This window comes from Dreissena polymorpha, chromosome 3 (assembly GCF_020536995.1).
Source record: "Dreissena polymorpha isolate Duluth1 chromosome 3, UMN_Dpol_1.0, whole genome shotgun sequence".
Classification (NCBI taxonomy): Eukaryota; Metazoa; Mollusca; class Bivalvia; order Myida; family Dreissenidae; genus Dreissena; species Dreissena polymorpha.
The window spans coordinates 23,221,137-23,293,225 of record NC_068357.1 but is presented as its reverse complement, the minus strand read 5'-3'; the positions used below and the strand labels follow the sequence as shown (position 1 = coordinate 23,293,225).

At 35.2% G+C, this 72,089-nt stretch overlaps 2 protein-coding genes across 2 annotated transcripts in view; one reads left to right on the top strand and one right to left on the bottom strand.

The window, feature by feature from the left end:
• Positions 1 to 6,130, bottom strand: part of LOC127872082 (uncharacterized) — a 117,278-nt gene extending 111,148 nt beyond the window's left edge. The window contains exons 1-2 of the mRNA XM_052415413.1: positions 5,850 to 6,130; positions 3,952 to 5,689 (exon numbers count right to left, since the gene is read on the bottom strand). Of these exons, the coding sequence (XP_052271373.1) occupies positions 3,952 to 5,689; positions 5,850 to 6,130 (2,019 nt within the window). The remainder of the gene's footprint in view (positions 1 to 3,951; positions 5,690 to 5,849) is intronic.
• Positions 6,131 to 23,050: 16,920 nt separating this feature from the next.
• On the top strand, positions 23,051 to 53,804 carry LOC127873597 (synaptotagmin-11-like). Its single transcript, XM_052417468.1, has 12 exons — positions 23,051 to 23,216; positions 32,335 to 32,757; positions 34,412 to 34,609; positions 35,128 to 35,148; positions 37,432 to 37,562; positions 39,044 to 39,205; positions 40,002 to 40,121; positions 41,179 to 41,259; positions 44,142 to 44,267; positions 48,857 to 48,971; positions 49,651 to 49,856; positions 52,294 to 53,804. The coding sequence occupies exons 1-12, from the start codon at positions 23,051 to 23,053 to the stop codon at positions 52,414 to 52,416; spliced, it is 1,872 nt and encodes a 623-aa protein (XP_052273428.1). The 3' UTR covers positions 52,417 to 53,804.
• The last annotated feature ends 18,285 nt before the right edge of the window (positions 53,805 to 72,089 follow it).

Here is a 72,089-nt window from a genome sequence, read left to right as displayed (position 1 = left end):
CCCACGTGTTTTCAAATACGATTTGTTTCTTGATTGTTTAGATACAAGGTAACAATATTTCTGAGAGAACATTCTACCAATCAAACGACGCGTTGTTTAAACAGTAACATGCAGACGAGGTCTCGCGCTTTCAAATAAAGATCACTTATTTGTTTTAAGATCGGATCGAATCATTATTTTTTTCAGACCTCATTCGTGTAGTGTTTACAAGGAAAATGTAATTGTATTGTTTGTTGGACGGATCACAAATTTATGTTATCAATTTCTCCCACCGTTGATAATTTTAGTGACAACGAACTATGTACCGTGGTTGTAGCCGAAAATAATATTGAAGTAGTCAACCAACATTTTAAGTGATCGTTTAGAAAATAGCTAAGCCGTTTTTTTTTTTGATCGCATTTTATTAATCGCATAACATAACATTACATTTGATTTATTTGTTCACCTGCAGGAGAAAGTTCATGAACTAATATTTCATTATTATGCTGAAATAATCAGGGACACGAGGAGCGATCATTGATATTACCCAGCTATCATTAATGAGATATCACCACGGTAATGATGTAAAGTAATACTTATATACGATCATTAACTGGTAATATGATCAGTATGAATTGATAACTGCGACGAGAAGAAATGTTTACATGTCAATACTGGCCACCACACTTTTCTCTTGTTTCCTAATGATTCTTTAACCCATTTATGCCTAGTGGACTCTTCCATCCTTCACAATTGGATCAATTTATTTCCAAAATTAGGGACGTCTAGTATGTTTATTTCTATATTTAGAATATTTCTTACAAAAATTCCTTGAAGCAAACAGCGCAGACCCAGATGAGACGCCGCATCATGCGGCGTCTCATCTGGGTCTACGCTGTTTGCCAAGGCCTTTTTTCTAGACGCTAGGCATAAATGGGTTAATCCAATCAGTTCAGTTCACCCAATGCATTTTCAGGAACAATGAATATGTAGTTAATTTGAAATACACACGACATTCCTACATGTAAATTCTTACATGTAAATATAATTGTATTAATCCATGCATATATTTCAACGATGCAAATTTGCCGCAGCAAATATTATTCATAAGAAAAAATGCAATTCACTGATTTATTTCGCTCGCTTTAAATGCAAAGTGAAGGGGTTGTATATGAATATATTCACTTATTAATTTTCCAGAATTTTATCATTTCTATCTTAAATACCAAGGGAGTTTGTGATTACGTGGTTTCACATAAGTAACAATTATCATTGTGTTTTAAGGAAACGCGGTCCTTAAAATCAAATAATCGTTTCATTTTAAAAGCACAATAAAGTGGAATCAAGATCGTTTGTGATCCTTCATTTATGCTTTAAACTGACCGAAATCTTTAGTTGCTTATATAGAAATGAATAAGCAACATACATCGCTAAAGACTAATGGTTCAAATACATTCTTTATAACAAAGCCACTGAAACATTGCACTAAAAATGGCAAATTTGAAGTGTAACATATTTTATCTACGTCATTTGAATATATATATATATATATATATATATATATATATATATATATATATATATATATATATATATATATATATATATATTGACGATGCACATGCATTTGTAAAATGCAATTAAAAAATATGCACACACAAAAATTACCCGAGGTACAAAATATAATGTGCATGAATCAATAGTTAGTCTTATCTAGCATATCTAAATCTGATAATTAATAGAATCCGTTTGCCGTGTACAAAACAACAGGTCGCTAGACGATGCGTCTTAGAAAATCCGTATGTTTCGACCTTAACTTATCATCGGCAAACATACCGAGAATAAAATGAAAGCTTACTTTGTTGCCTAGTTACCAACTCAATTTAGAATTATTATTTTCCAAGTAGACGAGAAATTAGTGTCGTCGACTTTAGATTCAGAAAATGTTACTAAACGGTTATTTTCAAAGAAATAGATCTCTTTGACGATAATTAATGAACTAGACACAAGAAGCTATAACAAAAAATATGTTGGAATCTTCAAAGATTCAAAAATTTACTTCTACTTAGAAATTCACATTTAAAACATGTATTGCTTCAACGATACCGCAAATTTCAATGTCGCAAAGCGGTTATCAAAATAACTGTTGAAGCATATCAAACTGTATGCTCTAAAATGTTTAATATGCCTTGTTGTCAAAATATCGCAGACTGGTTATATACTTTTATTAGCACTTTTCCGAGCATACGTTCTATATTGAGCTATCCATTTCGCTAGGAAGTTTTATTGCATTGACAAGCCTTTTTACGCGGAGATTTGTCACTGAGCGACGACATTTGAATCAACTCAATTGCCGTGTCTCGGAATTACGTTACCCGGAAATTGGAATTGTAATGAGGGGGAAATGGAATGACCACAATGGCAGTGGATCACCAAACAAGTGTGCTTTAACTGGATTGCCGATCTGAACATGATTCTAACTGCTGAAAACCAATATGGCACCGCTAAATAGATTCCAGCACAGGTTTTTCATCTTCACTGCAGACATGATGATGTCGGATAGATTGACCAGCAAGTTCGCTGTATTATTAAAATTGCTTTAGTTTGAATTGATGTTGAAGTAAAATAAAATGATAATAATAAAGGCCTCTTTATTTTCGGCTATTATTGTTTTAACTAAACGCAAAAATATATATACACGCATACATAATACCACTCAATTTTGACCCGCAATACAGTTAAACGTTTAAATGAAATTTATAAAACATAATAATTAATGTATTGCTTGCAAATTATTAAGTCATCCTCATTCTATTATTTGCAACAATTTGTAGTATAAAAATAAATGACCTTTCGCTAGCGAATTTAAACACAAAACTTTACAGGAAACTAGTCTATCGGTGAACATCATTTAATTCCATTACACTTTCATCCCTGCTTGAATTGGAAAAGCGTGTTTATGTTTTGCTACGTCTCCTAAACTTCCATCAACTCATTAGCGTTATCTGTGAATAATGTCGCACCATTTCTCAGCCACCGCTAATTAGATTACCGGCATTTGCTTTAGACATTCGTTACCTTTTGTTTTAATTTGTGAACCGTTATAGTACGGGTTGACACGCTATCTAATGATTCCTCATAATAGCTCACTAACAAAATGCTCCCGGATGGTGAAAGGCACATTGCTGAAGGAAAATCGATCTTTTCCTCTGTCAAATCGTGCATATCAACACCATCTGTCAACGGACGTATTTTTTGCTTGTTTCTGTCAGCAACATACACACGACTATTCATAAACAGCAACGAGTGCGTGTCCACATCTGTTATGGTGGACAGTAATTGGCCCTGCATGTCATACCTCGTGATTTTTCTTCCTCCAATAACATAAATTCTTTTCCCCGTTGGATCAACAGCCAGCCTTCCACTTATACCGATGTTCAAACTAGATGATTCTTTTCCATCGTTTGAGATGACATGTACGTGTCCCTTTTTGCAAAGCACGTACATTTGACTCAAAGAAGAACTGATGTCAAGAATCCATTCCGTGCACAATATGCTAATATCTTTTAGAAAAATAATGGATGCGTTGTTTTCACTATAGTATGACACTTTGCGTTTATATGGAATGGCTACTGCAAAGCGGGTTCCATCAATCTTTTGACAATTTCTCGGAATATCGTAAAGCTTAAGTTCAAACACGTGTTGAAAAGTCTTGTCAAAAAGATGAATGTAAAAATGTCTTTCATCCAGTACTACGATTCGTCCGCTATCCAGTATAACAATAGCCGCTGCATGGCACCTGGATTCATGCTCTGGAATTGAAAAGGAGCTACATTTAACATAAATTGGCCCTTGTTTCTGAGGGGCACTAACTACGGTTTTATTAGGTGTGGGCTGGGCCCTGGTATTCAAAGATGAAGACCTACGCATACTCCATTGTTTACGGATTGAATTTGGTGATTCATTCCTTACAAGGTCGTTAAGGTCATTCTCGGTACACGATTTTAAAAGAAATGATGAACCATTGCTCGATGATCCGATAGCACTGTCTTCTGTTTTATCTTTTTCGCTATCGTTGAACGTGCTGCTGCCACTGCTGTCGTGGCGTGGTCTCAGTGCGTTATTTTTCAACGGTGAGGGTCTCCTCAGAAATTTTGCTGACGATTTAATAACAGACAACGTTGATCTCGGCTCGCTAGAAGATCTCAAATGGGGTCCATTTTTTCTTGGCGGAGTGGAATGCTTTAATTTGCTGTTATTTAACTCGACTAATTCATTGTTCCAAATTGTGGCTTCAAATTTCTTAATATTTGAACTAACTATAGAATCGTTTGGATTATTTACGGAAGACCCGACCTGGACCAGCTTGCTCTTGAAAATTCCGTTGTCATTCATTCGGCTAACAGAGCTGATCGTGCGAGACATTATTGGTACTCCCGTAACTTGAGTTGGTTTAGAATACGGCAAGGTTAGTGCAAAGTTCGATATTTGCGAGGTGTTTTGAGTGCTATGATTTGAGACTAAATCGCTCATTTTTAACTCTTCCGAAACTGACGTTTCATTCACAGGCGTACCACGATTCTTGCGCTTTAACTTATCCAGTATTTCTTTCCTGGCAGTACGTATTGTCTTTCTAAATTCGATTTCTTCAATGTCCACATATGGCATTATATTAGTATTAACAGGTATGTGCTGTTCCGTCTTCATATTACTTTGTTCCTCTGAGACTACTGCATCCTGGTTGGTGTTAGTACATATCACACGTGGCAAAATCGTGACCCCATCCGTAACATCATCCGCTGGTTTAGGAATAGCTGGTAATAGACGTTTTGGTGTTGGTTTTGAATAAGATTCAAATGTCAATGCTCTGGTTTCAGATTTCGTCCTGTCCAATGTTGACGACATTGTTTCAACGTAATTGTCAATCGGTTTCTGCAAACTTCCATGATTGCCCCCGCTCATACGATTTACCTTTGAAGTGAATTTAGTGCCATGTATGTTGTCGACAGGTTTATCCTGCTTAGGGGAATTATGCTCTCTAACGCCATTATCAGGTTTTGGTGATTTAGGAGAACGTGATCGTCGAACTCCTTCACGAACGTATCGTGTTTCTTTGTGTTGCTTGATTTCTCCTATTCGAGGTTGGCGCACAAGAGGACTGCGATTCCTTGGCTGCAAGTTAAAAGGCATAAATTTTCCTGTGTCAAAATCGTCATCAGAGTCACTATCACTAGAAAAAAGGTGTACGCTATTCAATTTACTTAACTCTGAAGGCTCAAGATGTGAGAGGAGTAAAGGTGGCACTTCTGGACGCCGTTCTTGATCCTTGATTTCTGTTTTCCTCGTTGGTCGTAAATACGGATCATCCTCAAGATAATGTCCTATCTCGTCATAAATATTGTTAGCGGAGTTGCTTCTCTCATTCATACGTTGTGTCCTCTCATCAGAATCGGAATCAGATTGATAATTGCGGGGTGTCTCGTTGTAATCAAATTTCGATGATGTGATTTTTATTGACAACTGCATAAGACGGTTGCAAAGTTGGGTGATATGGTCTGCTAGACAGGTAGACACACTGTATTCTACATTGCCGCTCGGAAAGTCCTGCATCAGTTTCTGAGCTTCTTTAATTCGACGTTTGGCTTTCTTTGTGTCTGCGTTTTTACCTCCCTTGTCGTCATGCTTTATGAATGTTTCTGATTTTGATAACCTAAAAAAGTCGGATAATGATTACTATGCACGTAAAAACCCAAACAAACAATTATATACAAAGAAACTAGTTAACACGGATGACAATACAACATATTCAAGTGTACTTATTAATGTGTGCGTACGCAAGTAGATGATTTAAATTAAGTAACATAGTGTACCCTTTCAGACTATCCTGCAAGCGCTTGATGCCCGGAGTTATCTTTCGCTTGCTCTTTTCTATGTCATTCTTAATATTTTTCACGGCAATCTCGGTGGTTTCACGAATGTTTTCCTCCACTTCTATTAGGACGTTTGCAAGATACGACGCTCGTTTGTGCTGTGAAAGAAGTGTCCGGTTAATAATATCCTTTGTGGCCAGAAGTTTGTTGAGAACGTCGCCGGTTTGGGTGGGTGACGGGGTCGCCACTTGCCGCGATATCTGTTTTATCGACAGCGGCATCTAGACAAAAAAGTTATCCAGAGTGAAATCCGTGACAGTATTCAAGCAAAACAAGAATGTCAGTCGTTCTCTAATAAAAACATCACATTTCTCTGTCAAATTACTGTAAACCCTCGGGAGATAGTGGCCATGTATTTACCTTCAATATGCATATATTGCATTTTAATAGAAATATGCACGTTGATTGGTTTCTAAATACATTTTCTCCAAATATTCAAAATTGTCATGGCAAATAAAAACTGAATGTTAAAAGAAACTATGTTTTGGTATAAAATTGAATGTTTCATGTTTATTCTTTTCGTAATAATCTTTTGAACATGATATGTACATTAATATTAAAATTTTACGAATAAAGCAACACTTACTTTTATGAAGACTGATAATCCATTTATTAACAGGAACGCCGTCTATATTTAAACATCGCGTTAAATCGCATATGTGGATTAATTTAAATGGCGGCGAAAACTACATTAATACTAGTCAGCTATCAATATAATCATTTGGAGCGAAACACGGCCGATTGGTTCAAAACAAAAGATTCAATAATGCCGTCATTATCGCACTATCACGGTTTAGTGGGGTTTGTAAACTTTATATTCGCATTTCAGAGATCAAATTGCTGGTGTTGAATTTCTGATTTTTACTACCATTGTGTATTTCAGTTTAAATAATAGAGGTTACTTTTTAGAAGTAATCTTATCAATTTAGAAATGGTAAATCACTGTTTCGGAGGGTTAAAAGAAGATACAAATCTATACGCATCGACAATTTAATCAAGTTAAAGATTTCTAACCGAATGAATTTTATTCATGAGTTAATGCGTTCGTTCTTTAAAGAAGAGTATTCTTCACCAGCTGTAGAGACTGTTCGATTAAAAGTTAACAGATATGTATTATTTATTCGATTTGATTGCGTTATGTTTTTTTTGTATTTGTGGTCGGTTATATTTCCATAATAAATTATTGTATGGAACTATTTATATAATATTTACGCTATGGGGATTTACAACGAAAATAAAAATCCCTATAGCTTTTCAAGGACAACACGTGCTAAAACATTTAAGCCCTTATTACACCACGGTGTCATTACAACAGTTAATCAGATGATACATGCAACCAGTTATACAGTTCATCATTTAAGTTTGTTTTACAGACATAATGTATGTTTATTGAAAATATTACAAAGCAAGTAGTAATACTAGTGGCATTTTTATCAATGTCCTATAGAAATTGCCATCCTTATGTTGTGCGTTATCGTTGAATCTATGGAGACAGACCCCCTCCCCGCTAACACTTTCTTTTAGCTTCGCCATGTGATGCTTTCTCTCAATGCCTTCATCATGTTGCCAGGGAAAAATTAGATACCGCTGGCAACGTAGTGCGAGATATTAGCCATTTAAGTCTTCCGCGATAATTACATTCAAGGTCGAAAGCAGTGTTTCATCGCGAATAATACGAAATGAATTTTTCTTATGAGACGCGTCATGCGAAAATAGGACTTATGCCATATGCGACCAGCGTAAGTCCAGAACAGGCTGTGCGATCGCAGACTGGTCAGTGGCTACGTTGTCCGCTATAAAGTAAGACATGGTTCGGTGGTCTATTTAGCAGAAATGGTAGCTCCTGACTAGCCTGTACGAATTCCTAAGCTGATCTAGAGAAACGCCAAATGCATATAGCAAAATACCCATTTTACATGACGGGGGGAGTAAAACTACAACATACAGACTGTCGTTGCCTCTCAGGGAGAAGCAATATACATCCTCTTACGATAATGTCTTCGATGTCTACATGTTTTGCCACCTAAAAACAGAAATATCTCGCATTGGGATTATTTTAATTATATTGTTATTCAATAAAGGTCTTTATTGGCAGTGACAGGATGATAGTGTCCTTTTTATAATTTGATTATTATAGATGATTTCTCGCAAACCTTTATGCAGTTTCAAGCGACTAAATTAGCTGACAAATTGTGCAACAAAGTTTGATTGTACGTAGATTGTCACAAAACGTATGGCGTGTTATAATACACACATAAACATGACATACAATCTGTGTTGTATACAAATGCTAATTTCTTTAGATTTACAGAACATAAAACGATACAATAATTGTTGACAATCCCGCTATTGCTTTGCATTATCATCAAAATAATCGTTCAATGTCCAAAACGACTTTAATTGCCATAAATATAATATGAACAAATGTAGAATTGTACATAATTAACATATACTTTGCTCAACCAACTTATTTATTCATACTTAAAGTGTAATAAATGTACAAAATTTAGTTAATGGCATGGCATATACCTTGCTTAAAGTGTTTGTTGCGTGTCCATTAATTTTCAATAACAGTCCATGCCTCTGTAGCTCTGTCTTTTTAGAAACCTTATACTGTTGTCATTGTGTACATCGTACATTTTTAACATTGTGGTCGAACCGCCCATGTGGGTTTAAAGAAAAAGCATTTCCATGTTACTAGATATAACATTCATGGATGGAGTCCCAAGGCCGTATTTATTGGCAATCGGATTACCACAATCACTTCCTTTCATGAACTATTAAAGCAGGTTATTGTTTTGTGGGGATTTCTTGTAAGTTACAAGAAGGGCGTATAATGTCCTATATAATATATGAAAGCACGACTTTCTGCACCGCATACAAATGGAATTATAGAATTAAATAGTTACTCTTTGTTGTTAATTGCCACTTCTTGATCTGCGTTAATAATACAAAAGTTGAAGTTGATCTTTAATTATAATATATATCTAATGATAATGGGCGATAACATAGGATTATACCGATTTGTCAATTTTGTAAATATAACCCATGTATGCCTAGCGTCTAGAAAAAAAAGGCCTTTGCAAAAAGCGTAGACCCAGATGAGACGCCGCATAATGCGGCGTCTCATCTGGGTCTGCGCTGTTTGCTTCAAGGAATTTCTGTAAGAAATATTCTAAATATAGAAATAAATATACTTGACATCCCTAATTTTGGAAATAAATTGATCCAATTTAGAAGGATGGGAGAGTCCACAAGCCATAAATGGGTTAATTCCATACAATGTTTAGTGTCAAAAGAGGACTACATTTAAATGGATCGACAATTATTGGCATAATAATTAATTGATAACAGCGCGTATTGTTTGAAAATTTCTGCAACAGTAGTTCGTTTTCGAATCATCGACCGAATAGCCAGCGAATATAGCCAACCCACCCACTTCCTAATCAATGGCGATTACAATAGTGGCAATTACATACGCAGTATTGCTAGAAATAGAAAAGTAGGAAATCAGACAAGAATCTAAGATAGGTTGTCGGCAAGATGATTAATGTCTTAAAACCAGAAGCATTGATGTTCAAATCATGTGAAATGATGTCATTAACGTGGACGGTTAAGACGTTAGACGTTAAATCGTAATTGACATGCGTAATCCTTATATAGATTGTATAACTGTGTTTAAAAGTATTGCGTTTTGCAGTAGACGAACGTGCTGTGTAAACGATCAAATAGCTTTAAACATTCACTGCAACATTTCTGTTTATATCATGGAGCATGTTAGTGCTTTTGATAAGACGCAAAACCATTTAATACAATCTGACGAGAACTAGACAGAATCACCCCTTGATTATAAATCGTTCGAGTAATTTTTTCTATTATTTACTGTTATATCTCAAAACAATCTTTAATAATAAAGTTAGAATGGACCATAATAAATAAAACACTACAATTAAATGCTGAGTTATGTAATACAAGCTATGTAATATGGATCTTTTACACCCAGTATTGTTGCTTATTCCTGTATTTTCACGCTGATGATTTGAAATATTAACTATATGATGCGATATTCTTAAATCTTTTTCTAAAAAGAAGGGATACAGTTGACACTTGTTGGTAATTTCATTTCATCGTTTCTCAAAAAGTTGTAACTCTGTTGCTCTGGTTTCCTTCCTACCATCGAGTAATTAAATGGTAATTAAATTGAATGCGTTTTAATTCCTTTTCATTATTGTTTAATTTCAGTTGCAATGCTATGAGGTTAAATTTTTATTTACACAAATATGTATCATGAATATTGCTGGGCCAAGTGTGAGGTTGAGCGCTTTAAAACCGGTTTAAACCTCCAATGCTTTGCATTGACCGTTCCAATGCGGTGACCCCAGCTTTATACTTTTATGTGCGTATGTTGTTTCGTATTGTGCTGTTTCGTACTGTTTTGGCAATTGGTCACTTGCCTTAAATAAAGGCCAAACTAATTGTTTATAATGAGAATGCAATACTGCTCCAGCAGCTGGAGTTTCACTTCTTTATATTTGCTTAAGAACAATAACATTATCTTGTGGGCATGCGTATGCTGAAGCTGACTGCGTTTAAGTGAGGTTAGTTGGAATTGACTTACAAAATAGCGTCGTTTTCCTGATTCTCGCTAAATAGTAGCGAGTATTTTCACCCGGTAAGCCGCTTACTATTTGGGCCGTGCTCTGTGAAAAGGAGGTTTAATGCATGTGCGAAAAGCTTCGTCCCAGATTAGCCTGTGAAGTCCGCACAGGCTAATCAGGGACGATACTTTACTATTTTATTGTGTTTTTTGTTTCCAGAAATTCTACTTAGCAAAAATCAAGTTTAGGCGGAGAGTGTCGTCCCTGATTAGCATTTGCGGACTGCACAGGCTAATCTGGGATGACACTTAACGCAATTATATTAAACCCCCTTTTCACAAAGCGCGTCTCATTTATATTTCTTTTAAATAAATACGCCGTTTCGGATCTTCTGCGTTCGTGCATACCCCGGTTTTTGTTTCAAGATCGTAGACAATGATACATTTTTTAGTTTAAGCCATTAGCTCAACTGTGACATAAACATTGATATGCATGTTTTCTCACATACTCAACGCTAACACCTGGTTTGCGCAATTTAAGGAATATTTCGGTATTTTTACTCAGTGTAATTTTTATCTATTTATTTTTACACCTATGAACATACTTATGTTTGAATATGCCTTGAACGGAATAAAACGCTTACTATATCCAGGCATAAAAGACGCCAGTTAGAGACGTTGAGGATGCCAATGAGGATGCAAAGAAAAGCGTTACTTAGTGTGTACCACTCTACAGAGCCAACGGTACAAGAAAACTAATCCATTAAAAAGAAATTACGTCTTAGTGCCAGGCCAGTTAAAACACACAAAACTATATAATAAACGTGCAGAATAAGTTGACTGAAAAAATCGATACGGGTAAAGACGGTTCGATAATATTGCAAGGTTGAAGGCAAAAACACTATCATTAATTCGATTCGGAATACCTGGAACGATGCGTTGTACCTGACGCGAGGTTTGAAGCATATAATTCGATAGTTTGTTAATTTCAAACGAAAATATTAACTGTTAATTCAAAGCAATCACATTTAATGCGTTTTGCTACGATGAAACTTATACTATCATGTTTCTTTGATATGACACATTTCGGACGACCTTTTTAAACAAGTTCTGTAGATGGTGAATACATAAACATCGCAAATATTGAGCTCGTGGTGTATAGAAAGATTTGTGCAAATGCAGTACACGATATGATTTCACAAACAGTGTTTAATATATACATGCATTTTATTTCTCTTTCATATACTTATGTTAATACACATTATTCAAGACTGTTGCATTGAGCAAATACCTTATTGGTTCATTCAGAGATTATTTAGTTTGTTCCTAACATTACCTGTTAAACTTAAAACTAAGTATATGTTAATATTTTTAGTGCATATAGAATTTTTTCCGAAATGTTTTTTTTATCATGTATGTAAGTTCTGGGTACAATTAAAATTGTATGCAGAGACTTCGTGGGAAGAAATGACGTAACACAAATCATTGATTTTTTACTATTTAAAAAACCCGTAAGAAACTTGCATCATGGCATACACCGAGCAATAAGTGAAATAGAGTAGCACTTACAGCAATTATAGGTCAAACGTATCTAAGCAGACAGACAAAGGTATCTCAGTCCTCATATATGTTTAAATTCTAAATTACATATTCTGCAACGAAAGATGCAATTAATATTGCCCTCTGAGACCTGCTTCATCTGATAAGACGGCAGAAAACGAAACTTAATATCATATTAAGATCAACACGTCATAAAATACATATAACGGAAAAGGGCTGCTCAACGTTCTATAATATTATATATCAGCCCCCACCCCCCTCAAACTATCCTTCCGAAAAAAGGTGCATTGATTCAGTTGGTCGACAGGTTTTCGTACAGCATTATTATAATTCTACAGTAAGTAACGTGAGAACGTAAGAAAACACTTATATTACACCGCATATCATGCTATTAAACTATTATATTGATGTAAGCACATACACTCTATTATATTGATGTAAGCACATACACTCTATTATATTGATATAAGCACATACACTCTATTATATTGATGTAAGCACATACACTCTATTATATTGATGTAAGCACATTCACTCTATTATATTGATGTAAGCACATACACTCTATTATATTGATGTAAGCACATACACTCTATTATATTGATGTAAGCACATACACTCTATTATATTGATGTAAGCACATACACTCTATTATATTGATGTAAGCACATATACTCCATTATATTGATGTAAGCACATACACTCTATTATATTGATGTAAGCACATACGCTCTATTATATTGATGTAAGCGCATACACTCTATTAACGATATGTAGTTTCTCGTGACAACCCTTTAACGGTTTATTACGGTTTATTTATTATTATTTATTTATTATTGCATAATCAGCAATACATGCTTCCACGCGAAGTAAATCTTCCATGATTTTACAATGATACTGGGCATGCACCATGATGTTCAAGAATACAGCTAGTCTTTACACCGGTAATATTTCCAGATTTATTTCTTCTTCTTCTTTTATAATAATGGCTATGTTCATTACTGATGCATTATGGCCATGCGTGGGGTGTTAAAAAGAAATAGATTGATAGGTTTCCCGAGTTACTCAATCCACTCAGGAAAATCCTATCAACAGTGATAAAAAAGGTGCAAAACCTAACACCTTAAGCCCTTAAGACTTAAATATATACATATACAACTGTGCATGTGGTGAGAATATTAGTCGAGTTAAAAACAGGATAAAAGCAGAATCATGTGATCTAAGGAAGGAACACTGGTGTAGACAGCACTGATTTAAATCCAGGGATCGTATCAGCGCTGACTACATAAGATGAAAGTGTGTCCCATTGTACAACTGTTCTTGGAAAGAAAGAAAATTTGTGGTAATCAGCTGTACTTGGTGGTATTTGGTATGCCATGTGATGGTGATGGCGTGAGTGTCTAAGGTATGGAGTGAGATAGTGAAAGGGATTGACATCAACATGATTATATACTATTTTATAAAACAAAATGAGTCTAGCTTGTTGTCTTCTTGATTGCAAGGTATTCCAATTCAAATCCTTAATTATATTTGTGACCGTGCCCGGTGTCTTGCTGTAATTATTCGTTACTAATCTGGCGGCTTGACGCTGAACATTTTCAATTTTATCAATATCTTTCTGATGGTAAGGGTCCCACACACTAGAGCAATATTCCAAGGATGGTCTAACAATGCTGTTATATGCCGCTGCCTTAGTTTCCATTTTAAAAGAATGAATGTTTCGTTTTAAGAAACCTAAGCTCTGGCTTGCTTATCTACTAATTTTATTTACGTGAGGTGACCAGTTTAAAGTTGAGCTTACTTCAACGCCAAGGTAAGTGGCTTGGTTTACAACAGACAGAGGTTGATTGTGAAGAGTGTAGACTGTTTTTAATGGTTTACGGTTTCTCGTAACATGCATGATATGACATTTTTCTATGTTAAAAGACATCTTCCATTTCAGCTACCACAATGATAGACTATCTAGATCTCTCTGAAACTGAATAGTGTCAGCCAAAGTTTTTATGGATCTGTACATGACACAGTCATCCGCAAATAGACGAACGTTTGACCTCACAGACGAAGGTAGATCATTAATGTAGAGCAGAAACAGAAGAGGCCCAAGAACTGTTCCCTGGGGTACGCCAGAAATTACAGGGGCCATGGTGGAAGTTGCCCCATCTACAACAACCTGTTGACTACGGTTACCAAGAAAAGCTTTAATCCAAGAGTGTGTAGTTCCCGTGATGCCATAATGGGCTAGTTTCAGCAACAATCTACCGTGATGTACAACATCGAAGGCTTGTCTAAAATCCATGATAGCAACATCCATCTGGTCTCTCTGCATGGTAGAAGCTAAGTCATGGATAAAACCCACAAGTTGGGTTTCGCAAGACCGCCGGGCTCAAAAGCCATGTTGGTTGTCCACCAGGATATTAAAGTTGTCAAGATGGTCTAAGATGTTACTAACAACGATATGCTCCAGCAATTTACAAGCAATACATGCTAATGAGACTGTTATATAATTACTAGCTTGATACTTTTCACCTTTTTAAAAATAGGAGCTACAAAAGCCATGGACCAGTCAGAAGGGACAGAACCAGAAATAAGTGATTTTTTAAAAAGAATTGTAAAAATAGGTGCAATTTCATTTGCACATTCCCTTAAGATTCTGGGTTTGATTTGGTCTGGCCCTGCGGCCTTGTAAGGATTCAGTTTGAGTAGGAGTTTCTTAATACCATTTACCGTGATATTAATTGATGGCATGTTTTTATACGGGCTATTACCAAGATCTGGATATGAGCTGTTTGTATCATTAGTAAAAACAGAAGAAAATTGTTTATTTAAGACTTCAGCTTTTTCCTTGGGGTTAGATTTTAAGACCCCATCATCCCTCAAGGGTGCTACACCACATGAGTCATTTTTTAAGCTTTTTATGAACCCCCAAAATCGTTTAGTTGTCCCATGTTTATGTTTTGTTTCATCACATATTATGTTGTTCATGTAGTCCCAATAAGAGTTACGAATTTTCTTGTGTATTAATGATCTGATCTTCTTAATTTTTGGAAGTAAAGTGTAATGTTCAGTCTTTTTCATTTTGCTTTAAGTCCGGTCACGTTTTTTCATTAGCTCTTTAATGTCAGAATTCAGCCATGGTAGATGCTGCTTGCCAGAAACAATTTTAGTTGGTATGTATTTTTCAACAAGTGTGTTAAGACAGACTTTGAATTTGTTCCAAAGCTTCTGGACATTCATATCATTAATATTGTTTACATCTATAAAATTTATTAAACCAGTTTTGATTTCCGACCAGTTAGCCTTGTCAAACAGAAGTATTTTCCGTTTCTCTTTCCGATTTATTCTAGCAGAGGATAAAATATCAACAAAAGGGATGCAGTGATCACTTAAACCTGGAATGACCTTAACTGTTTCGACTAAAGAAGGATTAGACAAGAAAAACAGGTCAAGACATTTCTTAGTGGTATCAGATAGTCTTGTTGGTTCATCAACTATTTGGTTTAATGAATGCGTATCTGCAAAGTTTAAAATTTTGTTACATTCTTCTGGGTGTGAAGCATTTCAGTCTACAGTTTTATTTTTCCAATTGATTTCCCCAAGGTTAAAATCGCCCCCAATTAGGGTTGTACTATTTAATTTATCAGTCAGACTGATGGTACGATCCAGCTCGTCTATACATGTAAAATCCCTGGCAGGTCGGTATGCACTGCAGACCAGCAGGTCTTTTTTACCATTTTGCTTTATATTTACCCAAATAATTTCAGATGAAGATTTTAATTCCACAGGAGTATGACTTCTAAACTTATTTGAAACCAGTACAAAAACTCCGCCTCCTGTCCTGCCTTTTCGATCATTTCTGTAAACATCGTAATCAGATGGAAACATATGAATTTTTTATTTTAGGCTTGAGCCATGACTCATTACCCAGAACAACATCAGGTTTTACAGTAGCTAGCTTAGATTGGAAAGCTAAATTTTTCTTCTTAACAGATTGACAGGTTACAGTCACAATTTTTAAGTGTTGTACATACTGTGATTTGTGAGTTGGTAATTTGTTGTGTCTCATAGATTGAGAGTTTGTATTTATGCATGTTTGTTTACTGACTGGTGTGCTACAGTGTAAGGATGCTTGCTGTCCAGAGCCTGGGGATTGCATACATGTAAGGACGGATGAGTTGTCGGTACTGACATGTGATAATGAATGACCTGATTGCATAGACTTTGTGTGATCAAAGAGAGTAGAGTTAAAATGAAATACACCACAGTTTGTACATTGCCACGGTTCATTTGAGTTATCACAATGATACTGATATGTAAGTGAACTCATGCCCTGACATTCTGCATGAAACCATGTATTACAGTCTTCACAAAAGACTCCTCTATCTGGATGCCATTTAACTGCTAAATTGCAAGTGCCACATAAGTCTGAACTAACTGGACCTGGATTTGATTCTGTATTATTTCCTAATAGGATGAGTAATACACATAAGTAGAATAAAGTGAGACGGTTACTGCCAAAAAGTTGCCTCTTTTTTCTAGTGAGCAGACCTGAACACAGCCCGAAATACAACTTAAGATTTGGATTTGGGTTATGATGGTTAATTAACTGGAAAAATTGGTTCAATAAAGCAACTGCCTGCTTTGTCGGTATCTGTTTAGCAAAGTTTAACCAAAGACTGTGACTGTGAGATGGGTCTGTCACTTCATGAATATTTTTCATGTAACTAGATGCAGGGTCTTCACTTGTAATAAGAAGAGGGATGAGCAATAGCCCCAACACACACAGAGTATATGCAGACATAATTGTCTTCAGGTATCGTACAAGTACGAAAATTTAGAGGTCGAAGAAAAATTTTGAAGGTCGCGAAAATACGTGACAAAGGAACAAAGTGTGGGCCAAGATCTGTTATGGCAGTAAGAATGGAAAATACTGGCACACTCTGTGTAAGTTGCCTCAATACCTGATCTTACAAAGAGGTTTAGGGTTTCTCTGCTGAAAAGAATAGTTAGTAAGTGATTTTTTTGTTTCTTAAAAGAAAGGTGAACCCCCACGCAGGTTACACAACACTTATTCTTATTCTTCACCGCTTGCGAATGATAACTGAATATCGATACAGAAGAATTATCACTACTATTCATACCTATTTGGCATTTATACTATATTGGTATTGGTATTGTTAAACCATACAACGGCTAATAAGTTTAGAGTTTTTTCTTACTTTTTATTTTATGTATGTATTTTATACTGTGATCTTATTAAGCTCTCGTTGCAACGCATTGACTGTATCGTTCGGATATTTTGTGTATTGCTTATAAAACATACATATTTTCAGCTTAAATAAAATATATACATTTAAATCATCTGGGGCAAATATAATTAACAACCCATTGTACATCCAAATCATAGATTAGTTTGCATGTCATTAACCCATTAACAATATCAAAGACCTAGTATTTCATAGCATAAACGAGCATATCTATCACAACGTATTATTCGACAATCATTAACAGTATCTTTTTAAATGTTGTGCAGAATCTTTTAATGCCCCCGAGTCGAATGATCGGGGGTATATTGTTTTTTGTCTGTCTGTCTGTCTGTCTGTCTGTCTGTCTGTCTGTCTGTCTGTCTGTCTGTCTGTCTGTCTGTCTGTCTGTCCCAAAACTTTAACCTTGGTTAAAGTTTTGCGATAACTTTTGCAATATTGAAGATAGAAACTAGATATTTGGCATGCATGTGTATCTCATGAAGCTGCACATTTTGAGTGGTGAAAGGTCAAGGTCAAGGTCATCCTAAAATGTCAAAAGTAAAAAAATACAATCCAAGGGAAGTAGTAAGCTTTAAAAGGAAGATAATATCTAAACCAGCCAAATGATATATTGAAATATTATTTCAAAGCGGCGCAATAGGGGACATTGTGTTTCTGACAAACACATTTCTTTTTTCTATTGGACATCTTTCCAAATTTCCAAATCTCTCATTTAATGAATGCCTGCTCTCACATAGAACTATTTTTCAAGCGTACATATGTCTATTCTCTAAACACGATCTCCTGCTTCAAACCCCTAATTTTAGCTCCATATTACACGATCGTTGCAATTTAAGTATAAAATAATTTAAAGACTTTTTTAATAAATGAAATGAAACCATTTGAAGTTTCAAAAGGTTCGTTGCAAAATTTACATTATACTCAAATAGCTCGCCTCTAATACAAACCGCCGCTTGTTTGTGTAAACTTACATTGTTTGTATGAACAAAAGGTATGCACACTATTTGAGCCGTGCTCTTTGAAAAGTGGGTTTAATGCATGTGCGTACAGTGTCGTCCCAGATTTGTCTGTGCAGTTTACACATGTTAATCATGGACGACACTTTACGCCTTAACTGGATATTTGCTAAGAAGAGACTTTCTTTAAACGAAAAATATCATACAAGCGGAAGGAGTCGTCCCTGATGAGCCTGTGCGGACTGCACAGGCTAACTTGGAGCGACACTTTCCGCACATGCATTAAATTCTATTTTCACAGAGCATGGCGCATTTGAAAATGTGTATGGAATGTGTGGACTTTTTGTTCAATGCACGCCTGTGTTCACAAAGTGTATTTTGTTCCGATATATCACGTCGTATAAAAGTAATGACACTTTTCAAGGGTACTATTCAAATCAATTGTTTACAAAATAATTTACAAGCACACATATTTATACTAGCTACCGAGGCTTTAAGCACTCATTATGGTCATGTTATGATATTATACTGCAGTGCTCGATACTTCTTAAGCTATATGGTCCTACAATTTGCGATTTAATTAAAGTAAGTCAGTTGTCTCAGTTAATTAAAATCTCGTAAAAACGCTCGTTTTTACTGTATGTTTTAATCTTTTTATGTGAGATAGTCACTTAACAATGTTAAATATTTCAAATGATTCTTTGTAAAAAATGCGGAAAAATATACGCTCATAAATAATTAATAATAGAAACATATTTTGCAAAGAAAATCCATTTAAAAGTCCTATTTTTGTATTAAGACCTACGAGAAAATGACAAAAGAGTGGGTTAAGTTAAAACAACTTGACAACGTCACTTTGGTATCTAATTGGTTGTTTTCCTGTTTCCAGCACGGTAGATAGATTATGTAGTATATAACCTGACAATTATAACGGGCTGGTCTATGACAAACCACAAACGTCTCGTGTCAAGAGACTCCATGACGAAAACAAGCATCAGGAAAAGACGTATATTTAGTGAAACACATCTGAAGTAGTTTGTTTACATTTGTGTTGTAGGGATTGTTCAAATCCATTCGAATTTATTTTTGTGTGCGATATAAAATATATTTGGGTGAACGCGCACTTTTGTGATAAAAAGCACAAATGATTTATAGGTTTTCCGACGGTATTGGTAGATAAAACTTCAAACTAGTTCTTTTTCTCTAGCTAAAATAATAATGCTGTTATTTTATCACGCCTTGGTATATGAACTGAATGTCCCAATGCGGCTTGTTTAACTTTATTGAGTAGAGTATATTCAGTAGATCCAATTAAGTTAATGCAGTCGGCAGACAAAGTATACACTGATCAATCGCAGTTGAATAATCCAATCCTACTATATTAACGTGAATAAGAATGCTTTAAAGGGGCCTTTTCACAGATTTTGGCATGTTTTGAAAGTTTGTCATTACATTCTTTATATTGATAAATGTAAAAATTTAATCTTAAATTAAACGGTAAAAAATCAAGAATAAAATTTAAAAAAGAAAAAAGGTAACCCTCCGCAGGGCTCGAACTACTGATCCCTGGAGTCCTGGAGTAAAGAGTGTCCCATTTAGACCTCTCGGCCATCCTTCCTTATACAATGCCAGATGCATTTTATACTTTATATAACCAATCCTCGTAGTTTCACAGATTATAACGACAACAACAGAACTCTCCAATTGATTAATTCGTTTTGCGTTGCAACGCTTTATAATTTTCAGATTTTAAAACCGTCAAAAGATGCATATAATGGCTATTTTAGAGCATGGCACATGTTCAGTATTACTGTTTCCTCACAAATATCATAACTAAAACGAAAATTTGCGAATCCGAAATATTTTTTTTTCAATTTTGTCAATTTACCCAAACGTGAAAAGGCCCCTTTAAACCCGTACGTACAAAATTACGTCATGACTGTCGACAAGTTACTTATATGCAGTCCGTTAAAATATACATGTCATTGTTTTTATTGTTCACGACAGTATGGTGTATGCACCTAAGGTCCAGTAAAAAATATGAGACTTTGTTATACACCTAGGTCTTAAACTTGATGGGAAAGTAATGACTGTATAAAAGCGACCTTTCGATGCCACGTCAGTAGCCAAAAGCATAAACATGTCAAACGTATTGATACCTGTATGATATCTATAGGATGGGTTTCGGCCTCGTAAGTAAGTCCTTTTTAAGCACTTCGTCTCGCGGACGTATATGGGTACAGCATTTTGGTCCCCCGTATAGTATGATGTGGTGACTGATTAAATGTGTATATTTATTATGGTTCACTCTTGAGGTACATTTTATATTTAGAACTCGTACAACCTATTTCATCGACAGTCTTTATCCAAGCGTTTCTTAGAAATGGTCAGGCGTTATTCATCCGCAACATGTTCCACACTTGTATTACTATGTAGGAGAACAGGCTCGTATAAAAGTGAACATTTTGGTTTTTTCAAGTTTTAAGAGTTGTACCCTGTTGATGAATTTTGCAGTAATAAACAAATTGTCAAAAGGGCAATCGTCAAGATCCAACACAACATTAGATGCCTGAATTATATTCCCTTGAAGTCTTCTGTGTGTTACAGTTGGATACGTAATATAATTTCATATGATGCGCAGCACAGTTTTGGAATATAATTGTGTTTTGACGTGTGTACATTGCAATATGTTCTCGTTTATTAGGTTATCTTATCGACAGTTAACGCATGCAAATAAACACAAACGAAATATTGCAAGAATACGATACATTCCCAAACCTCAAGTTCAATATATATTTAAAAAAATAATTTATATTGTTAAATTGTTTCTATACCTGTTACACTTACAACATCTGCAACACTTCATAAAGTGATTAGTATATATTATTATAGATCTATGGAGAAAGTGTACCTTTAGGGGTTATTTGGCACACTTGGTGAGTAATTGGTAAGAATGATAATGTTTCATGAACTGTACGGATATTCTCTTTTTTTGTTATATAGTTGTGGTAATTTCTAAACTCAGTAATAGACTTTTTATTGCGAGTATATTTGATAAAGTGTACTCATTTTGGATTTGCTATGTGAAAAGGGGGTTTAATGCATGTGCGTAAAGGATCATCCCAGATTAGCCTGTGTAGTCCACTCAGGTTAATCAGAACGACACTTTCCGCTTTAATTGAAATTTTCGTTTCAAGAGAGGCTTTCTTGCAGAAAATCCATTTTATGCGTTGTGTCGTCTATGTGGACTGCTCAGACTAATCTGGGTCGACACTTTACGCACATGCATCACCCCCCCCCCCCCTTTCACAGAGAGCGGCTCATTTAGGTTTTAATGTACACATCACGCTAACAACTAGCACATCACATAATAATTGCTGGAATTCATCTTATATGGAGAAACAATATTATATAATGACCTCACACACTGAGGTTCAACAAATATGACACAAACATGGCATTAAAGTCAAGTTAGTTTAATAATAAAATCGAGTTTATAATAAGGTTACTTCACTTATTTTTTTCCATAAAAACAAGTATAGCGTGTGTTGTATTGTCTAAAAAATGGTTATTTATGCAAACGTATGTTTTAAACTCCGCAATATATTTCCTAGTTTTCACAGGAATTCATTGATGGATTCGTAATGTTGACTGCATCACGATTGAATATATGCATTCTCACGGTGAATATTTTTTACCAAAAGCAAAAACATAAATGCCGTTACCGGAACACGTAAATCGTTGCCTAATAATAAATGTTGCTAAAATAGCATACATTAACCTTCGGAAACTTTACCAGAAGAATAATTTTATTCTTATTCTCTACTGTTTTTAATAATACACAATCATAACATAAACTTGTTTGAACTTTGATCACCGCATTGGAATGGTACATTTAAAGCATTTGGGTTAACGTCCAAATTATAAAACACATTCTTGTGAGTGAGTTTTAATGCTCGATAACATTTTCAATTGTTTTTTTTTTAATTTACGGATATGTATCCGTTAAACGATCACAAAAGTGAAGATAACTACATTTGTATGATGTTTTTGCACCAGTTCTATGTAATTGTTTGAAAGAAAAATCTGGTTATGTGTTACTGGAAATCGCTAGAATGCCGCGTTCCTGAATTATAATGAGAACATTCAGGTTGTTGAGCCACGTTCTGAGGAAACTTGGCTTAATGCTTGTGCGTCAAGTATCGTCCCAGACTAGCCTGTGTAGTCCGTACAGGCTAATCAGGGACGACACTTTCCGCTTTTATGGTATTTTTAGTTTGAAGGAAGTCCCTCCTTACCGAAAATCAAGTTTAGGCGGAAAGTGTCATCCCTGATTAGCCTGTTCGGACTGCACATGCTAATCTTGGACGACACTTTACGCACATGCATTATGCCCAGTTTTCTCAGAACACGACTTTATTATACAAGAACAGTTAGCATCAGTAGTGCATTGATTGTGGCGTATTTGTTCTATATTAAAATAATCAAGGCGTATATAAAAATTGGAAATAAAGATGTAAAGACAATAAACATATAGTTAATTGTATTGTGATGAACGGCATAATGCAACTGTAATTTGCATTTTTACCCAAATGTATACCGATGTCAACTAGCACGCGATTAAACATCGCTACAATTACTAAGACAACGGGATAACATGTTCTTTAAAATGGTTCGTGGTAGGCATTTAGAAACTAAACTTTCAATTAAAATTAGAGCACAGTTGAACATGAAACAAATAAATATCTGAACAAAGACATGTTTATGCTATTTTCAGTTCCAATCCTAGAAATGGCGGGGGTGATTCTAGGCGTGGTTACCCTCGGCATATGTTCTTTCATAATCATCGTGGTGTGCATGAAGTACCCGATGATCAGGTCAAGGACGTTCTGGGACAGAAGTCTTAAGCGCCTCATTCGTCGCCTCTATTGTAAGTACCTCTCATGAAATTGACTTTCTCGGACTCCTCTATTTAAAATACCGCCCACAGAGCTCTGAGCTCCGCCTAACTCCTCTATAGTAAACACCGTAATGTGACCTTAATCATCCGACGCATCTATTGTAAGAACCGCTGCCTTACGTTTATTCGACGTCTTGTTACTGTAGGTTAACTTCATTGACCTTACGGTTTATTCGAAGCCTCTATCGTTATTAGCCTTGGTTAACATTGATGTTCATCGGACGCCTATATATTAGAATATTGACCTTGACATCCATATGACATTCATCGTACGCATCTACGTTTAGTACCATTTCTTGACATTGCACACATCCTCTTTTGTATTGACGCTTATATAAAAAAAAATCCTTCATTGACATTGAAGTTTATCGTCCGACTTAATTGAATGATAAACTTCAAGATAATTAACGTTAATCGGACGCCTCAATTTAAAATACACTTCATTGACCTTGACGATCATCTGACGCCTATATTCCATTTGTTTAAGTGCATCTGGCGCATTTGTTGTTAATTCTCCCTTTTTATCTTGTCGCTCATCTGATGCCTATAAAGCATGTGTAAGGACCATTTCTTGACCTGGACGTTCATCTTGTTCGTAAACTTCCAGTAAGGTCATGTTCATTTGACGCCTCTAGTGTAAGTTCCGTCTTCTATTATAAGTGCACTTACTTTACCTTGACACCATTAAGTGTAGTACCCATCTTTGGCAAGGGCGTTCATTTGACGCCACCGTAGTAAGCACAGGCTAATCAGGGATGACTCTTTCGGCTTTTATGATATTTTTCGTTTACAGGGAGTCTCTTCTACGCAAAAATCCAGTTTAGGCGGAAAGTTTCGTCCGTGATTAGCCTATGCGGACTGCACAGGCTAATCTGGGACGACACTTTCCGCTCATTCATTAAACCCCTTTTCACAGAACATGGCTCATTTGATTTGATAATAAGTGCGTTGGGGATAGTGCTCTAAAAATATGGCATCCAATCAGATATGTTCAGACAAATTTAAGACAAACTACACTTGTGACCTGAGATGGTTATGCTCCAATCCAAGCCCCGAAATAAAGCCCAGATCGGCAAATGTAAACTTAATTTTACTTTTATCACCAAAACCTTTACGTATATTCCTGCATACCCATTTTTACATATTGTCATGTTTTGATTATACATTTGAAACATGTTTTCAGTTAAAATTTATGCAGAAATTCTGAAGACCTTAAGGCAAATGTTTGTGATGATATAATGCATTTACATTTTGGCAATATAACAATTAGAAAATTCGAAAAAGGACGTATTCATTACAATCATACAGGCAAACATCAGTCTTGACTCAGATAAAATGTGCACAATATCGGTTGGTTAAAAGAGTCATCAATCATACACAAATCGGTTAAAACGCTTTACAAAGATTAAATGAAAAATACAAAGCGGTCAAATACGCTTGCAATTCCAAGAAGAAGCGCGCAAGATTTTACTCCTAAATCACTAGAGTTCGGTTACCTTTGTAATGTATTCCTGTTCTGTCTTGTTAGTTTTATACATTACAACTTTTGTAACTATTATTTTGTTGTTGTTACATAGGTCAATAAGATTGCTAAAAATACAAACATTTGTGAACTAATCTGTTAAAAAAGATTAATAAACACGATAAAAAGAGACTTCAAAGTTATTGTTATTTTAACACACGTAAAACAAAGGCTTTCAGTACGTTCATCTCTGTGCTTGGAGCCTTAAAATTGCAATATGTTGGGCATAAAATACCGTTTATAGAAGTATATACCTTAGATGCAAGTCGACTTGAACGCCAAAGTAGGAGAAGATGCCTACATGTACAAGAACTGCAAAGGCACATGTGGGCAGCACTCCAACGAGAGGGGCTTGAGGCTCTTTGCATTTTCCAGTTACAACATGCTGGCAAATACGTTTGACTCGAACACACCATCAAGAAGATCCACGTGGCACAGTCCCAGTGGAGAACACCATAGCCAAATACACTTCATCATGGTGAAAAAGCGCTTCCGCTCCGGTGTGAACGTAAACAAGACACGGAGCTTTCCAGGGGCCAACATTGGGAGCGATCACGAGCTCGTTCTAATGACTCCAAGCATCACATGTAGAAAGCCAACAAACTGGGCCCTACAAGAAACAAATTCGACCTCGAAAGATTGAAAGATCCAGAGGTAGCAGAAGCCTTCCAAGCAACGATTGGAGGAAAATTTGCAGGGCTTACCATTCTAGACGCAGTCGACACAGACATAGACACGCTGATTGACACATTCACCACAGCGGTGACTGAAACGGCCAGTGGGATCCTTGGAAAACACCGCTCAGTTAAAAAGCCCTGGGTCAGAGCCGATGTATTCAATCTTTGCGACAAGCGGAGAGACCTGAAGAAGAAAAAGAACGACACAGAAGGCACAAAGCATTACAAAGCAGTAAACCAAGAAATCAAGAAAAGCATGAAAAAGGCCAAGGATAACTGGATTGAAGAACAGTGCCAGGAAATTGATGATAGCCTGAAGAAGAACAACAGCAAAAAAGCCTAGCAACTGGTGAAAGATCTGACCAGCACAAAACAATGGCGAACCACCACAATACAAGACAAAGACGGAAAGTGTCTGACGTAGGAACACGACATCTTAAAGAGGTGGACAGAAAACTACTCAGAACTCTACAACTACAGAACCACGGGAGACCCAGAGGTACCAAATATCCCTCAAGCAACCAACAACGACGACCAGCCTATCCTTCGTGTAGAAGTGGAAGCAGCAATGAAATCGCTGAAGAAGGGGAAGTCAGCAGGAATGGACAATATCCCAGGAGAGCTGGTACAGGCAGGGGGGGGGGGAGATGATCAGTGCTTTGCTAATAATCTGCAACAAGATCTGGCAAACGGGGAAGTGGCCCACACCGTGGACGAAGTCCCTCATCATCACACTCTCAAAGAAAGGCAACTTACAGCTATGCCAGAACTACAGAACTATCAGCCTCATCAGCCACTCGCAAGTTATGCTGAATATCTTACTGAACAGATTGAAGCCACAGGAAGAGAAGATTATCAATGAAGAACAGGCAGGCTTCAGACAAGGGTGCAGTACAACGGAGCAGATCTTGAACCTCAGGATACCTACAACACCAGCAGGACCTCTACCACGTCTTCGTGGACTTTAAAAAGGCTTCCGACAGGGTATGGCATGCAGCACTGTGGGCTACCATGAGGGTATACAACATCAACGCCAACCTGATCAGAGTCATAGAACACCTGTATGACACTGTCACAAGTGCCCTATACTTCAACAGCAGCATTGAGCACTGGTTCAGAATCACAGTCGGAGTAAGACAATGCTGTTTGCTCTCTCCCACCCTCTTCAATATCTTCCTGGAAAGAAAAATGACATACGCCATAAAATACCATGAGGGGACAGTAAGCATTTGCGGCAGAACAATCACAAACCAACGTTTTGCTGACGACATAGATGACTTCAAATACCTGGAAGAAATTGTCACAGACACAGGATCCAAACCTGAAATACTCCCCAGAATTTCTCAGACCACAGCAGCACTCACAAAACTAAAAACAATCTGGAAGGACAGGAACATAGCCCTCAGCTCAAAGATCAAACTGATGCGCACCCTGGACATGTCAATATTTGTGTATGCCTGTGAGTCATGGACACAATCAGCTGAAGTCCGAAACAGAATTAGGCAAGCCATCGGGTTCCATGAAGAACTACTGACCAACGTGGAAATACGCAAACTAAAGTGGTATGGGCACGTCTCACGATCGCCAGGGCTTGCCAAGACTGTGTTACAAGGCACAGTAAAAGAAGGGAGGAGATGAGGCAGACAAAAGAAAAATGGGAGGACAACGTCTCAGAGTGGACAGGGATGAGGCTCAGCGAAGCTATGAGACAGTTCGAGAGGCGAGAAGAATAAAGAGAACTGGTTGCCTGATCACCTATGGTTCCACAACAGTCATCGAGACTACGGGACAAGTTAAGACCTTGGATGTTTCACTGTTATATATATATTTTTTATAATTAGCTTGTTTGTAGAAAAGTATTTTTGGAAGCCTAATTTGGACAGTAATAGAACATTATTGCGTACAATGTTGATGACGCATGCAGGTTGTTGAAAGTAATCAAATAACGTCCTATTCGAAGTGTGCACTTAAATTCAGTGAAATATCTGGCGTAATGCTCACCATGACAGGCATTACCGCCGAGCAGCATGTCTTAATAAACTGGATTTTGCATTCCATCAATTGTGTTAATTACGACATTAACAGTTCACGGAGTAGATAATAAAAGTGCGCCTAGTCTTGAATATGGGAAGACAGTGGGCATAAAAGAATGGTGTTAGCAATCCGAAGACTAATGTAACTGATTAACCTAATATAGAAACATACCGCCCTCAGGAAAAAATATACGGACGTTGTTTGAAAGGTTTATGCGTTCTGTTTTAAAACCAACAACAATCTGCATGTTTCTGAGGGACGCGGCAGCTTGTTATAGATGATATTCGTCAAAAAACAGAAAAAAACGTGTTGAAGTAGAGAGTCGTTATCCTATTTGGACATTATCGATCGTGCGCAAATACATATGAGCCGTGCTCTGTGAAAAGGTGGTTTAATGCATGTGCGTAAAGTGTCGTCCAAGATTAGCCTGTGCAGTTTGCACAAAATAATCAGGAGGGACGAAACTTTCCGCCTAAACTGGATTTTTGCTAAGAAGGGACCTTGTTGAAACGGACTGCACAGGCTAATCTGGGACGACACTTTACGCACATACATGCATTAAACACCATATTCACAGAGCACGGCTCATATAAATATAGCATAATGTGCATCTTGTGTAACCCTGGTAGGAATGAAGTGCATGGTATTGATTGCTTATCAAAGAGATTTCGTTTCTTTTCACACTAAAAAATGTGACATGTTATATTTGCTATCGAATAAAATACCAGGAAGACAACAACATGTCTATATGTTACTAAAAACAGATACTTCAAAAGTGATTAATTTCGTTTTTCTATAATAGTTCCCACTTTCACTGACAAGAGCTGGAATAAAAGTCAAGTGTAGCTCTTGCAGTGTTAACAATTGCAGTTGTGTGTTGACATAACTTTACAATAATACGAATGTAATAGAATATTTCCGCATTTCATTGGTTAAAAGACTGTTTGGGAAAAAACGCTTTATTTATGTACAAATAATTAAATATAGTAATGGAGTTTATGCAATAATTAGGCGTAATTTCCTGACAGTACATACACCGTTGACTTCCATTAACATGCTTTTCAATACATTTAAAAAAGACCGAAGAAGAAATTACTAATTATGTCAAATCGCAAAGTCAACACGAACTTTTCGCTGTCGTATGAATTAAAATTCAGTTTCGATTTAATTTACATGTTGATCAGCCCTGCTCACTTTTCATCTTCACTCTTCATAGAAGTATTTTTTCTTTGGAAATTTAAAGATCAAAAAGTTGTATAACAAATAATGTGAATTATGCCATGGGAAAAATATTGAAGCGATTTTTTGGACATATTAATGTATCAATACTACATGGGTTTAAAAATAAACCTACAATCGGATGCATACAAAACTCTGATATCGCTACCGCAAAATTATACCCGCCGATTTGCACTGATCGTCAATAACAAGTATATATATATACCTCAGGATACAATGTCGGTTATATCATCTGCCCGTTCCGTACCTGCATTATCGTGTCTGCATTTAATAGTTTTGACGTAAATTATCTCGTGGCTTAAAGAACTACCGGAAATTATGCTACCATAAATCAATTACGGGCGACACTGCTTATGATCATGTTAAATGTTTAGCGGTAGAATTCATAGGCGGCTTTCGCTATTAACGGAAACTCCAGTACGTCAGTCCCTTGATATTGCTTAATTGCATATTGCTTCATGACACCTGGGTGTTATCATCTTACAAGTGTATGTTGTTACATGAACAAATGCTTATTGTAATGCATTTTCGTAGAGTGTTGTCCCAGATTAGCCCGCGTAGTCCGCACAGGCTAGTCAGGCACAACACTTTCCGCTTTTATGATAGTTTTCGCTTCCAGAAAGTCTCTTTTTAGCAAAACGCAAGTTTAGGTGGAATGTGTCGTCTCTAATAAGCCTATGCGGACTGCACAGGCTTATCTGGGATGACACTGTACGCACATGCATTAAGCCCCTTTTCGCAGAGCGCGGCTCATCTTTAATCAATATTAAAACTGAAGCGAGAAAGTGTTATATGTTGTGTAATTAGGCATAACGCAATTTTGGTGTCAAACACGGACTCATATAAAATTACGCTTGTCATTAGAAAACAAACTAATTGCATAGGAGCCTTTTGAAAGCTATCAGTTACATGATATATCCACAAGCTTTGATGTATAATTATTGCGAAAGTTATGGGAAAGTTATGGCTGATAGGAACATTATAAATGAAACTGTGTAGTACATTAAGATGTTCTTTTCTGTTTTCAGCACAACGAACAAATCAGCTTAGATGTGCTTGACACTAAATGATTACAGGATATTATTATGGATTGTGAATTTAAAGGGGCCTTTTCACAGATTTTGGCATTTTTTAACTTATTCATTAAATGCTTTATATTGATAAATGTAAACATTGGATCGTAAAAGCTCCAGTAAAAAATCAAGAAAAAAATAAAAAAAGGAAAAGAACATTGCCCGGAGCAGGTTTCGAACCAGTGACCCTTGGAATCCTGCCAGAGTCCTGAAGTAAAAACGCTTTAGCCTACTGAGCTATTCCGCCGAGTACACATTCTTGACGTATTTTATACCTTATATAAGCAATCTTCGTAGTTTCACAAAATTTAACGACAAAAACAGAACTCTCCAAATTATTCAATCGTTTCGCGTTGCAACGCTTTATAATTTTTAGGTTTTAAAATCGTCAAAAGATGCATATAATGGCTATATTAGAGCATGGTTAATGTTCAGTATTACTGTTTCCTCACAAATATCATAACTAAAACGAAAACTTACGAATCTGAAACAACTTTTTTCAATTTTGTCAATTTACCAAAGCGTGAAAAGATCCCTTTAAACAACAGACTTTTAAATTATGTATTAATCGTGCAAGATATATGCACATTCAATGTTTGGACAAATGCAATTGAATGCTTATTGACATATGGCCCTTTTTGAAAAATGTATCGCGTAAAACATCACCGTTTTCAGTAAAGAAATATTGAAAAACGTATCGCTTAACACATCACCATTTTCTGTACAGATATATTGACATCAAAGCGATATAACCAGAGAAAAACCTGACATCGTCCGAAATTCCGTTATTTAAGACAAGTGGGCTTTCCTCCAAACAAAAAAAAAGACAATCATTTTAGACAACACAACATATAGAAAACAAATGTGTGAATATAGGGTTCTCCGCCTTTTCGCGGTTAATGCAAAAATGGAACGTTGAATGAAATCGATTAATGGAATTAGCCGATTATTCTGAATACAAATATGACCAAGTAGTAGCGACGAGAATGTTAAATATTTATATGATTATAACATAAGAAACAAAACATAGTAATGCTTTCATATGCAAGCACCAAGAAATAAATATTATCCCCAACGCTTCCTCAATATCACTTTCAAGCACATAAGCAATAAAATTATCACTTTTTTTGCACAAACCAGCGTTTGTTTTGTGGCATACACGCATGGCTATTATAAAATGCCTGCATATACATGTATACACATCTGATGAAAACCATAGTCGACTACTAGCTTTCTGTGCACATATGCTAATTTAAACTACACGAGTGACCTTGCTTTGTATGGTTTTAATTGACTGGGTAGACGCAATGACACGTTTTAGTTTGAATGGTGTTTAACAGTTTTTCAGTAATCAGTGCCTTGTGCAATTTGAATTTTCCAAATATAAGCTTTCTTTTTCCTTTTAATATTTTTTTTTAAGTATTACTTATGTTTTAAAGTTGTATAACCTTTTCTTAAACCCAAGTTTAACAATGATATGACCATGTTTGTCCCAATGTAAGAACTATACCATTAACTAAAAAAAAAAGCTAATGATGCATACTGTTCATAATAAACATGCATATTCCAAAATATATAAAATAAGTTGTGGAACATGTTTTATTGTCATGAAATAGTTTAGACAGCTCTGAACACTGAATATGACAGGTTTGTAATGATTGCATCATACAATAGACTGTACTACATAGAGGATATTTGTTCATGTGCGCCACTCGTGAAAATATATTTTCTATGATCACTCGTGAAATAACAAACGATTTGATTTTACACTGACATAAACACATTTTCAGTTTCTTTTATGCCCCTTTTTCAAGACAATAATGAACAGCAGTTTCCCTTTTGCTGAAAAATTACCCTTTCTCCTGTGGCGTGCCTCAATACATTTCAATACACAAAATGACGTCATTATACCAGCGAAATTCTCCGGTTAAACTGTTTTACAATGTTACTTAGCGGTTACAAAAGCATAAAAGAAAAAGAAAATTTGTTGGATTCGATGGAATATCGTTTTAAATTCACTCGTGATCATAACACAATATAAATCTTAAAGTAAATCTTGATATGATAATCTAAAAATAGAAAAAGTAGTTCCGAAAATTTGCTATTTTCACCGGTGAAAATAACAATTTGTTTATTTTCACTGCTGTTATTTCACTGCACAAATATCATATTTAATCATTAGCAATTTAGGTATAAAAGAAAGTGTGTTCTTGTAACTACATAATGTAGTCAATTTAATCGGACGTGTAAATTCAACATTTGAAAATTGTCTGAGTCTGAGAAGAAGAGACTTTAAACATTGCATAAACACTTTTACATTATAATTTAAACGATTTTAAATCTGCTAATCTTGTTTATGCAAACGAATAACTTTGTATAATTATCGTTTTATTGGCATATTCAGACGGGACAAATAGGATCGTAATTTACCAATATTTTACTAGTGTCGTTGCATTTGTTTTTGTGTTTGATGGTCGTAAGATATATTTGAATTATCATCATATATTTATAAATTAATCTAATTTTTATTATCTATTTTTCAGCTGGCGTAAGAAAAACAGAAAAAGCCGAAGATAAGAAAAGTTTAGTAATGGGTCCAATGCAAAACAAGAAGCAGGAGCAAACTAAATTCGTTGTTCCTCAGATATTCGTTGACTACGGAAGTCGTAGACAGTCCTACGCCTCTGACTACCTGCGGCGATGCAGTGCAGAAAGCATGAGTTCCAGGAGAACGTCGATAGCATCTAATGAAACAGACCGCAGGGGTTCCGGAAGTAGCCTGAGCAGCCGTCGGACATCTCTCGCATCCAATGACCGCCGTGGATCCGGAAGCAGTTTGAGTAGCAGACGAACGTCACTGCTTTCAGACTGCACGTCAAGACGCAGTTCTGGAAGCAGCAAAAGCAGTCGCAAAGGTTCCAACGCTAGTTCTGGCAGATATGACGATACAGATGAATTATTAGCTGGTAAGTTACTTTGTCGTTCAAAACAATCTCGTGGGTAGAAAACAGTGATTCATATAATGCGCTTTAATAAATATGTATAAATGATCTTTTCGTAACTACTTAAGTCATCAAAAGGGCCATGTATCCATCAAGATACTTGAATGATCGTTTTTATTTTAATATATACATAGTACGCTTTGTGTGCGGATGTATGCTTCAAGTTCTCTCCTTTTACCATTGATGCATAAAATTAAAGTAATTCAATCTGAGAATATTGGTAAATATTTATTTAATTAAAATAATCATTATTGGACGATTAATACCTTCTTGCATTTACATTAATTGCAATTTTTATAATTAGATACTACAGTATAGAATTTATTTTTCCTTCATGATTTGAGCGTTTTGAAAATGTAAATATGTTCATATCATGTGGAATTCGAAACGGAAGTCATTGTTTCTGTTTAAGGCAAACACAGATGAAAAACACAAATAAACCCAATTCTTATTGATGCTATTTTCACCATTGGTAACACGAATACAGGTCAAGTCTAACGCATTGAAATTATCAAATCGACATTGGTTTAAATTAACTATCAGCATTTATGTAGCATAAAAAACATCATTTGAGGAATAGGATAGTATTCTGTTTAATGCATGATCTCACCCAAACGTTTTCTGGATACCATTTACAAACAAAGAGTTGAATTAAAAAGGATCGTTTTTCTGTTCAAGTTTATATATCAAGTTTGAAATTGAAAGAAACATATAAGCTCAATTCTGGAGAATATGTTCTACCGTTATTAGTTTAATCTGGACACATACTCTTGGGATTTTCTAGAAAATGATTAATTTTGAATACTCCTTTAATTCAGACGAAGACCTTGAGTGAAGAAATGTCTTGCATAAAACATTCATTAGATAGAAAGATTGTACATCTATCCGTGGAAGATTTTACATCTGAAAAAATACTATACTTTGCCAGGAGTTATAAAAACGAAAAGTTGCGCTTAAATGACGTGTACTCTATACACTTGGCATATTAGCAGTCTGTGAATATGATTAAGAAGAATACCAATCATTGATCGTTACGAAGAGTAGGGATTTTTTTAATTAACCATCTCAAAATGATGGTATTGTCTATCGTTAAAAATCTCTCTCATTTCTACAAGACCGTGTCAATCGAGAAAGTTCTGCACAAATAACGCATACTTTAATTAAGGTTGACATGTAAAAAATGGCTGAATTTTTTGGTTGCAATACTAATCCTGTTTGACGAAATATACATTTTGTACTAAAATGCTTGGTAGAATGAATACCATTCCAATTTAAAAATGTCCGAGAAATCAAGGTACCGGATGACCATACGCAATGATGGAACGCTAAATCAAATAAGACCACACGGCGAATACTTCTAACAGCAACAACAACAACAACAGTATGTAGTTAAGAAACCATATTGGAAATAATTATAACATTCCCACAAACAACTACCGTATAATGGACTCAGTAAGAACGTTAAAGTTTTGTTAACTTATACCGTGTGTATTAGCAAAATCAAGGGCAAGTATATTTATTGTACATATAGACCATCTTACCAGGATCGTTTTTTGTGTATTATGAAAAAAACAAAACAAATGCATATATACATTCCAAATAATCGTTTGAATTTCAGACCTTTCCGACTCTGAGAATTTAGAAATGGACGCAATGTACACGTTGGAGGAAGAGCTTCCGCCGGAAACAAGGAGGTCCAGTCTTGAGGAGGGAGACGGTAAAGAGCAGGAGAAGACCAGACGTAAGCCGCGCCCATACCGACGCAGCCATTCGCTCGCCGAAATTCGACGCCCAAGTGCAATATTTATTCCGGAAGGTATACAATACTATAACTTAATATATGCTCTTGTAATATCTGTAATTGTTATGTTTTGTTAATTTTGGTATATACTGTTCCAAGTGGAAACGCGGTAGTCTGTTTAATCACTCACATTTATTGTGTGCGTGTTAAGTGTTTACATCTAACGACGATTAATTAATTCGTAAATGTGTAGAGACAACTAGCTGTATTAGCGAATTTACTGAACGTATGAAGTAAAAATATTGAAGATAAAAACACGTTTAAAGAAGGACTCATCGATACACACATTCGATGGATTTATCCTTTGCTTACTCGATGGTATTAAAGCGACCAAACAAATGGCAATATGAAGAGAGCTAAAATCTTTCATTGTTGACTGACCGTTTAGAATTAATTAATGAACAGTTTCTGTATGTATGTTTACCACACATAATTTACATATTAAAAAATCATGCGGTGTTTAATACAAAATCAAATAAACTCAGTTGTATACAGTATGCAGATTTAATGTATCGCTTTTGTTTGTTTTTCAGTTAAGCAGCCGCAGCCAACAGGTTTGTTACTTTGGAATATTGTTCTGTGACTTCTTCTAAATAAAAAATATTGAATATACTAATACACCAATATTTCATGAAGAATTTCATTTAAAAAGATAGAACCACTTCATTCACAATCTGTTGAACGTTTGTGTTCCATATATTAAAAAACAATATTTAATACAACAAACTATTTACTTGATGTTTTGAAAAACTAAAATACACACAAATAAACGAATGTACACACAAGTCAATCTATGCTGTCATTCACAGTAGCACACAACGAAAAATACCTTTGTATTCAAAATCAGGTAAAGCCTCAGTCCTTTACAGATGCCGGATCAACATGGTTCATTACCGGGACGATCCGGCATGTGAACCGTGTAGCCCCCGTTTAGCTCCTTGTCGATCCGTCTAGGTCCTCGGACGTCCGGGAATGTCATTGGCGATCCGATGGACCAACACGGCAGTTTTGGAATGTTCAAAACTGCCCTGGTGATCAGTGACGATCCGGATTGATACCATCATCCGGGATGGTCCGTGTAGCTGTCGTGTGGGGTCCGGGAACAGCCGTATATGGTCCGGGGAAAACCGTATTTATGCCTTGGCTGTCCGTGTGCATCCTTGACAGTCCGGGAACACATTTCAGACCACTGTCCTTCAAGGCCCGTGACGGCAGTTGTACAGTTATCTCCTGTGATACCGACGATGCAAGATGACGACTGAGGGCATGCTGATGCTGATGAGATGCCAGTTTTTACTGCACTAAGCTCAGGTTAAACACAGTATCCTGATTGCTAAAGCGAAGCAGCTACGACAGAGAAATAGAAAATTCGCGAAATATATGTAACTAAACCAGTGAATGGAATGAAAAGGAGAACCATCTGGATAGGACAATGGCTTGCCAGACGAACAGGCTTCATTGCTTACGTATGACTGATTGGCGAACTCAAGAAAAAAGACGCTTCTTTAATATCCTGCACAAAGGCTATCATATTTACCAAACGATTTTGACACAAAGGCTATCATATTTACCAAACGATTCTGACACGTTTTGAGCAAAGAATCAATCCGAAGAAGTTAAACTGCAGGACGCATCTGACAGCTGACATTAAGTTTGCAAAAACATTGCGGTACCTTACATCGGGGACAGTTACCACTGTCTGATGTATGGCTTTCGGGTTGCACACAGCACCATCTCCAAGATCAGGTCTGCGATGCGTATTTGTAGAATTTACTGAGAAACCAATGCCCTGTCCTGAAACGCAAGATGAGTATAAGAGCATCGTCAAGCAGTTCGGCGACCTACAGCAGTCGCATTACAATGTGGTCGTATTGGACGGGAAGCTCATCGCCGTAAAATGTCTTCGGTGTGGTAGCTCTTTGTCCTACAACTATTAGCATTCCATAGTCCTCATTGCCTTGGTCGACGTCGACTACAAATTCATTTATATTAAATTCTATAGCTATGCATTTCGTGTTCAACACAGGGTTCCCATTGAGCCACCCGGCCATGATGACCTCATGTTTCTCTGAAAGGACGAGGAACGTCTTCTGTTTTCTTTAGGCGACAGTGGGTGGTGTAACTGGTTGTTGATATTCTTGTAAATGAATCTGGATCTGGGCCTGAAGCTGTTTTCTCCTTGTTGATGCTGTTCTTCATCGGTAGCGGATGCTGCTTGCGACCATCTTTAGAAACTGAAAGGCCCACTTTTTAAATACGCTTCATTTTAGGAGGCTTTTTGACGTTTTATGTATGTATACGAGGTTATACTTTCGATATTTGATCGCTGAATGATGGCATTACCGAAAATCAACCTGCTTTTATACAAGTTATTGTCGGCCGACACAGATCGGGTTTGGTCCGCGCGGACATCTTGTTAGTCCGTGTTGTTGTCGTGCAGGTCCGGGATAGTCCGAGTCCGTGTACATGCCCTGTTGGTCCGTATTTATCCGAGTCTCATGCAGGTCCTTAGCTTTGCCGTGACTGTCCGGGAGAATCCGCGTGGGCGCCGGCGTGTTGATGGCGTGTTGCTGCCGGGCATTGGTCTGTGTGGATGCCATGGTGTCTTCGGGGTGATGGTCTTTGGACGACCGTCGACGCTCAAAAATCCCAAAAGTCCAGGTTCGTCCAGAGGGAATCCGGGCCGATCCGGTACTGCCGTTTACATCCATGCTTATATGGGACTGGGGCTTAAGCACTTACACACATCATACGATAATATATGCACAAATGGGTTTATACTAACAAGTAAAGTAATGTGCTTATATCAGTATTGTAGTAATCAGTCCTTTTGTTAGGTCGATGTCGACCCGACGGACGTAGAGTGACCTTGTCATCCCTAGTGGTCAGTTCAATGAACGCTTTGGATCACACACCTAACCCCGTGGCACCACCTTACCAACCATACCAGCGGAAGAAACCGAAACTGGTATGTACAAAATAGGCAAACATACGGTAAACGGAATAAATGTGAAGCATATAAACGATATAAATGCTGACAAGATTCTATGTTTATTGGAAAAATAATTTCCGTTCTCATATATATTCTCTGTATATTGCTGTGAAATATTTTAAGACTAAAACTTTCGTCAAACAATTATTATTTTTATTTAAGTTCGGGGATATCACAGTAATTAAATAATGTGTGCCAACAAAAATATTTCAGTCGAACAACAAAGTATTCTGTTTTATTCCAAACATTAACTCCGACTTATATATATGTTCCTTATTTATTTCGTCTCATCCATATTATACCATCATTGCCTGATACTTTGTATTAGAGTTAACTCGGAGATATTTATCAAAGTCACGTTCTACATAAATGGTGTCTTCACTTTGACATTTCCACTTAATTTCGCTAACTATTCTAATTTTCCGGATAAAACCTTAAGGTTCAATCAATATTACGTATTACATTTTGTAATGAGATATCGAGACATGTCGACGGCTCCAAGATATGACAAAATTGTCATTATCTTTAAAAGAAAATCTTATTTTGGATTTTAATAAAGAGCCAATGCGCGGTTGTTCTTATAATGAGTTTGCTAATAATTTACATCGAGGCATCCTGTTACAGCAAGTCAAGATATTTTGAAAAAGAAAACGTTCTTATTACAGCACATGACATAAAATACATCGAAATGAATTAAACCATTGATTTGTTTTATGGATATTTTAACCGACCCATGAAAAAACATGTATCAACACGAATATTGTTCCAATGCAGCATACTACGATTCGAGGCGCTGTGTCTCATAGTTATCTGAATAAAGGTAATATACACAATGAAGTTCATTTAAAGATGCACTCTTGAAATGAGTCTACTATATGCCATTGACAACCAAGTTTCTACACGATAAAGTAACTAATATTAAAAATAACACATACTAAGTATAACGATATCAATGCAACGTACAATTAATTGTGTTAATTCATAATAAATTGATACGCATTAATATACTTCAACTTTAGACCATGTCCTTAATTCAGAAAATAAACAAAAATCACTAAAACACACAATAACGTAGTGATAAAACTGTTTCAATTAAACAATATTTGACCATGTGAAATATTAATATCATATATCATATATAACATTCACAAATCATTGATTGTTGCTCATTTACAAAATCGAAATGCTACAGCTCTCGAAGCCCAAAATCATTCACACATCCTTCATAGAACTGATGCGAAAAAGTGAAGATAATAATAACTCGTGAATTTAAACATTTTTCTGCCATTTCAAATAACTTCTGAATCAATTGACATGAACATTTTGACATGTTCAAACTTCAAACAAAATAAAGAAAAAGTATTACAACAGTTCTCCTCATTAGAATAGTTTTCTCTCCTACTAGAATAAGAACAACTATGTTCACATGTTTAGCGTGGTTTTGTGTGTCCCAACAGCGACCCCCTATAACCGGTCTCCCCGACACTCCCGTGATGATGGGGGACCTCAATCTCGAGGAGATGATGGCCCCACGGTACGCTGCCCCTCTCCAGCCCACGGGCAAACTGAAGGTGCAGCTACAGTTCACCGACAACGCACTAAACGTCATCATAATAGAGGTAAGCTGCATCTAAGTTAGAAGTTAATATTGATCAAGCACGCACAATGCAAAATTAGCCTAGTTAAACAAAAAATAATGATATATTATACATTTGTGGTAGTGCATTAAGTACATCGGTCTGAATTCGTTGCAGTATTGTATATGTATCATATAAGTTGAATATTAACGTATTCGTTTACATATTCCCTCATTAAGTTAAGATAATACAATTTCGAAACGCCTTTTTTGTGGCAAGTTATATAAAAATAATGTTGTAGTCATCCTAAATCAGCAGAATAAATTCATGGTATAACAAACATAGATAATACATACATATACTTTAATTTATGATCGTTACGTCCAAGAAAACTATTTTTCTTTTGAACAGTGTGCATAAATTCAAGATGTGGGAAATCGATTGCATTAAATGCATTTATGTTCAAGCCTAAAACGTGCGCATTGCAATATCTAACACAATCATCAATTTTACGAGCAACCCATTCGAGAGAACACTGAAATTTGCGACATAAAAGGCGAACTGTCAAAGAAAATTGGTCACACAAAGATCTTCAAGAAAAACATTTGGCAGATACAGAAAACGTTAGGTCCTAATTGACGAAAATAGATGATAAATACCTTAACAGTATTAACCACTTGCGGAAGGATCTTACGGGTCTGTGCCATCTTGCTGACATTTGCCATCGGCTATCAAATTGCGAGTTATGCTAAATCGAGAGTGGGGATTTAGATGCTTGCAATTCCAGCAGTGCCGTTGACAGTATGACGTCACACTAACGCATCTTTCTTTTCTCCAGGCTGGTGATCTCCGTATTGCCGGATTGCCTAGCAACACTGAAGTTAATCCTTATGTAAAAGCTTTCTTGGTTCCTGGAAGAACATTTAAATACAGAACCAAAACTATCAATAAATCACGAGTAAGTATCGCAGTTTATCTCATCATCAGACGTGCATTGTCGAAATAAACCACTGTGGTATAAATTTTCCTCTATTTCGGCAGTGCTGAAATATAGTTGTCACGCGCGGCGGAGAATGGTCATATTACTCGGAATCAACTATAAAGTAATCATTTTTAGTAAAATCAAATCAGATTCAACAAAACAAACAATTTGACACCAAGATGTAATATATTTTTAACACATAAAGCAACCTAAACAAGCAAAAAAACATTATTTACTTATATTAAGTGCGCGTACTCGTGACGTCATTATTAACACGTCATACGACACCATGCATGTTCTTTCACGCTCAAGCTGCAGTTGTTTAGTGTTTTTTTTTTCATTATTTCTTAAAAATCGGGGGTGTAGAGGTATGATAAACAGAAAAACAGGTTAGTTACTGATCTTTTTGTAATGTATTAGGCTCGGCACGATTAAAATAATGAAACAATGTTTGCTTAAAATAACTTTGGGATTTCCCGTGCATTTCGATTTTCCTATTCTATTTTTAAAGAAATAATTTACGAATAAGAAAATTGATGGGATAAATCGAATACTAGGTCGGTGCCGAATAAAGCAAAGTTTATTTTGCTCGGCACGAAAATCTGAACCACTCGCCAAGGCTCGTGGTTCAGATTTTCTAAGTCTCGCAAAATAAACTTTGCTTTATTCGGCACCGACCTAGTATTCTCTATACATTCCTTGATGTTACTTGACTTCAAGCTAATATCATGAATATCATAAACATGCTAAAACATGAGGATTCAATTTGAAGTGAATCGTTACTTCCAAAACATCTTTGATCGTTTGTTATTGACTTCTTTTTGCAACAAGACGTACATGTACTCACGTGAAGATATTCACGCTGTGTATAGAATTTCTGCCTTGAAACTGTTGTTTTATCGTTGCTACTCTTTTCATAGTATAACTCACGTCGGCATACCCGTGTCATGACATTTATGACTACATTTGCATGTATCACAAAGAGCATAGCGAGCATTTTAATTAAATTCTCTATATACTGTGCTTATTTCAGAACCCAGTTTTCTTAGAAAAATTCTCCATCTCGGAAATTACTCGGGATGATTTAATAGAGGGAGCGGCCATTGAGTTCCAGGTAGGAGGCCTTGCCATACCAATCATTGATAGCCCATTGATTTGCTACTTTCAAAATAATAATACGTTAGTAAAGACATGTTTCAAATCAATGAACTTGTTTATAATCCCATCTAAACATGTAGCATTTTTTTTTATCTGACGATTATTTTCTTGCAAATAAACATGTATTTTCTTGGTCAATAGAAATGAAATCATGCATGTTAAATGCATATGTTTTATAGACTTGGTAGACAATACATATAGTAAAGAGTCTAAGCCTTGTCATTGGAAACTTTTAGAACAACAACGGCTGCTTGTTCTGTTTAAATAATAACCACATATTCACAAACAAAATGCGGTATATTATATTATAGTTTTGGCACGAATATTAATACAGAAAAACTTGCAGCCATATAAAAAAGCTGCATACAAATCGCTGAGTACACAACCAGACTATACCACACAAGTATTAATACGCACGAACTGTAATTGTGATATTTTTTAGAGAACATGACAGATCAGTTTATCGCAGTTTCTGACTCTCGACCTCTCAATCTGGAATCATAAGCGATTTGAATTACGTCAATATTTTTGTAATTATTTTGCAATGCTACTGCTAATGGTTATTATGTTTATAGCGTTTGAAATATTTTATAAAAAAGCGCAAGTACGTTATTTTGGAGATTTTGAAACGAGAACGTGGTTATTTTTATATTGTGGGTAAATGGGAAAATACTTCAATTTGAGGGGTCGGGGTTGGGGTCGAAACATTGCACAGTTTAAGCATTTAAACGCTTAACAAATATTGTACAAATTTGATGAATACGTACAAACTCATTTAAATAATTAATAAACTAAAGTAGAAACATGTTTGCTTGTGTTTGCAATATTGTTATTATGTACCTCATTACAATCGAAGTTTATCGTTCAGAGAGATTCGTCTCGAAAGTAAAAACAAAATCTATGTAAGGCTTCTCGCTATGTTTCTGATTCCGTATAACCGTACTAACCGAACTATTTTTAGGGAGAATACATAAATAAGTTTACTTGGAATTTTCGAATATTTCCATTTTTTGAATGCCATTCTTATAATGATGTATGCCTGTGGCTTTCTTGTTTGTCTCAAAAGTGACCTTTGGTGTAGTGCTTCTTAAAGACAATTATGTGTTCTCCTGAGGCACATAGGTTGTGTTTTTCTCGCGTAGTTATGTGCATTACGTTATTTAATATGCATTAGGCCCTCGGGACCTATACAGGTTAAAAAACTGGTGAAGCTTTCTTTCTTCTTCCATAGTTGTTAATGTGTTATCTGGTACAGGCAAACCAAGCAATTCGAATATATGATAACTGTCTCTGCCTATTCATTATTTATCATTTCAATTATCACTCGAATTAAAATGAAATACACACACATTACTCGATTGCATGTACTTAATAATAATTTGCAATAGAATATTTATTCATGTTTATCTATGAAGATGCATGGGATTTTATGGGAAAATTTGGAAATGATTGCTGATCGGTGAACTACATGTCTGAATGCATATTGCAAATCAGTATCAATTGTATTTCTTGCGTAACTTTTTATTAACTTCATATAACATGATACAACAGATATTACCTTTCAAATTTAAGTAATTTTAGTTTTGTATTCGTAATATTGGGATAATTGATGTTTCACAATCGACAATAACTAAATATTATATTTGAATAATCATTGACAATGTGTTACTGCTTAGTTAACAAAAGATCCATTAGTCTTACCATAAATTTGTTTTGACAATACTATGTTTTGTGACATAAAATACCAGCAAGTTACCACGATACTGGATTTCGCGTTTTAAACAATTTAGGAATTGATCGTAGTTTTGAATTCATCAGATAAACATCATTAGTTTAAATGTTTCATTTTATGTTTTGTTTTATCCACCCTTCACACCTAAGATTTCTTCGTGGTACAACGTAGATCGTTTCATTTGTATTCGTCTCACTAATCGTTACTAGGTCATGTGTATATTGAACCCATAAATAAATACGGGTTAATTGATCACATCACATAGCGCTTTTTTTGTTGAGCGGTCTCACCTCAGGAGAAGTGTTAGTTGCTATGTCTCTCTACTCTCAGATTAACACTTAATTTAATACAGATAGTAACCATCTCATTAAATTAATGCTTGTTTGTCTAACACCATCATTCATGTTTATTCATCGTTAAGACATATCTGATTTAGGTTAACCTTTCTATTCTCCCAACATGGGACGTTTCAGGTATTAGCGCCCCTTCACTATGTGGTCAAGCTTAGCCTTTTTCGTCCCACCACATAACTCAGTAAAGGGATTCTCGTCGTGCCACACATTGCAATTTAGTTTTAATCGTTTTACCACAAAACTCACTTCAGGTTAATTCAGCTGTACGCAGGGCTTGTTTCAGGTTGAATTGTAGCTCAACACGGCTACTTCAGGTTTATCCATCCAATATATTCTTCGTTTGGGGGTTTACTGGTCTCACAACATGGCTCTTTTAAGACGTTTATGACTCGTATTTAGGGTTACCCGTCCCACCAAATGAATGTTTTCAGGTTAACTCGTCTACACAAATTTTTCATTTTATATTTAGGTTGCATGTGTCCGAAAGGCTCGTTGAAGGTTTACTCGCCTGACCAAATTACACTTGTATTCGCCATAACCTAATATCATATTTAAGGGGTACTCCATTTACCAAATTTCACTATTTTCATATTTACATATCTCACCATGTATTCCAGATCTTGCCTCAATCCTAGGACACTTTCAGGTTTACTCATACATTGTATATTAAACTGAATTCTAATATTATTACTTATATTATCACAAATCTAACATTAGTCCGTATCGTCTTATCAAATAAATTACAACTTTCAGGTTTACTCGTCGCACCACATAACACGACGTCATCTCGTCGGCATGGCGTCCGTGCAACTGAGAGACATCGACAAGTTCGACAACGGTCTGACAGAGCTCATTATTCTTCCCCACAGTGTTTACAGGGTAGGTATAGATCGCTCACATTATCCGGACATTGATCTTTACGTAGGAAAATTTAAATACAAGTACACTGCTTCTGTTTAAATTGTTGCGATGCACAACTATCTTTCCGTTGTCGAGCCGTCCCCAGCTAGAGCAGTTGGTAGAACAATTTCTTTCAGATTTTACATCGCGGGCATATCAACATTTTAAGGGTATGGTTTGGTCTTGTTGTTATTTTGACGATTTTTGTCATTTTCGTCTTCTGATCATTGGTCAGATTCTTGCAAACCTATGTGCCCTTTATACTAATAAGCCGTTTATTTATGACAAACTCTCACAATAGATGTTTATGATCGCTATTATATGACTTACACATAGTAAAAAGCCTAAACATTCATCATACTAGCAAGAATGAAACTGTTCTATTTTTATTTAAGGATGATATTGTTTTGCAAACGATAATATTATCAAAGTTGTTAACACGTGAAATAAGAAAAACATCAAGCGCTAAAATTCTTTTTGATAGCACGTAGGCTTTTATTAGTTTTAGCAATATTTTGTGTGTGAATACGTATTGAATGTGATTTATCTCAGTTATGAGACGCTCACTTAAATTTAGAATAAAGGGGACAATACCCAACCCAGGTCGCCAGGAATCGGATACAGGGACGGCCGCTAGATATGTTGTGAGATTAACAAGGCATACGTAAAAAACACCTCCGGATGAATTTGCAATGATAATTATATGGGAGGGTGAAAGTTTGTTTATTGTCATCCCCGAATGAAAAACTCTTTATCATAAAGACCACGAAACAAATATCATGCGATCAAAACATGCGCTATTATCTATCGCCCCAAGGTATGAATAGCATGCGCTCTTTTTCTCAAATGGGAGGTCCTTTTGCCAACAGTGAGGTACTTATACCAACAAATTCTGCAGACAGAGGTAACAGGCTGCATAGCTTACTAAAAAACAACATTACCTGAAATCTCAGCCAAAGATGACACTTGGATTTTAAGACAACAAGAATGAAACAAGCCCGGGAAAGTTCAACCAAAAATGCACAGTACCAGATTCCGTGCCTTGATGGAGTGTTAACCCAGATACTGGTGATAATGTGAACTCATCCTGTTTAGCAAGGGGACAGGTCCATTAGGCGGCAATCCAATACAACCCGTCTCAGACATTTGGATGAGAAACTTTTTGGCAAAAGCAGAAAGGAGGACGTAGACCGACCAGTTCATTGGTGCACAGAGAAGTATACAACAATCGTTGCATACACACGAAGCTGCCTGTCAACAAGATCTCAATTTAAACCTCCAACTGTTGATTGAATATAAAACAAATTAAATCCTCGGCAAAACGTTTAACACTTTTCAACAAAGTTCAGTCTTTCGACTTGACGTACAACCAAACTCAGTAGAAAGACCAAACGACTTACTAAGGGGCACATTCGACAATTAAATACTAGGAAAACAGCAAAATAGAGCGAAGAGGTAAGACCACTAAAACATTATACCTTAATGAGGAAGCTGATAACGACACAGTGGGTAGTAAACGAACAGAACATCATAACGGTGTATCAATGCAGAGTAAGATCTTATCTGGTCTTAGTGCCCAGTCCCACCAGCATACCAAAAAGTCTTCCGAATGGACACTGTATCCTTCATGTAAGTAAAAAAGGTAACACACTGTATCGGCAAATTGCTTTACTACAATACAAGCACTACTTTAGAATCGTACTTGAGAGAATTACCTCTCATAATGGAATAGATGGACATTATGGGGAAGACAGAATGGCTAATCTAAGCGAGGAAGATAACCAATAGGAGAAGAGTAAGTCTAGATGTAATGAAAACCAGCGTCAATTGCCTGTTTAGATTCCCAGATCTTCACAACGGCTATCATCACTTATACAAATCAAAACTAAAACTGGTGATCATTTATCGTCTTCGAACACGACACCTTAACTCACCCACCACATGCATATGAAATTCAGCCATGTGAATTCGCCAAAGCGTCATTGTGAAGAAACCAACCGGATGGACACTTCCTTCCATAAAGTAGGTACAACCAAACACTAGGCGGAAACAATTACCTGAACCGTGAGCCTACATAAGAAGCTGTACGGTCGGGTAGAGGCTTTACACAAGACTACGCGTTTTCCATCGTCTCCGGACCACAAGTGCAACGGTGATCTAACAGAAAAAGATTCAACTTCACTTATAACTGTCTTCTTGATAAATAACCATATTCTAGTTTAATGTAGATGTTTAGAACAGCTAATATCTTAACATATTATTAAAATTGTATATAACAAGCATAAATTGCTGCGCGTTTTTTTTAAGTTGTGTTGTATTTCAAAATATGCTATTTATTCGTGACACTTAGTACAGTTCTTGTCATAGATCATATACATAGTTGACCAGTAATATTATACCTAACAAACTTTCAACAAATGCAAGACATACGTAATGAAACAGAGTCGTTATTGACCGATAATTTATGGTCAAATAAATAAATTAATTTCAAAACAAAGCGCTCGTTTCAAGAAAGCGGTACATGTTTTATCAATGTGTGCAATATAACACAAACAAGGTATGCATACTTGTATCAATAATTCCGTAAACAACCATTACTAGCTTAATGGACTGGAGAAATCGTATACATGAAATCGTACTGATTGCTATTTTAGAGTTGGTTTTTATCATGGTTTGTTTTTCCACAAACGTATGACACTTGAATTAACTCATCAGAATCACATCTAGTATAATCATAACGTTGATAATTATTGTTGTTAGTTGTTTTACAATTAAATTGATTCATGAAATACATAAACTTATGGATATCTAATACGTCCCTGTGTTTAAAAATTACGACAGCATTTAAGAATTAAGTAAACACCCCGTGTCAGTTAACGCACATATACATGGAAGTTAATAAAAGCAAAATTCATATCACGGTACGTGCAAACGCGAGTAAATGTAATATGTTATATTCAACCCATAATTGTGTCGTAAAACTCATGATACATGTACTACACTTAATGTTCTAATTGGATATCGTACCGACCGATCAATCGTATACAAATAACAGTTTTTTAATTTAACTAGTAATGAGTGTTTTTTTCACGTTATTGGCCATAATATTTAAAGGTTGGATAAATTGTGCTTTAAATTAATATGAACAAAGTGTCACTTTGTCACTTTGCAACATCGCAGAGAAACATTATTATAAAACCAGGTCAATATTTATGGCAAATGACGCATTTCATTATAGTCTTACAAATTGAAAGATGGCTTATTAATACGAAACGAACACTTAAAAACAAAACAAGTATATTGAACTAGTATAATACACAGGTGGTTAGCGTGTGGCTATGATATTAATTAGTGAAAACATCATTTTGAATGATAAATAATCATATTATAACGAAACATTAACTTTTCTGAAAAAAAAATATTTCACTATCAAATATATATATAACAAGGTATGCAACTCAAAATCAGCCCAAAACGGGGTGCATCGCTTTGAACAGCCATATCTTCATACATTTTGCAGCGATTTTCACGATCTCGGTCTTATTCAACGCAGAAATGAATTTCCTTTCTGGAAATGTATATGTCTTGCAATATTTTAACAAATGCTGGGTCAACTTTTAAGAAATAACACGATACACAACACGCATGACCCAGTTGACAGTGATCATGCTGTCTTTAAGACTGAAATCTTCACGGAGTAAAGGGCAACTTCCCTACAAAGTTCATGTAGTTCGATACCATAATTCAATAAAACGTATGAAAAAACATTATTACCGTTCTTGTCGTTACATTCTGCATCAAGACTAACTGTCCAGCGCCGTTTGAAACCTTTGTTTACATACATTTCAACTAACTGACATTTTAAACATACGAGTGATTTCATTGGTCCAATGCGGAGGTGTGTCTTAACAACTGGAGATTTCATTCATAAAGAATACATGATCACTGTCAACTGGGTCATGCGTGTTGTGTATCGTCTTATTTCTTAAAAGTTGACCCAGCATTTGTAAAAATATTGCAAGACATATACATTTCCAGAAAGGAAATTCATTTCTGCGTTGAATAAGACCGAGATCGTGAAAATCGCTGCACAATTGATGAAGATATGGCTGTTCAAAGCGATGCACCCCGTTTTGGGCTGATTTTGAGTTGCATACCTTGTTATATATATATTTGATAGTGAAATTTTTTTTTTCAGAAAAGTTAATTTTTCGTTATAATATGATTATTTATCATTCAAAATGATGTTTTCACTAATTAATATCATAGCCACACGCTAACCACCTGTGGTATAATACAGTGTAGCTCGTACAGTGAAAAAAGTTATAATTTGTAATTTCGAAAAGAAAATTACATTGTAAATATTCTATAGTAAAATTTCTTTGTTGCCATTCTGAACTTTTTTGCGACACCTCAGTATACCAAAACACAACATGTGCAGTAGAAGGATAATACACAAACCATACAACAGATTACGTTTTATATTGCTGAGTCAACAAAACATTTGTTGCAACGCGTAACACATGCGAGCAAATAAATTTTAATCCTAACTTTATATATAATTTCAGCTGCATCAGGGTGATATCCATATCTCGGGCTGTTACCAGCCAGTGGCTGGTAAGATGGTATTTAACGTTGTAGAGGCAAGATCGCTACCACGTGTCTCGTTGCTAGGCGCAGTCAGTAAGTACCAGTGTTCATGCTATTCATCTCAAAACCTTTATTTCTAACAAATATTCATAAGAATGATAGCATAATACTTTGCGCACATTTAATCTGTTCATAAATTTAGCTGCACCAGCAATAGAGAAACAGTATTGCAGCTAGGGGTCTTGCGATTTTGCAAGGAACTAATTTTAAAGGATTGCCATGCAGTGTCGATCACAATTATTTCATTCATTGGAATTACATAATAAAATTTGTTAATATTATAAAAACAAGCATTGTTGTGATTTTGTTTTAGATATTACATTATTTAAAGCACGTGCCATGTTTAAATAAGAACAGCTAGTTTACGCTTATCTTATTAAAACTGATTTAAGTATATGCGGCAATTTAGGGCTCAATTGATCTCTATAAGTTTCATCGTGCCCTAGATACTTGAAAAATATACCTACTAGAAGTCGGGCCCACCATTCGTGGTGTTATCACGCGGCAAATACTTCGATTTCTGAATATTGAAAGCATTCAACCGATGCTATTTATAGCATTATTTAAACCGATGTCCCGAATAGCAAAGCTTAAGTATGATCTCAAAAATTATCAGGCAAACATACCTAGCAATAATATAAATAATACGCTAACTAGTCGTCCAAAATAGCTATTTACATTGACATGTTTAATCTTGTATTTATTATTGTAGATCCGTACGTGAAAGTCGAGATGTACATAAATGGTATACGTGAGGCCAAACACAAGACAAAAGTTCGCCAGAACACACAAGACCCTGTATGGAATCAGGCTTGCGTATTCGATATTAACCGAGAAAATCCGAAACTGCTGGGTCACGTGTTTGTATTCCATATTATTCACAAGGATATGATGATGGGCGTCCAGAAAATAGGCCAGGTTGGTTTACTTGTGATAATAGGCGAAATGTTGAATATAGAGTAGATTATTTTGCGAAGTTAAGAACAGTTTAAGCGAAACCGCTCCTGGTGGATTAGCCGAACATGATAAACGTATCTATATAAATCATTTATACATACATACATATGTTACAATCGGAACAAATATATGCTACATAGCTTAATACAGAATAACTATATGTAAGACGTCGTACACTTCACAAGTCGTTATAAAACTTATACAATTTGGTATAGCGTTGTGTTGTTAATTTTTTGCGTTAAGTACTTTATATCGGAAAATATCGGTCGTATTCCATAGTATATAAAAGCAACAACTCAATTGAGACCTACGCCCGAACACAGGTGGTTAGCGTGTGGCTATGATATTAATTAGTGAAAACATCATTTTGAATGATAAATAATCATATTATAACGAAAAATTAACTTTTCTGAAAAAAATTATTTCACTATCAAATATATATATAACAAGGTATGCAACTTAAAATCACCCCATAACGGGGTGCATCGCTTTGAACAGCCATATCTTCATCAATTGTGCAGCGATTTTCACGATCTCGGTCTTATTCAACGCAGAAATGAATTTCCTTTCTGGAAATGTATATGTCGTGCAATATTTTTACAAATGCTGGGTCAACTTTTAAGAAATAAGACGATACACAACACGCATGACCCAGTTGACAGTGATCATGTATTCTTTATGAATGAAATCTCCAGTTGTAAAGACACACCTCCGCATTGGACCAATGAAATCACTCGTATGTTTAAAATGTCAGTTAGTTGAAATGTATGTAAACAAAGGTTTCAAACGGCGCTGGACAGTTAGTCTTGATGCAGAATGTAACGACAAGAACGGTAATAATGTTTTTTCATACGTTTTATTGAATTATGGTATCGAACTACATGAACTTTGTAGGGAAGTTGCCCTTTACTCCGTGAAGATTTCAGTCTTAAAGACAGCATGATCACTGTCAACTGGGTCATGCGTGTTGTGTATCGTGTTATTTCTTAAAAGTTGACCCAGCATTTGTAAAAATATTGCAAGACATATACATTTCCAGAAAGGAAATTCATTTCTGCGTTGAATAAGACCGAGATCGTGAAAATCGCTGCAAAATTGATGAAGATGAAGATGTTCAAAGATGTTGAAGATGTTCAAAGCGATGCACCCCGTTTTGGGCTGATTTTGAGTTGCATACCTTGTTATATATATATTTGATAGTGAAATATTTTTTTTCAGAAAAGTTAATTTTTCGTTATAATATGATTATTTATCATTCAAAATGATGTTTTCACTAATAATATCATAGCCACACGCTAACCACCTGTGCGCCCGAAGTACTTAGAAACTTTACTGAACTCGTTAATAAAATGTGGTATGAAGTTATATCGTAAGGAAATAAACTATTCTTAGTACATATGTGTCATGTTAAATGGATTTAAACGACATATTTCAAAGTTACTAATTACTAAAGTGCCGACAGATTTCAAAGAACGTCTAAAAGATCGCTCTTTCAAGGTAGATTATAAGACTGTAAAAGCATCGATTTCTCGACACTGATTGTAACATTTTCCACTTTTATCCCCGCTAATGCGACACGGAAAAACGTTGATAATGAATATGCCTTTGGCGGATTAAGAAGCAACGTGGCGAATAATTGAAATCCCATGAAAGCATTTACGAGTAAATTATTAGTTTTCGACCTCAACAATGCAAAAGCGTCAATGCCAGAGTAGAATGTACTTTATTCAAGTTCCACATGTTTTAAGCAATATTCAGCGCCCAATGTGTATTCCGTTAATTGTACGTTTACATTCTGCGTTCCAGTTATATCACGTGGTTGTACAACGCAACACGAAGAAGAACCTGCAAACCATTGTTACCTTATTACCTATTATACCTAAGAATCGATTTCCGAGTATAATTGGATGATCATATCTGGTTATGGGAAGATAACCCTCCAATTCCAATACTGAAATATTTAAATGTGTACGATCTGTGCGCACTAAACTATTGGTTTTGTGAAAATAATCGGCTGATCCATATCTGTCTATTAAATTAGCTCGGTTAACAAATATTGATCATTAACTATTACTTTGAATACACATATATTCATTAAATGAATAACCTGAACGTCTTAAATTTCCAAAATACTAGCTCAGGTTATTTCTAACTATGATGCATTCTATCAAAATGCCAACACATATGTCTTAGTCTCTGTGTAATGTATTATGTTGTATCAACCAAATTAGCACATATATGTAACACATTGTATAATGTTAAGTTTTTATAATATTAGTCACGTATAATACTCAACGTAAATTTGGAAGTTAAAATATAAGCTGAAAAATTCACAACTCTTTTTTGGACGAGGGTTAACTTGTGTTTTTCACAACTACTTTTTTTATTTCATCGCCAGGTTGAGCTGGGCTGGTACAGTCATGGCGAGCAGCTTGACCACTGGTACGACATCATGGAGCATCCGCATCGCCCCACCGACTACTGGCATCCCATCATCAAGACCAGCAAAATTACGTCATGACCATTTTGATATTTTCAAATCTTATCCAAAATAACGAAGTATTATATTTGTTAAATATTAACGCATCAGATGGTTAATGAGCTAGATGATAATCGTAAATACGTGGTAAATGAAATACATGCGAGAGTTTTACACTGGTTACTAATTGGTTTCCAGTCCGCAGAGAAACACTTGTGGAGATAATCCTTCCCAATAAATGAAAGAAGTGTAGTCACGCATACATGTAAAATTAACTGTAAGCTTCAGAACTCACTGGTCAGTATGTGGGTAATAAAGCTCTTTGGTATAAATTATATTTTTTACAGTGGTACAAGGTAAACTTTCTTGAAGGTGAAAACGTATCCCGGTAACTAATCCAGGATTCAAGGCTATGAAGAAATCTGGATAGTTTTCCTTTGTTTGCAAATAAATACGAGAGAGAAACCTTTATATAGATATAAATAGATTGGTAATTTAATCAACAATGCAGACCATGTAAAAACAGTTGTCTATCAGGAGTAAAAAGCTTGTATCGTCCATTTAGTCACCTGTTGATATTTTATAAACCATATACTTTTATACCAGTTTGAAATAAATAACCATGAAGAGGAGCGCATGGTGTAAGTAGGCAATTATAACAATAATAATTAAATAATATATTGACAACTCAGTATCGTGTTTATGAACGCTCAGCCATATGTTAATTTTAGAAAAACACTGAATCTAACAAAAAAAACAACAACTAAAAACGTAATTAATATTAATAAGTAATCCATGGCTCCTGCTGTTGGCAACGATGATCATTATAACTATATGATATTTGATTGTTATTCATTTGTATTGGCCTGTGACGATTGTATTATTTGTATTGTGAATGCGTTATTTGTCGTAAGTGTCTCCTACTGTTGAACAAACCATGCCTATTAGAATTACTGATATAAATGACTGTCTAATAAAGATTGCCGATGTAAATGTTATTAAAATGATAGATTTGATAAGTTTATGCCTGTTTCAAATGATGAGTGAAAGTACGTTTATTCTACGTTTAAAATGTTTAATAATATGTTAACAAGGCTCACACATATAGCAATAGTGATAAATGTCAACTTCGGTGCATAGTTTCATATGTGTCATCACACATTCCTATATTTGATATACATATGGACATAAATCTACAGATACAAGTTTATGATAAAATCTGACTTTTTGAATATCAATATACAATTTTGTATATTTTGTATGATTCTCTATGAATCAATCAAATGAAATAGGTATGCTAAAACGTGAATTATACACTTCAATGCATTTTATTGATATTACCATTGAAACAATTTTAAAGTGAACAACTATACAAATTGTTAAACACGTGCTAGATTGTGTCAATATAATAGAAAAATAGTCCCTTATCATCCATGTTGGCAAATTTTAGAAAACAAACACACTGTGATGTACCATTATGATTATTATACTGTGTGCTACGTAAATTTTGTAAACGTTAACCTTCCCGTTGTTGTTACGATATATGGAACCTTTATCGCTGTTATAATTATTTCAGAAATTAAAATTTTGTTTCAAAAAGTGTGTTATTCTTAAAAGTAAAATCGTGTTACGTAAAAATGCCCAACGCAATTTGGAATAGACGAATTACTTCAATTATATGATTTATTACGCATCTTCCCCAAACATACCGATTAAATTGGATACTTTTCAGTTGTTTGGACACAGAGTTCGCTGATAAAAAAGGTATTAAATAGACACACATATTGTTAACTGTCGAAGCGTCAGCTAGTGTTTGCTACATTTATTTATTCATGCATAATTACGGGGCAATAGGGTGGTTCGTATCCTCCTTTTTTCATACAAAATGCATGCATTTTTGTGTACAGTTGCCTTTCAAGGAAACAAAAATATCGAAGAAAGTTGTTTTTAAGCATAATGTCTTAAGGATATGTTCTGCAAAATTTTTACTTCACTAAACAGTCAAACTTTAAACGGTTAAAAAAAAGCCAGCAGAGTTGATAGACATTGATTTTGACATATATTTTTAACGAACTATTGTGTTGTCTATATTTCAAGGTTTAGATTACAGGCTTGTGTATCATGCTAAGACACTAATGTTAATAACACTAAGGTTGCCAATTTGCATAAACGAAACTTTGTACGTTGTTATGCACAGTTTTCACCGTTAATAAGGATCTGTGAAGTGATTGGCAGAAAATAGCACTGAAGAACTAAATCATAATGTCTTTGGATGAGTGAATGCATCAGCCGGTGTTGGTTTCACGACTGCTTTTATATGCTGCATTTAAAACAGGCTTTGCGAATGTTTACTGTCACAACTTAACTTTGGATACTTGAAGTGACGAAACTAAAATATAAAGGATTAGTTTAATTGCGTAATAGACCGAAGTGTAACCAACGTATCACTAAATAAAGTGTAATACTCGCTTTATCTATTTACATGCAATATTAGGGATTGATTATCTTAATACTGAACAACACACGCATCATAAACACTATCATTCACACAATGCCTATAATTTGTATAACTGACTCATTTCAACATCGGTGTTGTCTATTTGTAAAAGTCAATATTATTTTTACCAAGTCGACTATTTCAGCATTACTACTGTCATCACCATGCGGAAACATTCTTGAACTAGTCGCAATTGGAAATGAAATGAACTAATTTTAATTTCAGAAGCATGACTATGACCTCTAAACAATTTGGTGACATTTCATGTACCCCCACCTTGATTGCATATCCTTACTTGGAAATTTTCATAGCGATGACAATCTCTACAACGATAATAATAATTGAAGAATTTGTGTTTATAAGTTGTATGCTTTAAGTTACAATAACGTTGCATTGTCACGATTAGTATGAATGAAATTCATTTATTTACAATTTATTTACAGTTTATAGCAAAGTAAGGGGTCCTAATCCGTACACTATTTGTACATATAATATGAAGTTTTACATAATGCCTGACGGTATACTTGACAGCTTGTTTTGCGCATTATATTTGAATTCTATGAGCAATAGCGCATTCTAATCTCAACATATTACCCAGCCTGCATGATTCATTACAGCCGGATGTTTACTCAACTTAATATTAAATAATAAACAATACACCGTGAAAAAGTACAACAATTGCAACTCGTCTATACAGTATGTAAGTATAATGATTGTAAAATGTACTTGCTATATATTTGGCATATGCCATACATATTTTCGTCATAACTAAGAAGAAAAAATCCCCAATAAAGTGCTTAAAAATAAGAGAACATAATTAAATTAAAAACTAATACACAAATGTATACAGATATATATTGTTACGTTAAAAATAAGCTTAAACATGTAATATAAACAATGTATAATATAAATAGGTTGTAAAATATCAAGTTATGCGTACATTTCATTAGTGCCGTAAACTGCGTCATCGACCGGATGCAGTTTAATATAAAACATTATGATAGAAAAGTGTATAGTTATCTTGTTTAATATAACACATTAGAACGGGTACGTCAATAAGACATTTTTGAAACAATTTTTTTCGGCGACCAATGAGAATTGATTTTTGATATCGTCTCCGTTATTTTAGCCAAAGTGTTCTTTGCTGCATTTCCCACATAAAACATATATCATAAATTTGAACAATCATGCTTGTACCAGCCACTCGTTAAAAAGCCATTCATCAAATTGTCATACTGAGAAAGGGATTTTCAGTCATAGTTAGGCTACGTTCTTAAGATAAACTCTGCAAGCTTTTTCAATGATAAATGAAATAAATGATGACACAATGTGCGTACAGATATTCTTACACAATAACGGGCTTAGATGCTAGCAATGCGATTAAAAGTCCGTTTTTCAGAGTGTGAAATCCGTGTATGAAGTCTGAATAAGTTATGTATCGTTAATATCCAAAACGTTCCGAGCGACAAAAGTTGCTGGTTGAATGATTATTATTTACTAAATTAATATGACGCATCTATTGCAAGTTCCATTTTATGACATTGTCGTTCAGCTGACGCCTCTACAGTAAATGTAATCCCTTGGTATCGACGTTAATATGACGCCTCTATTGAAACTTTCCTTCCTTGAACTTGACGTTCATCTTCTTCTTATATTGAAATCGCCCTTCCAAACAACTAGCATTAAGCGGACGCCTCTATACTAAGTACATCTCCCAGACTTTGAAGTTTACCTCTCATGTAAATGGCTTAAATTTTCATGAAGGGTCACCTGACCCTTAAATTGTAAGTTCCCTTCCTTGAGCTTAATGTTGATATGACGCTTATATAAGCATTATCCGGCTTTCAACGTAACGTTTATATCACGCATCGATTTTATCTACCTAGTCACAGTCGTAAGTACCGTTCGTGTTGCTTAATATTCTTTTGTCGCCTTGATTGTAAGTATCCAACCTTGACACGGACGCTCATTTGATACATCTATTACCTTCCTGGACCTTGAGATCATTGAAAATTTATTTATTGCAAGAACCGTTTTTGTATCTTGAATTTCATTTCAGGCCTTATTGTAAGTACCCTTTCTTTATCTGAATGCTCATCGTACAAAATAAAATATTACCGATGACAAATCTTCAAGGAACGTTTGTGCACACTTTTGCAAACATGACAAAACAATGAACAATGAAGTAGATTCCACAAATAATGAATGAATTACATTCTTAAACAAACAAAAGACTAAAACAAATTACAAATTTGTTTGCTTATGATTTACCAATTGAAATCAGATATAAAAACAATAAAGCGGTTTTAACGCTTCTTAACGATAATTAAGAAAGATGACAACTTCAAAGGCACCAGTGGCTAAAAAGCAGCGCGTACAATTTTTCTCCTGAGTTCGAATCCATGGGTACAAACACTGTGTATTCGTCAATTCTTCTTGCTGTTATTACAAATTAATTTTATTCCAAAAAATATTATTTTGTTGTAGTTAAGACCATTATATTACAATACTCTCAAATACAAAAATATGTGAACAAGTCTGTGTTTAAAAAGACAAAGTTTAGCAATATCAGCAACATTAAAATTATTGCGTGTATATGACACGTAAAACAGAGTGTTTTATTATGTTCATTTCTGCGACTTGAGGCTGAACATAACTTTATGTACGGCACTATAAGTTTTTTATAGAATAATACAACTTTAAGTTTGATGTTTTAACTACTATTATAAGTTTTGCAATTAGTTTGTAGTTAAAAAAACTTTGTTGGAAGCTTTATTTGACTGGAACACAAATATGTTTCGTAAAATATTTTTTCCTACTAATTGACATACTAAAATTCAAGAAGGATTATACCTTTTCGGTAGTACAGAGTCCCGATCCTGACCTATTAAGACATTATCCATCAATTGCAAATTAAACTAAACATGTCGTCATGTGCATCTTTTGTAGGCTATGTAGGGATGGCCTAATGTGCATCTTATGTAAGTTATCAATGGGATTATTTAACTAAATAAAGGATCAGTGAGGTATTGTGACTTTTATCATCGGGAAATGTGAGATGTCGTATTAACCACTGAATGACATACCAGGAAGAACAAAATGATCATTGAACGGAAATACGTCGAAATAGATTATACAATTTCTTTCTATTGCAGTAAAAAATATTGTTGAACATGCATCGAATTTATAAATAAAGTTTTCGTTGAAAATAAAACTGATACTGCTATCAGTTAAAGTACCAACAACGTTACGTATTTCAATACAGCCTAACATACCATTCCCTCCCATCGCTTTATGTTCATTTTACAGAAAAAGTAATGATAAACCACACGCCGGGTATGCGGATACTGTGATGACAGATTGCATTTCGATAACAAAGAACAACAAAAGCCACGCGCGAGATATATAAAAAAAAATAAAAATATTATTAATTATAATAATAATAATTATAATAATAATAAATGTTTTATTTACAGAAGGTTACACATAAAGACAATGACACATTATACATATTATGCAGATGAATCAATACTTTTTTACAATAACATACACATATAGGTCTATAAAAAGTAAAACATTCAAACAATGTTTTCTTACACCCATACATAACACACATTTTTCCTTTTTGACAGACACACATGAAATATCATTGATTAGAAAATAACATGATATATATTGATTAGAAATTAGAAATTAGAGAGGAGAGTGCTTCAGCTTTTTTGCATGCATGTTCTGTTAATTCGGTTTTCAGCCACGGGACAGTGTTTGGTCGATTAATGGTATAGAACTTCGTATTGCGAAGACCGAAAAACGGTGGATTATATTAAGAAAACGACGAAATCCCATCGACAATCAGCATGAATTGGATGATCAGTACATATTTCAACAAAATAAAAATACTTCGAAATGTATGAAGAACGTGCTTACATTTCGAAATAAAAGTGCAATATGCACATTAATGTTTCAACATTACATTTTAGTTTACACACGTATGTGAGAATATTCTAATGTTTCAAGAGTCGGATGCCGAATTTTCATGGACACTTCTTTATTCCGATCATCTCAATGACAATGGTACTTCTATTCCCGATTATTCATCACGTTTTACCAGAAATAGCACACTCTTTTTAGTGAATCAGAAATGCAGAATTCGCCGTGGGATACTGTTAAAGTGAGCAGGCAATGCATACAAATGTATGTACTGAAGAAAAATAAAAACGAATTACCGAAACATTTTCTTATCCCTTTGCTACGGAATCCGGATAGTGCCATCTATAATCTCGCCCTTCTTTCATCAAGGGCGACACTAGACACACGAAGCGATACACGATATTTTGCGCAAAAGACGTGGCGACGCACGATATTTTGCGCGACAGTCGCTGCGACGCACGATATATTTAACACGATCTATCGCCCTTGTGTAGGTAGCCCAAAAGGCGATATATCGTGTTAAATATATCGTCCGTCGCCGCGACTGTCGCGCAAAATATCGTGAGTCGCCGCGTCTGTCGCGCAAGATATCGTGTATCGCTTCGTGTGTCGTGTCTCGCGTTCAAAGCGCGACGCACGAAACACGAAGCGAGGCACGATATTTTGCGCGACAGTCGCGGCAACGCACGATATTTTATTATTTTAATATCGCCCATATTATCCGAATCTCGTGTATCGCGGTCCAATTTCAGACTGCGACACTAGACACACGAAGCGATACGATACGATACGATTCGGATTCCGTACTACGCAAAATATTGTGCGTCGCCGCCACTGTCGCGTTTTATACTTACTGACGTTTGACGGACAATTATATTTGAGCCGTGCTCTGTGGAAAGGGGGTTTAATGCATGTGCATAACGTGTCGTCCCAGATTAGCTTGTGCAGTAAGCACAGGCTAATCAGAGATGACTCTTTCGGCTTTTATGATATTTTTCGTTTAAAGAGTCTCCTCTTAGCAAAAATCCAGTTAAGGCGGAAAGTGTCGTCCGTGATTAGCCTATGCGGACTGCACTGGCTTATCTGGGACGACACTTTCCGATCATGCATTACAACCTCTTTTCACAGAACATGGCTCATTTGATTTGATAATAAGTGCGTTGGGGATAGTGCTCTTAAATATGGAATCCGTTCAGATATGTTCAGACAAATTTAAGATAAACTACACTTGTGACCTGAGATGGTAATGATCCGATCCAAGCCCCGAAATAAAGCGCAGATCGGCAAATGTAAACTTAATTTTACTTGTATTGCCAAAATCTTTACGTATATTCCTGCGTACGCATTTTAACATATTGTCATGTTTTGATTATACATTTGAAACATGTTTTCAGTTAAAATTTATGAAGAAATTCTGAAGACTTTAATTAAAAGCAAATATCTGTGATGATATAAAGCATTTACAGTACATTTTGGCATTATAACAATTAGAAAATTCGAAAAAGGACGTATTCATTACAATCATACAAGCAAATTCAGTCTTGACTCAGATAAAATGTGCACAATATCGGTTGGTTTGAAGAGTCATCAATCATAAAAAAATCGGTTGAACGCTTTACAAAGATTAAATGAAAAATACAAAGCGGTCAAATACGCTTGCAATTCCAAGAAGAAGCGCGCAAGATTTTACTCCTAAATCACTAGGGTTCGGGTACCTTTGTATTCCTGTTCTGTCTTGTTAGTTGTATACATTACAACTTTTGTAACTATTATTTTGTTGTTGTTACATAGGTCAATAACATTGCTAAAAATAAGAACATTTGTGAACTAATCTGTTAAAAAAGATTTATGAACAAGATACAAAGCGACTTCAAAATAATTGCTTTTTAACACACGTAAAACAAGGGCTTTCAGTACGTTCCTCTCTGTGCTTGGAGCTTTAAAATAACAATATGTAGGGCATAAAATACCGTTTATAGAAATATACATCTTGGATGAGAAAATGTTTTACTGTTATAATTACCTTGTTTGTAAAAAAGAATTTTTAGAAGCCTTATTTGGACTATAATACATACCTTACTATAAATAGTAACACATTTGTACAGTTTTTTATGCCATTATCACCGTTGTGGGGTCATTATAAATTATTATATTTATAATCGGCCCTCAGAATGTGTGCGCGTGACGTTCAACTGGAAAAAATGGCGTCCACATTCAGTCTTAGCCACAAATCAACGAAATAATAAATAAAAGTAAAATACACGCTTACCTCTCTGGCAACTTAAATCCGATGCTTATAATAATAAAATAACAACGATGTGCAATCCGTTTTCTGTTATTCTATCCGTTTATCTATATTTATTTTGAACCACACTTCTTTAAACGACTGTAGCGAATGCTAACCACTATCACAAAAACACGATTTACAAAATGGAATGACTTGTCGGAGCGATTACACGAATTTTATCAAAGCTTCCATTATGCACGACAAATGCACAATCCGAAATACGTTTTTGTTTTCGTTCGATGCTTCAAAAATATTTAATATAAACCTTTCACGTCCGAATAGCTAAAACTGGTGTTTTTCGTCACAGAAATTACGTCACAGAAATACGTCATAAATTACGTAATCACATTGAATGAAAATAAAAGTACGGAAAGCTGGTTCTGTAATAAATTTTAGAGAAAGAACTAAACAAAGATAAACAAAACAAAGAAAGATAATATATTATAGACGTTTATACACGGCTGAGCCGGGCAGGGCAAACGGCTAAAGCCCTCGGGTCGTTATGCTCACTGCGGGCCGATTATCACTGTCCGGCCCGGCTCAGCCGTGTATTATCCTCTAAGTAATACATCATAATTGCGTACTATGTTAATTTCCCTTTGTTTGACACAGAAAAAAATCAAGAAATATGAAATTTAGACAATCACACACTTTGGCCCAAGGGCCATTATGCGGCTAGGGCCTCATTTTAGACGTCCGGCCCAGTTCTGCCGTGTGTTATCGTTTATATCACATATCATTCTTTTTTGGTCCTTCACTAAAATTTAAACAGAAACAGCCTTCTGTACTTTTATTTACATTCAATTGATTACGCAATTGATGACGTACCTCATGTGACGTAATTTCAATGACGAAATTACCTAGACTCTTTGGATTTTATGACAACAATTCGGACGTGGAGGGTTTTTATTTAACAGTTAAATATTTTCTAAGCATCGAACGATTCCAAAACGTATTTCGGATTTTGTGTTTGACATGCATAATTGGGAGCTTCGATAGAAATAGAATTATTATAATCGCTTCGACCTTCGATTTCGTACATCGTGTTTATGGTGAGAATGTTAAGCATTCGATGCAATCGTTTAAAAAAGTGTGATTTAAAATCAAAGTAGATAAACGGATGGAATAACAGAAAATGGAATTACAAATCTGTGTTATTTTATTATTATAAGAACCGGATTTAAGTTGTCATCGAGGTATGTGTGTCTTTTTCTATAAATTTTGCTGTTTCACAGTGATTGACGAATGCTGTTAAAACAAAAATAAAGGCATCAATTTAATGTGCAGATGAGTTTCAGTTTCAATCGATATTTATATTATCCAAATTGTGTGCTACGTGTTATAATAATGTTCGATTCTCTCGTTGAGTTGTAGCTCAATTTTATTGATAACCGTTGGCAAAGGCTGAATGTGGACGTCATTTTGTTCAGTAACAGTCGCGCGACTCCATTATTTTCTGATATGAAAAATCGGCCCGGCTCAGCGGGCTGATATAATTTATATTGGCCCGCTAGATATGAATAATGGCCCTGTCGCGACGTCATTTTCTTACTATTTATAGTAACGATATGTGATATTTAATGGTCTTCGTACAAAATGAATAAACTGAACGGATGTTTATTTTAAAATAAATTACTCATGAATGTTGTTAAAATTGATCAAATAACGTCCTATTCGAAGTGTGCACTTACATTCAGTGAAATATTTGGCGTAATGCTCACTATGACAGCCATTACCGCAGAGCAGCATGGTTTAATAAACTGGATTTTGTCGTTCATCAATTGTGTCAATTTTGACATTAACAGTTCACGGAATAGCCTAGTCTTGCATATGAGAAGACAGTGTGCATTAAAGAATGGCGTTAGAAATCCGAAGACTAATGTAACTGATTAAATAAATATAGAAACATACCGCCCTCAGGAAAAAAACATACGGACGTTGTTTTAAAAGTTTATACATTCTGTTTTAATCCAACAAACCTTCTGCATGTTTGCTGAGGGAAGCGGAAGTCTGTAATAGATGATATTCGTAAAAACACGGAAAAACTTGTGTTGGTATTGGGTCGTTATCCAGACCTATTAGGACATTATCTATTGTGCCCAAATACATATATATATATATATATATAACGTCCCGGGGGGGGGGGACTTCCCAAATGTTAGGGTAGGGGTGTCCCGCTGAGACTTCCGAAATGTGATCCATTTTTATACCGGAACTCTGATAAGTAGACCCATTTTGATACAAGATTTTTGAAAAAGCATACCCATTTGTATACGATACCATTGAGAGATTGGACCCATTTCAATACAAGAATTTTGATATTTCAAACTGGCCCTTAGTTGAGCTAGAGATATATCTTAACTGTCTACGAAAACAGTTTGGTCACTTTCCGATTCGTCTATGGTAATAAAAATCTCAATTTTAAATATGTTTTCAACTTTTAATAAAATCCTATATTTAAGTATGACCGGATATTAAATATGTTTTCCTAATTTACTTTCAAAACCTGTGATAACGATTTCTTGATTCCACACATAATAAAATTTTTCTACGAAACATATATTATTATCAAAGATGTCAAATTGACAGCCGGGAATGACAGAGAATAATTCCGTGTACATATGTAGCGTAAAATCGGTTATTTTGACAGTCGTCTAATTCTGACACAATTTTCATGAATCAATGCTTTCGAAGTTTCGCAAAATATAACGACAACAACAGAACTCTTCAAATCTTCAATTCGTTTTGCGTTGCAACGCTTTATAATTTTCGGGTTTTTAAATCGTCAAAAGATGCACATTATGGCTATTTTGAAGCATGGTTAATGTTCAGTATTACTGTTTCCTCACAATTATCATAACTACAACGAAAATTTGCGAATCTGTAACAACTTTTTTCAATTTTGTCAATTTAACCAAACGTGAAAAGGCCCCTTTAAGGAAACCAAGTGTTCTATTTGCTGTTGTACAAAATTAATGTGAGTGTTGAAAGACAGGTCTTCGGATAAGTCTACTCCTAAGTATTTTGCACTTGGTACGGTTTCAAGGATATGGCCATGTGCTACAGCAGTCGCATTACTATGCGGTCGTATTGGACGGGAAGCACATCGCCGTTAATTGTCCTCGGTGTGGTGGCTCCTTGTGCTACAACTATAAGCATTCCATAATCCTCATTGCCTTGGTCGACGCCGACTACCAATTCATTTATATTGAATTAGGAAGCAATGCATTTCGTGTTCAACATTGGGTTCTCATTAAGCCAATCGGCCATGTTGACCTCATTTTTCTCTGAAAGGACGAGGGACGTCTTCTGATTTCTTTAGGTAACAGTTTCTGTGGGTGGTGTTGATGGTTGTTGATCGACTTGTAAATGTAATGGTAATCTTGATCTGCGCCTCGAGCTGGTTTCTCCTTGTTGATGCTGTTCTTCATCAATAGCGGATGCTGCTTGTGCCCGTCTTTAGGAAGTGGAAGGCCCACTTTAACAATACACTTCATTTTAGGAGGCTTTTTGACATTTTATGTATGTATACGATAAGATTACACCTTCGAGATTCGATAGCTGATTGATGGAATTCCCGAAAATCAACCTGCTTTATACAAGTTATTGCCGGTCAGACGCAGATCGGGTTTGGTACGCGCGTACACCTTGTTAGTCCGTGTTGTTGTCGTGCAGGTCCGGGATAGTCCGTGAACATGCCATGTTGGTCCGTGTTTATCCGAGTCTCTGTCGTGTAGGTCCATTGCTTTGTCGTGACTGTCCGGGACAATCCGCGTTGGCGCCGTGTTGATGGCGTGTTGCTACCGGGGATTGGTCTGTGTGGATGCAATCGTGTCATCGGGTTGTATTTGAACGACCGTCGGCGCTGAAAAATCCCAAAAGTCCAGGTTCGTCCCGGGGAGATCCGGGGCGATCCGGGACTGCCGTTTACATCCGTGGTTATATGGGACTGGGACAATAGCACTTGCACACATCATGCAATAATATATGCACAAATGGGTTTATACTAACAAGTAAAGTTATGTGCTTTTATTAGTATTGTAGTTATCTGTCCTTTTGTAAGGTCGATGTCGACCCGACGGACGTCGAGTGACCTTGTCATCCCTAGTGGTCAGTTTAATGAACGCTTTGGATCACACACAAAACCCCGTGGCACCACCGTACCAACCATACCAGCGAAAGAAACCGATTATTTAACTTGCTGACAAGATTCTTTGTTTATTGGAAAAAATAATGTCCGTTCTCAGTTATATCGCTGTGGAATATTTCAAGACTAAAACTTTCGTCCAACAACTACTTTTTTTATTTAAGTGCAGGAATATCACTGTAATTAAATAATGAGTGCCAACAAAAATATTTCAGTCGAACAACAAAGTAAGCTGTTTCATTCCAAACATGAACTCCTATTTATATATATTTCCCTTATTTATTTCGTCTCATCCATATTCTACCATCATTACCTACTACTTTATATTAGATTTTACTCGGAGATATTTATCAAAGTCACGTTCTACATAAATGATGTCTTAACTTTGACATGTCCACTCAATTTCGCTAACTATTCTAATTTTCCGGATAAAACCTTTAGGTTCAATCAATATTCCGTATTACATTTTGGAATGAGATATCGAGACATGTCGACGGCTCCAAGATATGACACAATTGTCATTATATTTAAAAAAAAAATCTTATTTTGGATTGTAATTTAGAGCCAATGCGCGGTTGTTCTTGTAATGAGTTTGCATATAATTTACATCAAGGTATCTTGTTACAGCAAGTGAAGATATTTTGAGAAAAACAACGTCCTAATAACAGCACATGTCATAAAAGCAAAGACCTATAAAATACATTTAACTTTGTCATTTTCATCTCATATTGATGAAGTAAAATTTTATGCTAGGTGGGATGTTATTCTAGGTATGAATTAAAAACCTGAATGAAACTATCCATTTTAAAGGATTTTGGCCTTGTATAATGTCGGTACAATTTAAGCTCTTTAACCCTTTTGTACACACCTGCCGTCAAACATGTTTTACTTGTATACAGCATTTCACCTTGTTTATAACATACAATTACAAACAAGTATATTAGAATCTAAAACATTTACAACAAAGACTTACCTTAATTGGACATCACAATGATAATTAAAGAATGAATTTGCCGGCCGCGGCCACTGATCACACAATTAAAATCAATCAACAACGTAAACGGATAATTGAAGTTAGGATCCCTTCTTTAAATTAAATCCCAAGATTAAAGACAGACAGACAGACAGACAGACAGACAGACAGACAGACAGACAGACAGACAGACAGACAGACAGACAGACAGACAGACAGACAGACAGACAGACAGACAGACAGACAGACAGACAGACAGACAGTTTATTCAGACTTATACATAAGTACATCGTCTTCATACACAAATATATACATTGATTTCTGTCACGTAAATAGGTTAACAATATTACATTACATAACATAACATAAATGGTGATTTAAGAATACAAATATAAATAAACACAATCAATTACAAGAATACGTAAATTCCATCAAAGCGGTAATGAAATTTATTTTTTTAAACATAACATAACATAATTAGTCATTTACTTATACAAATGTAAATAAACACAATTAATTGCAAAAATACGTACATTCCATCAAACGGTCTTTATAAATAAACACAATCAATTGCAAGGATACGTATATTCCATCAAAGCGGTAATGGAATTTTTTTAAACTTAACATAACATAATTAGTCATTTACTAATACAAATGTAAATAAACACTATCAATTGCAAAAATACGTACAGTCCATCAAACGGTCTTTATAAATAAACACAATCAATTGCAAGGAAACGTATATTCCATCAAAGCGGTAATGGAATTTTTTTAAACTTAACATAACATAAAAGGTCATTTGCGAATACAAAAATAAAGAAACACAATCAATTGCAAGAATACGTAAATTCCATCAAAGCGGTAATGAATTTGTTTAAACAACATTATTTAGAATTGTATTTCTTAAAGCAAGAGCTTCCTTCAAATATATACATACATTTGAAATAACTGATTTGTCACATGAAACTAATAACTGGTGGAATTTATATACGGATGGGTTAATATAAAATTTACGGCTTACATATTTTTTTCTAAGATCAGTGTAACATCGGCATATACATATAAAATGGTATTCATCTTCTAAATCCAAGTCATTGCAACATAAACAATAACGTTCGTTTCATGGTATGTTATTTTGGGATATCTCCCAGTTTGGATTCTAAAAGTATGTGCAGAGACTCTTAATCTTACAAAAAATAGTCGAGGTCGTCTAGGTAGTAAATCTAAATATGTTTCATATTCCAGACAGTTTTTAAAAACTTTATAATTATCTAATACAGTACTATTATTAATTTTACCGTACCATTCTTGTTTAAAATTGTCAACAAGTCTACATTTGAACTCGCTAATAAAACTATTAATATGTACAACGTTTGGATTTTAAAAATCATAACCAAATCCAAAATTATTTAACATGTTCTTGACATTTGAGACCCAGTTTGTAAAACCTTTTTCAAAGTCGCTCAAGGCTTGTTTGTACACAGTGTTCATTTTGGTATTATCATTGTTCAGAAATTTAAACCAATATTTAATAATTTTTACAAACCTGTTTACATACAATGGATATCTACCCTATTCTCCATAAACAGTAACATTACATGTATTTATTTTTACCTGTAGTAAGCGTTTGCAAAATTTTTAATGTATACGTTCTAAATCATCGGACTTCGTGAAACCCCATACTTCTGAAGCATAATTTAATATTGAACCCACAAAAGAGTCAAACAACTGGCAAAATATTTTCGGTTTTATGTCAAATTCGTTGCATTTAGACAATAATGTATTCATGGCCTTAAGGGCTTTACCAATCAAATGCTCATGGTTTAGTTTAAAACTTCCAGTATAATTCAACACTGTGCCTAGGTAGTTAAAGTTATCAACAACTTCAATAGCATTACCATTATATACCATTTTTCGTTTTCTTTTAATCCCCCTCTCTTCCGAAATACCATTATTTCGTTTTTGCAGTGTTAACATTTAACCCCCAAGAATTGCAATATAAGTATAAATTATCTAAATGAGTTTGAACTTCAGCCGGGGAATTGCCTAAAATAGCCATGTCATCATCAAAAATAATAAAATCAACACAATATCGTCTCTATTCAAACCAGAATTAATGCTATCCTGTAAGTAAAGTTCCATGTCTTCAACAAATAAAGAAAACAAAATTGGCGACATTACCTCCCCTTGCCTCAGTCCAACAGCACAACTAAAATAATCTGAATAAGATGAGCATGATTTGACACGTGACTTAATATTTGCATACATATCTTTTACTATTCTAAGCAATTTACCTTGTATACTAGACTTAAACATTTTCAACCATAATGCATTGCGATAAATACTATCAAAACATTTTAACATATCGACGTATATAACATACAAACGTTTATTTTCATTTAAATAGTTTTGAACAATTGACATCAGTATATAAATAGCATCAACAGCTGAATAACCTTTCCTAAATCCGAACTGCGCATCCGAAATAATAGTGTTTGCATTGCAAAATGTTTCAATACGTTTATTTAAAATAGTGGTAAATAATTTGGAAAAACAGCTTACTAATGTAATCCCTCTATAGTTATTGACATCATTAACTGCACCTTTTTTATGCAAAGGGATAATGACCCCTTCAGTCCATTTATCGGGAAAAAAGCCCGATACAAAAATACCGTTAAATACATCACATAAATGGGCAGACAAAATATCATTGCATTCAAGAAAATATTCATTTAAAATACAATCGCTACCCGATGATTTATTACGCTTTAAATGTTTTATTGCATTCTTAACTTCTTCAATTGATATAGGTACGTCAAGTTCAGGAAATGCAGAATTTTCTAAGTTTTAATCATTATTTAAACAAAAATCTTCTGCTTCAGTATAGTAAAAATCAGACATATTGCTACTAGGTTTTCAAAAAACTTTGTAAATTCTTCTAAAGATATTTTATTTTTAATCACGTCAGTTTTCGATTTGAAAAATCGCCAGAATTCCCTTGGTTTGTGTTTTCTTAAATTTTCAATATCCGACATTTTTTCCTATAACAACAGACTTTCTTCTTACGTATTAAATCCTTATAATGCCTTTTATTTGTACATAGGCGTTCTCTATTTAGATCTGTTTTACAAGAGTTAAAAATACGTAGAGCTTCGTGATATAAATAGCGTGCAGTAATGCACACGTTGTCAAACCATTCTGCGTTCTTTGTACAACTATCTACATTGAAACTAGGGTTTGTTTTATAAACACATGTTTTGGAGAATAACGGATCAGCAATACTGCGAATGGTTTCAGTAAATCTATTCAGCACGTTATTAATTGACGTTCTACATGAATAATCTACATTTTGTACAATGGTATTAAATACACGTAACAACGAAATAATTTGTGAGCGAAATTGCCCACGTAATGCATCGTCCCATTTATACTTGACATCGGTGAATGACTGGTAATCGGACGGGACATTATTACATAATAATGAAAAATGTAACGGGGCGTGATCGCTAAATTCGTTAAAATCATGCACGGTAAAATCAGATATACTAGAAAAGCTGTATTCGGTCGCCGACAAATAATCAATTACAGACGTACCGTTATTGGAAAAAAAAGTTTGCTTACAGCTATTGCCAACTCTACCATTAGCAATTCGTAAACAAGTAGATTTACATAAATCCAGTAATTTTACTCCATGACTATAAATCAACTGAGGCCCTCACAGAGGTGTTATCTGGACAGTAATCGAGAAAACCAAACAAAACAGCTTTTGCAGTTCGCTAATTGATCCGACAATAAACACGCGCCTGGTCCAGGAAACTTAGAGCTTTTTTTAATTACGAAAAGAAAAAAAACACCTGGGTATTACAAACAAAACTTTAATAACCTATAACTCATGAATTAGATCTAAATACAAATAAATATAAACATTTAAAAAAAAATAATACAGAATCAATATTGAAATAAGTTGGACTGAAACCGTTTTTGGATCGAACGATCATAGCATTTATTATACTGTAATGTTGTTTTTATCAAAGACCTAGATCTATGTGTCCATATATATATAGGGTAGTTATGAATCCTGATCGGATCCTGCCCAAATACAACTATGGTTTTATGTTTGTAAATAATTGTTCATGTAACTCACCGTAACTGTCCCTTCTGTGTATGTAAAAACTGTTCCAACATTGGAAGATGTGTTGCTGTAAAAGTGTGCGGTATATAACTCTGAATGAACTATCTTTTATCGGGGGATGGGGGTTCCACAGCATATCTGCTTCATTCTGCATCGTAGCTAGGCGCACACGCGAAGTCTCCAATAGGAATATGTTTGTCTGTTTGTATGTATGTGTATCTGGTTGTTCACGCATATCTTTCTCCATATATATATATATATATATATATATATATATATATATATATATATATATTTAAGTTATGTTGTTTTGAAATTTAAAACATAGGATTCGAAGTGCTTATATTTTTGTAAGTTTGAGGGTTTTTGTTCATTATAGGGGATCAATTGCCAGATAATTAAAACAGGAATAAGAATTTAACACACAACAGCTAAATAGTTCAATATCGAGAATACACAATATTAATACATATCGGAATAATTGAACTAGAGACAATAGCGTGTCCGCTTGTCTTTAACGCAAGGCGAATGATCAATTGCCTATATACGGCAATATAATACATACAAAAATAACAGACATTATAACATGATTAAAGTTTGGTTTTCCGCCTTGGGATGGGCATTGTTAAGCATATTGCCGGTTACAAAATTAGCCGAACATTAAACTTTACTTTACAATAATAACATTAGCTATGTCTGCACATCATTAAATGTAATTAATTTTATATATAAATTTCGTCAAACGTCAGAAAGCGCAGTGAACTTAATCAAGTGTCATACTCATTACATGCTTAATTGGGGTTGATTATCTACATACTGAACAACACATGCATTATAATGATTACAATACTCATAATGCATAAAATGTGTATAACTGACTCATTTAAACATCGGTGTTGTCTATTTGTAAAAGTCAATATTATTTTAACCAGGTCGACTATTTGAGCATTACTTCTTTCATCCCCATGCGGAAACATACTTGAACTAGTCCGCTATTGGAGATCAAATGAACTTATTATAATTTAAGAAGCTTGACTATGACCTCTTACCAATTTGGTGACATTGCATGTACCCCAACCTTGATTGTATGTCATTTCTTATACATTGCGTCCTCGACCGGATGCAGTTTTATATCAGGCATAATGATAGAAAGTTGTATTGTTATTTTGTTTCATATAACACATTGGAATGGGTACGTCAATAAGAGATTTTTTAAACAAATTACCGGTATCGGCGACCAATTATAATACATTTTTGATATCGTCTACCTTATTTTAGCCAGAGTGTTCTTGGCTGCATCTCCCACATAAAACCTGAATCATTTATTTTAACAATCATGAATGTATCAACCACTCGTTAAAAAGCCATATATCAAATTGCCAAACTCTGAAAAGGATTTCCGGTCATTGTAAGGCTACGTTATCTAGGGTAAGCTCATATAATTATATTTCATGTTTCCATGTACACAACATACTGCAAGCGTTGTCAATGATACATGAAATAAATCAATGTGTATACAAATATTCTTATACAATAATGGGTTAAGATTCTAGCAATTATGTTAAAAGTCAGTTTTTCAGAGTGTGAAATCCGTGTTCGATGTCTGAACAAGTTATGTATCGTAAATATCCAAAACTATTCCTAGCGATATAAGTTGCTGGTTTAATGTATATTGTTTACTAAATTCATATGACGCATCTATTGCAAGTTCCATTTCTTGACATAGTCGTTCGGCTGACGCCTCTACAG

What these genes read in the sequence shown, in the direction of transcription:
- LOC127873597 (XM_052417468.1), top strand. Translation starts at nt 23,051, where the DNA reads ATGCTATTTTCAGTTCCAATCCTAGAAATGGCGGGGGTGATTCTAGGC. An exon ending in TGCAATATTTATTCCGGAAG is followed by an intron (nt 34,610 to 35,127) that starts GTATACAATACT and finishes TTTGTTTTTCAG; the next exon opens with TTAAGCAGCCGCAGCCAACA. An exon ending in GAGCGGCCATTGAGTTCCAG is followed by an intron (nt 41,260 to 44,141) that starts GTAGGAGGCCTT and finishes TACAACTTTCAG; the next exon opens with GTTTACTCGTCGCACCACAT.